At 38.5% G+C, this 72,089-nt stretch overlaps 4 protein-coding genes across 5 annotated transcripts in view; 1 reads left to right on the top strand and 3 right to left on the bottom strand.

Annotated features, from left to right (window-relative positions):
• The window catches only part of kif7 (kinesin family member 7), an 8,983-nt gene extending 5,260 nt beyond the window's left edge, over window positions 1-3,723 (top strand). The window contains exons 12-20 of the mRNA XM_055231958.1: window positions 63-268; window positions 376-573; window positions 655-780; window positions 862-1,038; window positions 1,986-2,201; window positions 2,288-2,494; window positions 2,569-2,767; window positions 2,908-3,060; window positions 3,125-3,723. Coding sequence (XP_055087933.1) covers window positions 63-268; window positions 376-573; window positions 655-780; window positions 862-1,038; window positions 1,986-2,201; window positions 2,288-2,494; window positions 2,569-2,767; window positions 2,908-3,060; window positions 3,125-3,513 — 1,871 coding nt within the window. The 3' untranslated portion in view covers window positions 3,514-3,723. The remainder of the gene's footprint in view (window positions 1-62; window positions 269-375; window positions 574-654; window positions 781-861; window positions 1,039-1,985; window positions 2,202-2,287; window positions 2,495-2,568; window positions 2,768-2,907; window positions 3,061-3,124) is intronic.
• Window positions 3,724-18,193: 14,470 nt separating this feature from the next.
• On the bottom strand, window positions 18,194-22,321 carry rhcga (Rh family, C glycoprotein a). The gene is made up of 11 exons (XM_033989634.2): window positions 22,044-22,321; window positions 21,408-21,600; window positions 20,988-21,138; window positions 20,751-20,898; window positions 20,176-20,342; window positions 19,924-20,061; window positions 19,517-19,653; window positions 19,194-19,318; window positions 18,968-19,041; window positions 18,823-18,896; window positions 18,194-18,744 (listed from the first exon to the last, which is right to left on the bottom strand). Exons 1-11 carry the CDS (start codon window positions 22,255-22,257, stop codon window positions 18,711-18,713), a joined length of 1,455 nt encoding a protein of 484 aa, XP_033845525.1. The 5' UTR covers window positions 22,258-22,321; the 3' UTR covers window positions 18,194-18,710.
• Window positions 22,322-31,821: 9,500 nt separating this feature from the next.
• fes (FES proto-oncogene, tyrosine kinase) lies at window positions 31,822-45,994 on the bottom strand. The gene is made up of 18 exons (XM_055232582.1): window positions 45,682-45,994; window positions 44,779-44,952; window positions 42,985-43,081; window positions 42,419-42,602; window positions 39,255-39,392; window positions 38,653-38,772; window positions 38,441-38,563; window positions 37,536-37,725; window positions 37,332-37,409; window positions 36,435-36,632; window positions 35,793-35,915; window positions 35,652-35,705; window positions 35,091-35,209; window positions 34,575-34,669; window positions 34,341-34,464; window positions 32,658-32,815; window positions 32,413-32,535; window positions 31,822-32,131 (listed from the first exon to the last, which is right to left on the bottom strand). Exons 1-18 carry the CDS (start codon window positions 45,904-45,906, stop codon window positions 31,989-31,991), a joined length of 2,466 nt encoding a protein of 821 aa, XP_055088557.1. The 5' UTR covers window positions 45,907-45,994; the 3' UTR covers window positions 31,822-31,988.
• A 2,211-nt stretch (window positions 45,995-48,205) lies between these two features.
• Window positions 48,206-72,089, bottom strand: part of furina (furin (paired basic amino acid cleaving enzyme) a) — a 49,865-nt gene continuing 25,981 nt past the window's right edge. For both annotated transcript variants that reach the window (XM_033986989.2, XM_033986997.2), the window contains exons 4-16: window positions 68,638-68,733; window positions 67,119-67,247; window positions 66,909-66,985; window positions 63,245-63,333; window positions 61,047-61,219; window positions 59,266-59,478; window positions 58,048-58,148; window positions 57,150-57,253; window positions 56,747-56,864; window positions 54,131-54,310; window positions 53,921-54,045; window positions 52,770-52,892; window positions 48,206-52,035 (exon numbers count right to left, since the gene is read on the bottom strand). In XM_033986989.2, the coding sequence (XP_033842880.1) occupies window positions 51,425-52,035; window positions 52,770-52,892; window positions 53,921-54,045; window positions 54,131-54,310; window positions 56,747-56,864; window positions 57,150-57,253; window positions 58,048-58,148; window positions 59,266-59,478; window positions 61,047-61,219; window positions 63,245-63,333; window positions 66,909-66,985; window positions 67,119-67,247; window positions 68,638-68,733 (2,139 nt within the window). In that variant the 3' untranslated portion in view covers window positions 48,206-51,424. The remainder of the gene's footprint in view (window positions 52,036-52,769; window positions 52,893-53,920; window positions 54,046-54,130; window positions 54,311-56,746; window positions 56,865-57,149; window positions 57,254-58,047; window positions 58,149-59,265; window positions 59,479-61,046; window positions 61,220-63,244; window positions 63,334-66,908; window positions 66,986-67,118; window positions 67,248-68,637; window positions 68,734-72,089) is intronic.

The following is a 72,089-nucleotide window of genomic DNA, read 5'->3' as shown; positions in this document are numbered from 1 at the left end:
TACGTTTATTATAACATAATTGCATGCATGATATTAAAATAAATGTAACTGAATTTGTTTAGGCAAGGATGCACAAGCATTAAATCGACAATATTGCCACAAGATTACATCTCTGGAGAACGAGGCCATCCAAGCCCGTCACGAGCTACAGGAGGCCCAGAGGCAGCTGCAGGATTTGGAGAGACAAGAGCGTGAGATCAGCACCACAGACAGAAACAGAGCCCAGGAGTGCCGCAGGAAGATTGCTGCTGCTCAAAGCAAAGTCCAGGTGGGCTATCCTACTTAACTTGGGCGTATGAACAAATGTTGTAACACAGCCAGTACTTTTGTATGGTGTTTATCAATAAAAAAATATTAATTTGGTTTTGTAAACAGGTCCTTAGTCAGCGTCAGCGAGACACTGTTCGTCTGGCAAACTTGTCAGCTCAGAGTGAACGGCGGGTTTTAGAGCTGGAACGAAGCGTGCAGAATATGAGACAGCAGCAGGAGCAGCTGCAAAAGCGCCTGCGCCATGAAAGTCAACAGAAACGACGTCTAGAGACAGAGATGAAGCGTAGAACGCACAGAGTCAAGGTGTGGAGAATTACACTGTAACCATGAATTTCATGTTATGAAAATGTAAAATATATTTCTATTTGAATAATTTTTTTTAAGGAATTGGAAATAAAAAATGAGCAACAACAAAAGATTTTGAGGATTAAAACTGAAGAAATAGCTGCTTTTCAACGACAGAGACGCAGCGGCAGTAATGGCTCTGTGGTGTCTTTGGAGGAGCAGCAGGTAGGACTCTGTAGTTAATGTTTTGACAAGACTACTATGCAAATCTGTTATTTTGCATGTATATTATTTCACTCTGAGCAGAAGATTGAGGAGCAGAAACGCTGGCTAGATGAAGAAATGGAGCGGATTCTTGAACAAAGGAGAGGCTTGGAAGGCCTGGAGGGAGAGCTCACAAAAAGGGAAGACATCCTCGCCAAAAAGGAAGCTCTGCTGCAGGAGCGCAGTGGCCTGGAGACCAAGAGACTTCGCTCCAGTCAGGTTTGATGGAAATTTAAGTATATTCATGTTGTGAAGAGAATTTTCTTCTCATATGTCTCAGTCTCTCAGTCTGTCAGACCCAGAGCAGACATTAACGTGTAGAACAGACATTAACGTGTAGAACGGACATTAACGTGTAGAACAGACATTAACGTGTAGAACAGACATTAACGTGTAGAACAGACATTAACGTGTAGGCAGGTAGAACAACATAGAGTTTTCTGTTGTTCTAAGTGTAAAAGTTCATTATCTCATGAGTGTGAAATAAAAGTATGTAGCTTTGTCATTCTGGTATCTCAGGGCTCAGATACTCGAGGAGACTTGGGACTGAGGGGGAGAGAGGCTGCTAGTCTGCGGCCAGGGCAGGTCTGGGCCCTGTTCTGTTCATATCTGCTGTAACAAAGAATAAACCTTTTTTGTATTTCATAACTCACTGGGCTTTGCAAATGAATTACTTTTCATCTAGAATTATTATAGTATTATTATAGTATTTTTCCATAACATAAGTATAAATGTAACCTTGCAATGGATTTTTGCGATATTTGTGAGTTCAGAAACTCACGAGATTCCAACTTGAGAGACTCCCGCTGTAAAGTTAATCAGGCAGGCAGACCAATCAGAGCAGGAATGAGGCTCCGGAAGCCAATATCAAAGCACCAAAACAAACATGGTGACGCCAACAGACATACTCCAGCCTATATTAGCATCAGTACTATTTTGTTTGTGAAAAACATGCAGAACGTAAGCGCTTTGTGCATTTATTGACGGGGAAGATGTCTGCTTTTCTGTCAAAAAATTCTAATAATTGGCGTTTTTAACAGTGAACCATCTCAGATTGATGTGTAGATCTCAATTCATATCAGTCTGGCATGAGCCAGGGTAATATAAATGTGTAAAGGCTGTGGACTTATGTCACTCAAAGTTTGTTTCTAATTGTGTCTCTTTAGGCCCTGAGCAAGGATCTTGTGACCCTCACAGGAAGAATTGAAACACTTGAAAGAGAGTTAAGTGAGAGGAATGGCCTTCTACGGAGCAGCAGTGCACAGGACTCACAACAGATTCGCCAAGAGATCTCTAACCTGCGAGGTGAAAAAGACTCACTACTGAAGCAGAGAGTCGAACTGGATGACAAGTTAAGGCAGGGTAACCTGCTTTCTCCTGAGGTCAGTATCTTACTGTGTAATTAATTTCTGGTTTATTCACATTATTATTATTTGGCAAAAGATGATTTTAGTGTTTGTGTTTTTAGGAGGAGAGAACTCTTTTCCAGTTGGATGAGGCAATTGAGGCATTAGATGCAGCCATTGAGTACAAGAATGAAGCCATTACTCAAAGACAGAGGCAGCTGAGGGCCTCAGCGAGCATGCTCTCACAGTGGGAGATGAACCTCATGGCCAAGCTCAGCTACCTGTCTGCGTCTGAGACGAGAGCTCTGCTGTGCAAGTACTTTGACAAGGTCTGTTTGTCATTCAGTGAAGCTCATGCACCTCCAGTAAGTGACGGAGTCTGACTGATTGCATTGCCTTGTAGGTGGTGTCACTACGTGAAGAGGAGCGGAGGCTACAACTTTCCTTTGCTGAGCTTGAAATGCAGCTGGACGAGCAGCAGCGGCTCGTGCAGTGGTTGGAGAATGCACTTGATCGAACTCAGCTGGACACAGATCGCCGCCTCACACAGCAACAAAAAGAGCATGAACGCAGCGTACAGCTCCTCCTGCAGCAGTGCAGAGGTAGAGCAGTTTCCTTTTATATAGTTTGATAAAGTTAGCATTATTGCAGTAATTATGCTTAAATATAGCAAAGGACTTTTAAAGATTTCAAGCTCTAAATGTGTATGGCATAATTTTTACTATGGCATTATTTTGTTAAGAACAAATGGATGAAGGTCTGGCTGGTCGTCAGCGGCACTACGAGGGCTGGATCCACAACCTCAACAAGGAATTGAACCACTACAAAGCAGCAAATCTGGAATTAAACAACAAATTAAGGGAATTCTGTTCAACTAGCCAGACTAGTACCAAAGGTAAATTGGTCTTAGATATTTTGTCAAAATATTGTCTCTTTTTATAATTATATTTGTCTTGTAGAGTTTGGATTGGAGTGCAATCCACCAGGTACAGGAAGCATGGACAGAGTGGCGGGATGTGCGGATGATAGTTCAATAGGAAGAAGTTCAAGACAGTCGGAAAAAACGCCTAAATCACGAGATGAAAAGCGAGAGTTGGTAAATACGCCCCTGCCATCCACATGGAGGCGCTCATCACTCCCTACAGAGGAACCAGCAGCACTGGAGGAGCTGTGGCTCAGTGCAGCAGGTGATGCTCCTGTGAACCGTGTGGTCCAGACGGGGCCATGGGGAGGGTCGACATCTTTACCTGTGGTTAAGTCCCGTCGAGAGTCAAGACGCTCCAGTCTCAATGTTGGACCAGTTACATCAAACAACTGTCTCATTGATGTTCGGAGAAACCCCCTCTAAACTTTTCCCCTAACTATGTATTATTATGTTTTTGTTTTTTATGTTTTTCATCTATTTTTTCACTGTACAAAATGCGTTTGAAATTTGTCTTATGTAAATATCTGTTTTGCAAAAATGCATGTTTTAAAACTAAGCACTTTTTTATTATCATTTTAATATGAATATGTTTTTGTATCCGCTTTGAACATACAGTGTAAATAAAAGATACTCAAAGATATTGTTTTGGTTGGTTTTGTGCTGATTAGCTGTCCACTAGAGAGCAGTAGGCTGTTGCTTGAGTTTAATCATCTTCATGACCTTGAACTATGACACGGGTCGACATATTTTACACGTAGGCCATACAGGTGTAAATTGTTTTTACATCCTTTTGCACTAGATCTACTATTGGCTTATATTTTCGATTCTGAAACTATTGCACAAATGCCAATAGCGTAGTAAGCAAGTATTTATGATTTTTGGCCTTTTAAATTAAACCTAAACTAAGTAAATGCGTGTAAACTGAGGGATGACTCTATATAACCTGATGCATTCACGCCACAGAACAGCACATGAGTGGAGTCAGATTGTTCTTTCAGTCTGTGGTGAATGAAGGTGATTTCAGGGCGAGTTTTGACAGTCCTGCCAAACCCGCGTGCTCTCTCCTGATTGGCTGTTTGGCCCTGGCCGTGTGTGTGACGTCAGAGGCAACCGGGAGGAGAAGGCTTTTAGAAAAAAGACGAAGGAGAAGAGCGGACAGAGCGGGATGGCCCATGGGACGCATCAGTGTCTGCGGACAGGCACGCAGCCCTACCGCAGACGGGTAAAAAAAAAGCTCCGTGATGCCAGACCACCCCCTCTGCTCTGCTCCAGGACCCCAGCACGCGCTACATTTACGGATACAAATACACAGAAGGACCAGGGTCTGTGCGCCACGGCCCGGGCAGCGTGGAGAGATAATGTGCTCCTCTCACCTGGTAAAAACATCCGATGGACACGTGCTTCACCTGGACCGAGCTTCTCACCTCCTTCTCTCCTCATTTGCACCTCCTTTTCACCTCCTTTTCCTGGAGAGGCTCCGTCTGAAGCCTCACACCTGCAGAGCTCCAGTCTGGACACAAAACATTCGTAAGTTTCTGCAGATTTTTCATGAATAAGTTGCGCCTAATATGTTCCAGAAACAAAGAGCATATTTTGTCCAGCGTGTTGTTTGGGAGAATAACAGCAGAATAATGTGACAGGCCTGCAAAGAAACCACTGAAACCACATTTGTCTTTGTGTAAATGAGCTCAAGCTGCTTATTGTCAATAATATGAGGCATTTACAAACATCTAATTATGATGAAAATATCTTAAACTGTCCAAAACGTCTGACATCATTCATAAAATAGTTGTATAATGTTGCAATAATTCTGTAATGTAGTTTACTGAAAATTACACGCAGTTATGTGCATGAATGGCACGAATTAGGCTCATAAATTGTTGAAAAAGACAATGGGGCTTCAGGTCATATTTTGTTAATCTTAATAACATAAACAAATGATCTGGGCCTTGTCAAAAAATGTGCATGTTTTGTGTTTATATCTCCAAAAACTGCTCTATAATGGCAAACATGTGGTCTTGTTTTCAGTTTGTTTAATGGATAATTATCTGCATCATTATATTATATTTATTCATTATTGTTTGTGTTTCCAGGAGTAATGTCTCTGCTGTGCTGTGTTTGATTCAGTGATGGAGTTTGGTCCTGTCTTTGGTTATCTAGCTGTATGAGTGTTATGACCATCATAAAGCTAGATAACCGAAAGTAGGAATGACCTCCAAGTACCTCGCTGCTGCTCTGAAATGACAACTGTTTCAGAAAAAGAGGACGCGGGAGAGGTACGTTAAAGTCGTTTAGTGGCACAGAAGTGAAGTTATGTTTGGGGATTGGGCCTACTTGTGTGATGCCAAAGTAAAAATGGCTAAACATCCTCATTTTGTATTTGGATTGATTTGGGTTAGTATTTTAAAACATTATCAGATCATTTTAGGTGTTTTGAAGTTAAAGAAACAGTTGATTTGTTCTCACACGACATGCTGCTAGGGTGATAAAGTCAAAAAATAGTTTTCTTTATTTTAAAATTTAGTCACAATTTTTTTGTCTTATTTAAAACAAATAACGGTGGATTTTAGTAATTTTCTAAACCTGCACAACAAGACTTTTAATCATTACCATTTACCCCCAGAAACCATCACATTTCTACTGCCCAAAGTCTGAATTTGCTCAAAGCTCTTGCCTTAACTGACTGAGGATTAGTTTGATTAAACCCAAGCGTATCATTGACGATTAGAAATGAATCTAAATAAAAATTCACTTAATTGCCATGTTGCTATTAGACATAATGAAGTTTAGTCTCAACTGTTATATTCACTTAAATGATATATTTATTTATACAGTTTATGTGTTACATTTTAGACAAACTGTCATGTCGTGTTAGAGCATTTCTTACAGTTTACAGTAACTTTAACCTGGAGACAAAAATGTAAGTACAATTTTGTGAGTTAGGCCTCATCTAAACATGTCTATAAAATGTTCTATATTAATAAATATAATAGGCCATAACAAAATGACAATTATTTTGAACAAAGAAACATTATTTTTATTGGAAAAAACACTTCTTCTTGCTGGTCTAGTAATTTTACTGATTTGTTAGTACCTGTGTATTTACATTAAAAAGAATAACACTTAAAGAGACAAGAACAAATAAGTGACTAATTTAAGGGGAAATGCTGCTCTTGGCATATCAACGTTACTGACAAAAACTTAAAATAAGCTCTATAAACTTGTCTTAAGACATAATACAACCAAAAACAAAGTGAAGGCTAAAGACTAAAACATTGTGGAGTCCAACAGTTCAACAAAATAATGAGAAGCACTTTGTATTTTATGACCAGTTTTTCTGGGTTTGTTGGATGATGTTGAATTTTTCAAGTACATTAACCCACTTTGCCTCCTCTAGTCACAACATAGCAAGACTGAAGAAATAACCAAACCAAACATTAAAAATAAATACCATTCTGCAGTCATATTCTTTATGGTGAGTCTATTCACCCCCAAAAGCCAATTTAAATCAACCCATGACATAATAAGCAGTGGGACTCCATGCGACTGTAGGTTTATGTATTTCAGTGGGGCCCATATCTAAAACACCAGTCTCCATAATTCCTGCCTAGTTTTTTTTCCCACACTTATTATCTGAACAGTGCACTTATCTGTGGTGAACCTGTGCTGCAGGAGCCTCTGTGTGCCCTTCGAGGCAGTATTGTCCCCCATCTCCCCCTTAAGGACAACACAGCTGCAATCCCATCTTAATCTGGGGATAAACGCGATTATTCTGCTACGGCTTGTTCTTGGCTTTGTAATAGCGACAGGGGACCTTTCACAGCCCCTGTTTTCCCATGGTCGAGTGGGTCGGACCAGCAGACCTCTGGAGTGGAGCTGTCCCATGCATTTAGGCTGCGGTGTAAAATACACATCACACTGCCTCTGAATATTGATATTGTCAGTTGCTATAGCAGGTTTCAAGCTAAATATATCTTTCGAGTGGGGAAAAAGCCGTCAAAATGTTGCATATAACACGTTTTGCACCTACTGTAGATAATAATTGCCATATGATTTAAGTGGGATTTGCAGTAACGGCAAAGTATTTATCTACAACTGCCGTAAAAGTGATAGAAAAAGTTATGTCAGAGCACGTCATCTGCTTTTAAGGTCTCATTCACATGTCAGAGTCTTGTAATTAGCTTTGTAAGGATGTCTTTTTCAATTTGCAGGGCTCCAATAACTACAAAGAAATGTTTAGGTTTTATTTTAGATTTAAATTGCAATTATTATGTCTTACTTTCCATATCCAAGAATTTTAGGTCCTATATCCTCACCGCCCCCTGTCTGAAAGTGTCGGTCAAGTTCAAGTTCACACACCACCCTAGTCTAGTGTCTAGTCTGCCCTGTCCCTCCTGCGTCTGCTCCCCTCCTCTTGTCCCCTGCCCCGCACTCGGAGGTGGGCGCATGGCGTTACTATGACAGAGGGGCTGGGGCGTTGTTATGGCAGCGGTCGGGACGCCTCAACTATGCGCTGGTGAAAAGAACAGCCTGTCAGAGAAGCACACACAGAGGCAGACAAACAGAGAGGAGTTTGGGTTTTCTAACAGCTGTGCTCAGACACCCCTGACGTCCCGCTCCCCTTTAGACCCCACCCGGACCCTGGGAACTGCAACATAACACATTCATCATCCTATCACACATGCCCTCAAGCCCCGCCCTGTCTAACTTTTTTACTCCCAACACTGAAAGCTGTAAGGTGCGTAATTTACATAGCGTTTGGTTTTGATTTGGAGTAATAACTTGAAGGAAGAAGACGCACAACCAAAATAAAACCACTGCACCGATTATCACCGGACATCAAAAGTCCAAAGTGCCTGTTGGACATTCTTACAAACTAAAGATAAAAAGTTTGCGTTGCTGTATTTACTTTCACTTTTGCTTCTAAATTGTGATGGAAAGGATACTCGTAAATACTTTAATGTGCAACAGGGAACTTTTGTATGATCATTATGCATAATTAGCGAATACAAGCTGCAGGATAGACAGCAAGAGAGGGAGATTTTGTCAAGGTCTCATTCAAGTTTGAGCATGAAAGCCCGTCATTAGCATAAACTGCATGCCGTCTGGGGGGGGGGGGGGGGGGGGGGGGGGGGGGGGGGCTTTCGAGGAGGGAGCTACACTCAGAAGATATAAGAGAACATTAATGAAAGAAAGCACAGTCCAGTATTGTAGATATGCTGCAAGAAAGCGGAGGTTTGAAAAGGAGAGAGGGTGAAAATTGCAGAAGAAAAGGCCTAACCATGTTTCACAGGGGATTAAATTGTTCTTGGCCCTTTATATATGCACTTTGTTGTATCTGGTAAAGCCATGGTTTACTCTGCAACCATGAACTTTAGGAGCATAGAACGGTTATAGACGTGTCATGATGTATTAACCACAGTTTGTTTGTTGTTCATGTTTTGTAAATCTTTGACAGTAACCTTCTATTTTCTGTTTTCTTCTGTTTTAGGACCATGTTTTCTTTGGACTTGTCTTCTCCCCTCACTGTGAAGCTTTGGACTTGAAAAACTGAGCTCCTGACGAGCATGAATCTTTTCACTTCTTGTGGTGTTTATTATTAGGACCATTTACTCCTGAATTTGTAATAATGTAATTTTGTGTGTTCAATGTTTAATAAAAAAAGACAAACCCTATTTTCCTGTTTGTTGATATATGGATGGCGTCAAAATTTCATGATAAAAAATAAGCCCTGCCTTATCTTAAAGTGCTATATTGTAACATGTATTAGGCCTACAGCTATCTCCGTTTACTTTAGGAACATTTCTGGATAATTTAGCTGATATTAGTTAAAATCCAGGTTTATAGGCCCATTGTGGATTTTATTATTGACCTGAAATAACAGCCCTATTTCAGTTACATAAGTTAGACTGTACAATTTGCACGATTTTAAAATATGTGATGTTCGTTTTATTGCAGGAGATAGATTTGAGACCCATCACTGTTTCTTTATGAAAAAGTGTGGGTTTTTTGTGGCCCTCACTGTCTGTTGTAAGAGAACAGCACTGTGTGACATGTATCTATAAGGGACGACTTCAAAACCTGCCAGAATCCCTCACCTGTTTGTTAATCATTGATACCAAAACATTTAATACCAGATCACATGACTGCGTAAGTCTAAGGACCAGCTGCACCAGAACTGAGACTGGAAAGAGGCTTTTAGCTGTTTTACTTCACAAAAATGGAACATTCCAATGAAAATCTAAACTGGATACTTTGGTGACACAGTTGCAATTTAATAATCTGATAACACACTTTTATACACTTGCACCTGTTTTTAGTGTTTGTTTTAATGTGGATGTGTATGGACTTGTTTGTTTTTCTGTTTGTATTGTATTTTAAACAAGGCGCCCGTGAAAAAACAGAGCCTAAGTGCTTTCATTGAGTTCCCCTGTATAAATAAAGATAAATAAAGATAAATGTTGTCTGTCAGCACCTTGGACAGAGGCAGCGCAAGAAGCGTGACAGTCCTGCTCCTGAAACACTGAAACAGCCTCACACTGAAACAGGAGCCTGTGATATTAAATGAATCAAAAACATCTGTAAAACTTAATTGAATCAGGTTCCTCTTTATGGTTGGCATAGAATATTTGAAAAACGTCCAAAATGCAGGTTGTATATTTATATTTCAGCGCCAAAGGCTTTAACCTTCGTGCACATTGTCCTGGCACGCGCGCGTCCAGACCGTGGCCAAACGCGCGTCTGGGTCAGCGGGAGGTAAAACTCTTAATAAAGTTGTAAATGTCCGACGACCTCTGGTCTTTGGAGAGTGGAGTCGCGACCTTTCCTCTCCTGGGACAGACACGAGCTGACCCCACACCAGCCACGGGCACGCGCGGCTTTCCTCTGCAGCTCAGAGCACGTGCGCTGTGGTGATCTGTCTCTGCTGGATCAGTGTGGGACAGACCAGATCTGGCAAATATATATAAATATAAAGAATTTGGTTTTGATTAAACTGTTTTATTCAAACCTTTGACCTGCACTGAAGCGCTTACTTTTGATGATATTCTAACACTATTATTAGCCTATAACATGATAGGCATAGATGTGTCTTACACTGTGGGTGTGTACTGATGTATCAGGTCTATCCTTTTTATATTTGTTTCGTTTTTTGTTTTTTGTTGTTGTTTTTTCTTTTTGTTCCTTTTCATTAAAGTGATTAAAGTAATTACAGTCCAGACTATAGATTTGGGAAGTGCCTGCAGTCAGCAGCACCTGTTGTTCCTCTGCTTAATTCACTGAGAAGTGACTGAGATGTATGTTCTTGTGTGTTAATGTGGATGATTAATGGCATATTTCAGTGGCTCTAGTGGATGTATGAGCACGTGGTCAAACTGTTGCTGCAGGTGCTCTGCCTCTCACGCTTTTTCATCATTTGCTCCAGTTCAGAACATTTAGGCCTAGATCACACTGTCCTTTACATTCATTAGAACAATCTTTTGAGAACGTGATTGTTCTTACTGATGCTGTTACTTTAAATAGAGCCTATTTCTTTATGTTGCATTGGTTAAACCGGAAAACCTCTGCTGTTCGTGCAGAGAAGTGCTTCTCTGTGTGAGCCCAGCTGTGCACATTTTCTGGTATCGCAGGAAGCGACAGCACAAGCTCGTGAATACTGAGCAGTGCGCGCAGACAGGCCGAGTGTCTGAGCTGCACACGATTCTTCCGTCATTTATATCTTCCAACTGAGTTACCTACTCCGCCTTTGCATAACAATAGCATCAGGTCCTGTGAACTTCCACAACCTATTGACCCAACTCAGACATGAATAGTGATGCCCGGAGACTCCAGCCGCTCCAACAGCTTTACCCGGACCTTAAGCCCCAATCATGGGCATTTAATGTGTCTGAAGGCCCTGCAGCTCTGCCACAGCCCCTCTCTGCTTTGATATGTTATTTATTTTGTTCATTCAGTAATACACTGTCTAACTAATATAAAAAGGACCTGTTTTAAAATGTTAAGAATAAAGTAAGTAGTAGTAGTAAGTGAAAAGTAAATACATTTGAAAACATTTCAATGTGTGATTTTAAATATTTTTTGTTATTATGTATTACCCAGAAAATCTGGGTAATATATAATAATAATGTGGAAATTACAGTAATTATGTGAAACATTGCAGAGTATAATTGGCCTCTTAAGGTCCTGAAGTCTGTCCTACGTTTTTGAAGTGGTTCAGGATGTTCCAGTTTCTCTGTGGCGCCATCTGCTGGAAACATCTAGTGCATCTGTTCAAGGCCTGTGAAATTTGTAAAACATGTGTAAAATGTGTAAAACATCTTTACAGAAAAGGGATAAAAAATAAAAGATGGAACATAAAAACTGTAAAATTATTTAACTATTCCAATTAATTGAAATTAATTTCATTTCATTCCCACAGATATGAAATTATAGTTTGCTCCACTGATTAATGAATAGACGTTTCAGTTTGGAGGGGAAGGGACCTCGGACATGGACATTTGACGGACAGAGAGTTCTCAGAGCCTGAAACAAGGGCCTCATCAAACGCTGGGAACTGTTTGGTCTCTGTTCAGAAACACAAAGCACATTTTGTTTGGCATTCCCAACTCCATCAAGGCCTCCAATTAACACAACCTCTTTTCAAATGTAGTGATTAAACTGTAGCAATTATCCACACAGACTGATGAAGAGGATACGGCTGCGTTCTTGCACATTCAGCAGTAATCTCTGTTTTGCTTCAGTGCACATGAGGCCTGCTGTAAGGCCTGCTGCAACACTAACAGCCCTGTTTGATCTAGGACAAAAGCCACTGAAGCCCACAGGTGAGTGAAACAGTTTCACAATTTACATTATTAATATTTGAGGCCAACACAGACTATACTGAATGCATATTCTTAATCATATTCATATTCATATCAATGCATATTATAACCATTCCTGAGCTGCATTTTTTCACATTGCTCTTGATCTGTGGGCCTGTGTGTGTGTGTGTGCGTGTTTGTCTCTGTGTTTGTGTGTGTGTGTTTGTCTCTGTGTTTGTCTCTGTGTTTGTGTGTGCGTGTGTGTGCGTGTGTGTGTGTGTGTGTAGAAGTGTGAGGATCAGGTTTTGTGGGGCTCTGATGAGAGGTGACAGGCTGGCTACCACTCAAACATCTCTGAATCTGGTGCATTTTTCTGCCTTTTCCTTTTACAATGCTTCAGTGGAGATTTCTTTATTTCACAATGGACAATGGTCTCTTTCTCCCTCCCTCTCTCTCTCCGTGTCTCTCTCTGTCTCTTTCTCTCTCTGTACACACACACACACACGCGCACTTGCTCGCTGTCATGCTCATTTTGATGGTAATTAATGACATCACCGCTGCATGCTGCTTGGTAATGTGCCGGTGAGGGGGGGGGTGCGTTTGTTTGTTGAACGGACCGTGGGAACCAGGAGCTCTCCAGGGTGGCGAGTCAGGACCCAACAATACATATGCTGTTGCATTTTCCCCAAACAGCCCCTTCCCCAGAGAATCCCAGGAGATTCACTGCCTCTGTCCCCGTCCCAAAGTGTTCCCTCCGATTCAGGATTCAGAGATGCTCTCATATAAATTAGTTACAGTCTGGAGAGAGAGATGACTCTATGTCACTGCAAATACAAAACACAAAATTACATTATAATTAATTAGTACATTGGACACGTTGATAAATATTTAGGCGTTAGTTAAAGGTACACATCACCTTCTTGTCTTATGGAGGCATTAAACGTATCCGTCTTGCATCCATCCCACTAGAGGTGTTTTATGGCCAGATTAGAAAACACAAAACGTAGGGGAAAAAACACTTTATAGGATAATTTCTCTGCAGATCTGGCCAGGTTGTGCCACGCATTTGTCTCTTAAATGGATAAACATAATGCCATACTGTATTGTGGAACATTTCAAAGTGTAGCTGACACTATTAGCCCATATTTTGTTAAGTACTATTCTCTGTTCATATTTCAGTTGTGCAAGTACATGTATAAATTATGCTTTTGCTGGTTTACGCTGTGTCAGAAGGGGAAACTGTTTTGGCATGCACAACTTGAAAAAGAAAATAACCTCAAGTTGAATTGTTAGACTTGCTGTTGTTCTTATGAGATGGATGTAAAGGCTGAATATCTGAATATCTTTTCAATTAGTCCAGGCGTAGCAGCTAATTGGATAGACTTTGTGTTTGGATACTCTCCTTTCAAGAGATGCTATAAAGAATGTACCCTGTGCTATGAATATTTGCCGCTCCGAGAGGTCTTACCCTTTGACCCCTACAAATAAACGCTTGTCAGATGAACCCAACCCACTGATTGGCCTTTACTGAAGCATGTTGTTTGTGGTTTAGACTGGTTAACACACAGCATGGGGCTCTTATAAGAAGGCGTGCCAAAATCATTATATTGTGAACTGTGATAATAAATTTGACTGTATCCAATAGTGATATTTGATGCTGTTTCTGTGTATTGCTAAGCATTTTTTGGCACATTTCACAAAACATTTCAAAAAGTTGAGGCATATTCACTGCTTTGATTATTATGCATTTTATAAATAATCTATTCTCAAACCTGGATGACTGAGGGATTTCACAGATATGTTCATGTAGTCGTTTAACAAAGAAATCCTGCTGTAAACATATATTTTTTCCCCTTTTAAAACAGTGACGTATTGTAGAATATCATGTGTAATATGTTGATTCTTGTATTTATCACCATATTTTTTAATGGTAATTTTATGCTGATTATTTGTGATTATTTATGTTTTGATTTGTGTGATTTTAATGTCTTTCTTATTCTGTAAAGCATCTTACCTTGTGTACGAATTGTGCTATACAAATAAACTTACCTTGCCTTGCCTATTGTGATATTATTGTAATGTAAACTGTGTATCATGTATCAGGAAAAACGTAGTACAGTTGTATTCTTTATGCACTTTCAATTTATTTAGAAGATCTGTAGTAAAATGTGCAAATTCTGATATATATATATTTAAAGGATACTGATAGCATATCTGTAATTAAGTAGTGTGTGAATGTTTGTGAAGAGCACACTAGTTTGTACTCATACTTAAATATAATAGATAAACATTGATGCTTTTCCTCTTAATGTTGAAATTACACTATTTAATAATGCATTTGTTAAAAGTGTAAACAAAGTGTACATAGAACTAATGCACTTGACGTTGGTGCATTTTAAGTTTAAGTTGTTGTCAGATATTTGTAACACACTACGTTAAAATACGTTAAAAGCTCATTGTTTCAAGTAGCACTTTTACATAAACTCTACTATGATATACTCGGGTTAAACACACTCTGAACTGGTACACGTGTATTACCATTACAATTTCATTACTTTCAAATAAACCAAACTTAGTTTCCTTTGATTAAATGGACTCACTGCTGAACTGTAAGTGTACGATAGAGATATTTTTTTACACTGCACATGATTAGAGAGGAAACATGTTATTAAAAAATGCTGCGTTAGATAAAATGCACTTACAGTTAGTACTCTCATTGTGAATTTTAGCTGTTCATTTATAGCACACTCAACATTCATATATTGCAAGTACATAGTTCATAAATGCATTTTTAGATGAACTATTGTGGTGTTTTGCATCCTCTGCTTAGTCTCAGCAAGGACACCTCCAGTTTGTGGTTGACATGTCTCTGTGGTTACTCTGGTGTCATCCAACTATTTGTCCTTCTTTAACATTATCACTTTCCTCGGTCAGTTCGTCTCACGGATGCGGTCTGCTATGCACTGCTCATTTTATCTCGGGCGGCTTGTCACCGGGTCCCAGACTGATGGTAAATAAAGTTGTTCTGCCTCAGACATTCAGAGTCTCCTGCCTCTCTTTACTTTGCTCTAGGACTCGTTAGGACAATTGCTTCCTCTAACATTAACCATACTAACTGTCACAGAATCAATTAAACTCTCAAAATATACCTTTGTGCCACAGATTTTTAAGATGCTAAGTGTAAATATAACACCAGTTTGTTGTTCAAAAGCACGACTATACTTACTTATACTTACTCTTACATATATACTGCTATACTTCCAAATCAATTGGACTAAAGTTTGTTTTTGTTTTTGCTGAATGTACCTGAAGGTGGTGCTCTCATACTGTAAGTTTTTGTTATTGCTTTATAGTGCACTACTCATGGATATAATGCAAACATGTGATTCAGAAATGGAAAAACTGCAGGAACTTCACTAGTTGCAGGTACACGGCCTGTTGTCTTATTGATCCAGTGACATGCAGTTGAGTAATTTTATCGTGAGCTTTATAAGAATGGTGTATTGCTGGTGTTTGTTCATTTGAGACAACAAGAGTGTGAGTCACCCACACCTTTCAGTGAGTGGTTTCTAAACCAACACACAGCCTCATATGTAAAACACTTGACTCTAGACTATGGCATTGTACACCTTTTAAGCCTAGACACATTTTGGCAAATTCTGTGTTAAACATTATCCTTAAACCCAAAGATTCTTAATATATTTTGGTAGGGAGCCATAATGGACAGCAATAAACTTAGAGTAGTGCTGAAGTACTCTTTATAGTGTACTATAGTAGCACACTGATGCAAAGCATGCTATTTTCATATGAAATTAATACAGTGTGCGTGTAATTGGTGTGTTTTTAACACATTTAAACTGCATTTAGTTGTAGTAACTTGTGACAGCATTTGAAGTAAATTTTAAACACCACTGTAGTGTTTCATTAAATATATTTGAAATGCAAATAACGAGTGACAATACTGTATTGCAGAGATGAAATTATCACCAAGAAATACATACAAGAAAACGACTTTAGTACACTTTTGGTAAATGTACTGATTTCACTTCAAAAAAGTACAGGTGTGGTTTAAATGCACTTAAATGTGCTCAGAGTACATTGTACATTTGTGTCTTTTCAGCATCATTGTTTGTAATGGTAAACCTACTTCAGTACAGATGGAATATGCTAAGACTACTTTGTAACGATACATGAAAAAAACATTAACTTTATGGTGGACCAAAATGACACAGTCATGTGTGCTTTAGTGTTTCAAGTGCAGCTAAAGATATATCGCTGAAATGACACACTAATGTACACTTGCACTAAGCAAGCTGGTTTGACTTCAAATCAGTAAAATACTTTTAAGGTACTTGAAAGTGCTCTATGTGATGGCATTTGAAGTACAATAAATGTTGAACATATTTGTAGTGTTTTATAAAACATTTTAATACTATTAAAGTGTGCCTAGACAAAGATACTTGAAATCATCAAGAAATACACTTTAGTGCTACTTTATGGGGACCAAAATAGCACAGTTATATGTGCTTATTTGATTTAGTATACTTTAGTATACTTTTCTTTTACTTTGTTTAGGTTAGGGATGTTAGGGACCTTATGATTCCCAACCCTGCTTATAACATAGCATGTGATTATGAGAGAAAGTGTTGTCTTTGTTCATATCTTTTGCTTTTGAAGGCTGGAAGCTTCCTGTTCCTAAAAAGAATGAACAACTTTCTCACTGGAAGTAGAAGATTCCTTTAAAAAACATGATGAGGTTTATTTAGCAAAGAAGAGCTCTTCATCAGCCCCTTATTGACTCCTTATTGTCACTTCAAATAGACAGTGAGAAAATGTGTAGTGTGTAGTGTGTATGTATAGGTCCAGATGGTGTGTGCAGATCCACAAAGGTGATATAATTGCCGGGGCAGAGTGGGACAAGGATCGAGCCTTTGGAGTTCCTGGGTCTCCTCCTTTTTCCCATTGCACCTTTTCTCTCTCACTCTATACGCACTGATTATGCCCCCCTTTCTCTTTGTCCCATTATACCGCTCCAACAACAGGCCAATTTGTCTGTTCAGCTTGGCCCCCGCCTCCCCTCCTGCTGCGTTATTTAGCCCCTAGGAGTCTTCTCAGTGGCAGGTACTGATTAGAAGAACTTCGTGGCTGTCCGGATCACTCCTCCTCCTCACCGCAGTAGCAGCCTTTAATCTGATTACAGGCTTTCCTCTGCTATTCACTGGAGGCCGCTCCTTGGAGGACAATAGCGGACCAAGTAGCTTCACAAACACTGGTACAGGGTCATCCGATTCACAGAGGGAGATTCACAGAGGGAGATTCACAGAGGGAGATTCACAGAGGGAGATTCACAGAGGGAGATTCATAGTTCTCCCAGGCCCAGGATGAGTGCTGGAGCTGTCAGTCACTGAGCAAAGACATCTCTCTCTTTCTCTCAGTAAATGTATGGGTCTTGTGAATGGGTTTCGTCTGAATCAAAAGAAAAATCAATATATAAGCAAACCAAATCATAAATCATAAAAAAAGTAATTTATAATGCATTGCTATTGCTTAACGCTACTATGGAATAAAGAGTATCTTGACAAACTTACATTAGAAGCAAGGAAGCACATTATCCTATTTACTCTGAGCTGCATATGCTGCTTCTTACTCATATCTGTAAAATGATTAGCCTAAGTAGAGTCAGTATGAATGTCTCACCACATAATCAGAGGATAAACAAGAAGAGTCACATAAATCATTTAACTCATCCATCCAGACCATTCACATTCTTACTTAATAGAGCTTTTGGCCCTGGTTAACCTGGCCAACACAAAGCAGATGTCCACCAGTGTATTCAGAGTTCATTAAAGCCGCCGCCACTGGTCAGATGACGACCCTAGAGACTGGCCTGTCCACACCTCATCAGCATCACAATGAAGACGCAGCACCCTCGGGCGATTTGAGAGCCCCGAGTGACCTGACATGTCCCAGCACCTACTTGACCAGTTAATACCCACTCAAAAAGAACATGATTTTACAAGAGGCTGTAAGTGAAAAAGTCACCGCAATTGGTAAATATCCAACACTGAAACATGCTTTGCACTTATTAAACAAATAGGCCCATTGATACTTTGTAAAACTACCTTTTGTTGGAGATATATATTATAAACATTTTTGCTCCCTTGTGTTAGACGTAAGTATTAATATAAAATACTGTATTTTATCAAAAGGACATTGTTTAAATGCACAAGATTAATATGCATTTCTTTTAGGCCTAGCTGAAAGAATAGTTTAAACCAAAGATAAAACACAAGCTGAGGGAATTTAAAATATACAGTCATTTTTATTCAACACAATTTCAAAACAAATTTCACATTAAAATACGTTAATCAAATGATATTTTCCACATAAAACTCTGAGTGAAGTGTTAACTTTCAACCACACAAAACGCCTGGTTTGTAAACTGTGTCATAGTTATTCAACTTCAACCTTTCAAAAAAAAGGGCACATTCATATGTACAAATAAAATACATATAATTTTACATTAAAATAATGTAGTCACATTTGGCAGTAAAAGGACATTGTAATACTTAAATACACAACCTTTATAGCTAGCACATGTCTGTGACCCTGGTGTATAAGAGCAATACACTGGAATAAGCATAAGGACATTTTCCACTGTCCTAAATACAATTAGTCATAAACATAGTGCTTTTTGTATATTACACCTTATTGAGCTCAAATAACATTAATAAGCATCTTAATGTTTTCATTCACAGATTGTCAAAGTGGCTCATTCTTTAAACCACAGCTATATTAAAAGTACATCAGTTATGTATTTGATTAACTTTGTTCCACTGAGAAGTTGGACTCGGCTCTGTTGGACAAAAGTAGAAAAACATTATATTTATTTTTAGAATAAGTTAACAATTAAAAATGTGTTTTATTATCTTACATGTCTTGGTGCTTGTGGATCATGTGGTTGTTGTACTCCAACACTGGAGGAATTGACTCTTCATCTTCAGGAACCTAAATAGACAGTACATGAGACACTTTTGTCTGAGCAAGTGCGCCATCTAGTGACCAAAATAGAGGCTTACCTCCCAGTAGACTTCATCATCATAACAGTTGTCATCAGCGGGATCTCCCCAAATTGGAAACTTCAGGATAAAACCTTAAGGACCATAAACACACATGATAAATGACTCAGTTTTGTTTTAATATTGAAGACATTATAATAACAAAAACAATTATTTCCCTCTCTTAGAACCTACACCCATATTTCCTCATGTCTTTATAAACAATTCAAATGCTGTCTAAACATACCGACGATGGCTCCTCCGACCAGCCCAAAGGCGATGGCGACACATGTGCCTGCCGCCTGGAATCCACCCTGTGTTCCAACTCCTCGATTTGCAAATTTGCCCTCAAAGTCAAAAGTATTGATCAACCTGGAAGAAATTTACATTTTAAACAAAATGTAAAACACACACACACACAAAAAAAAACACTTTTTTGAAACATTGATTGTAAAGATGTGGGTTCAAGGCAGGTTAGCTTTAGCTTACGTATATAATTACATACATGTGACAGTGACATTTGATGAGGGGAGTGGTGGAGTGGTGGATTGTTGTGATTCTAGTTCTTACCCTTCTTTTCCATAGACACTTTCACTCGCAGCAGCAGCTACAATGGCCCCTACGAACCCACCGAGCATTCCTGGCATTGCATGCAAGTTATGCACTCCACAAGTGTCCTGGAGCTTAAGATACTTCTCCAAGAAAGGCTGAAAAAACAAACAATATAAATACTTAGTATCCGTTTCACTCTTAGACCTTATCTTACACAGCAAGACAAATTCTTGCAATATTTGTGGGTTCATAAACTCAGTTTTATTTCAACTCAAAATTAATGAATGACACAGAACTTTCTTTTGTTTATATATCAATGAGTAATTGTGACTCAGTTGTTGATAGCAGCCATTTAATTGCTACCTTGGATTAGAGACATTTTCCCTGGGGGAAAAAATTTCATCTAAATGTTGAGTTTGTCTTACTGTGATAAACAGGTAGCCAAACGTCGATATGATGCCACAGCAAAAGCCCACGATCAGAGCGCCATAAGGAGTAATCATAAACTCAGCAGCTGTTCCCATAGCCACACCACCAGCCAGCGTGGCATTCTGGATATGCACCTGTCAAAATAAAAAATATGACAGTCTAAAAATGTTGTAAAGTTGAGCATGCAACACAACAGGTTTTGTAGTACAAAGAGTTCTGTACAGTCAGCGATGGTACATAAATCTCACCATGTCCAGCTTGCCTTTCTTTTGAGACATACTGGAGAGGGCCACAGTGGTGAGCACACACGAGGCTAGAGCGAGGTACGTGTTTATGGCTGTTCTGTGCTGTCCGTCACCGTGGTCTGTGATGGCAGAGTTGAAACTGGGCCAGAACATCCACAAGAACAGGGTCCCTGAGGACATAAGGTTAAAACATTTATGACATGTTCCAAGTAACAAAAACAATAAGACACTCACATTTCTTTTTTTTTACCATTTTAGTTTGTTATTGCCAATAGACTCAATTGCAGCAGAAAATCTACATCTGAAATCTACATTATAATGTCCTAAAGTTGTTTGACTATTTTAATCACACATTTATGCAGCCCTGTATTTGGAGAGACTTGTTTTAAAAGTGATCAAATATCAAAAAGCTGCTGGGATCTGGTATCCAATGATGACAGCAATGGTGATTTAAGTGATATGTATCAATAAGATCAGTTGTTAGTCTCGGGGCTTTTAAAACTGAACATTTGTTATGTTTTGGCCATATCATCTAGTATGCATATAAGCATTTATTGATGAAGCTGTATTTTACTCACCAATCATAGCAAACACATCAGAGTGGTAGACAGAACCAATGAGTTGCTTGCTTTGGTGTAAGTTTGGTCGATAAAGGATCCAGGAGATGCCCAGACCATAGTAACCGCCAAAAGCATGAATGACCATTGAGCCACCAGAATCACGGCACTACAAAAAACATTCATAAAACATGGTCAAAGAAGGAAATGTGGTATAGAAAAATAAATGAATTAAAGTTAAAATTAATGTCTGCTTACATGAAGCAGATCAAGGATGATGTATTCTTCCACAGCAAATAGCGTAACACCAAACAAAGTCACCACCAGCAACTGCACAGGGCTAACTTTACCCAGGAGCGCACCGTAGGCGATCAGAGAGCCAGCGCAGCAGAAGTCAGCATTGATCAAACTGAAAAAAAAAGTAGTGAAAGTAGTGAGAAAATATGTAATTTTCAAATTGCATAATGGATATGATTGGATTGGCGAGACATTATGTACTGTTATAACTGACATGGACAAACAGGACTGACAGGTTTTTTTAAGGTTGGACAACTGAAACACGGGATTAGATAATTCACTGATTCATTCTGATATTAATACATCAATCATTTCCACATAACAGGACGTACTTGAAATGGATACTTGTTTAAGTTTGTTCATCATGTTTAATTATCTTACCTCTCAATACCAATGGAGATTTTCCCAGTGGTGTGATCGAGGGAATGGAACCAGCCCTGCATGAGGAGCGCCCACTGGAGACCAAAGGCTGCGATCAGGAAGTTGAAACCCACACCTCCAAAACTGTAGCGTTTCAGGAAAGTCATTAGGAAACCAAATCCAACGAAGATCATGACATGGACATCTTGGAAACCTGAAAATCAAAACAAACAAACATGGTCAAGAATGTGGTTTGTTTTGGAAATACAATTCAGATCTTGTGCCAAAAAATGTGCACTCGTGGAAAATGAGTTCAGATTTTTATGCATTTATATTTGGCTCAAACAAAAAAGGGGGACACTTTAAAATTACCACTTGATGTGCACCAATTGATGCACACAAACACTATTTTTACAGCAAAGACTGAGAGAAAATCTGAATATGATTTAAATAAATAAATAAATAAATAAATAAATAAATAAATAAATAATTTGGTCTTTTAATGTAGAGTTGCCAGGTCAAGAAAACGGAGGAGAAACGGATAAAGCATGAAACAGTTTGTCTAAATAAATATTAAAGTTGGTCTGTGGAACATTAGAACATGAACAATGCATTGCATTAATGCAGTTTAATGGCCAGTGGTACTCGTGCACTTACTTGGGTATCTGTAGTAGAAGTCATTTTCAATGTCGCTCGAGATGTTTTCATGTCTTCTGGTTTCCACCCAGTGCGCGTCTGACTCCTCATCATAGCGGATGAAAACACCAAACAGGATGATCATTGCGATCTGCCACACGAAGCACACGGCGGGGAGGCTCACCCGGACATTGGTGTTCTTTTGTGGACCCAGATACGCGCAACAGTTGCCCATTATGAAGTGTATGATCTGCTGCTGTCTCTGTTTGGATGTGTCCTGCACACAGCTGCGCACTCCTGGGTCTAACCGGCAACATCTGAGCTAAACTTTTATGGTCTTCACGGGGGGTGTGTCCTGGGGGCTGGGCACTGCTCACCTGTGTCATCTAATCATGCAATGGCATGTTGGGCAAGACCAGTGAGTTGATTTTCTCCACTCCTGTCTGCCTCTGAACTCTGCATCCACCTGCTGCACGTACAGGGTCATAAAACTTACAAGTGTCTCACAATGATGCTTTCTAGCATTTGTATCAAACCAGGTGTAACATGTGCAGGCACAGGCGCAGGTTAGCGCCTTTTTTGCCCCTTCAAGTAAAAAATACAATTCAGAATAACATATTCTACGTATTGCTACATTTTAAATAAGTAGTAATAAGAAGTAAATTATTATAACTGAATACAATATAATAGTATAAAAATAAAAATAATATATCTTATAATAAATTTGGTTTATCGATGCCTTCATGTGCTTCCTGCGCAAAACTAATCTAACTCGTTCCTTAAAAAAAAAAGAAAAAGAAAAAAAAAGGAGAAAGTGATAATCTGTGGATTATGTGAGGAAGGCCTCAGCTCTTGATCGCAACAACGGAAAAAACTCTGTGTTCTTGTCTCCAGCCTCTTTACAAAGGCCTGTTCACGTGCCTATTGTGTAATTAGTGAACTCAGAGAGGAATTTATCGAGTATATTTTATTACTCTGGTCGTTGCTCGCTGTCATCAGGTTGAGAAACTCCAGACGGTGAGGTGCAGCTTTATGTTGCCTTATTTTAAAAGTTTTGTTTATTACTGAGTGTGCAAACGCTGCGCCTGCTGTGTGTTTTGCATGTGTTTTTGATCAAGATACCACCAGGACAAATACCAAAAGAGGATTTGTCATTTACTGCTGAGCTTCAGTGACACAAGGAACATTCCAGATAGTATCTGTTTTTTTCTTCCTAAACTTTCTTTTAGTCATTATGCAATGAACTTTTTTATCACACTTTAACATGACATTTTAAAAATACATTAACTGCCACATTTTGTTTACTTTTGTATTTTATTCAGATAAATTGTGTATTTATTTATCTGTATATTTGCGCTTGCTGTGTGTAGGCCTACGTAACACTTCAAATGTGAATTTAACTTTATGTTTTTAATCATTGAGTCTACAGACATTTCTGGACATAGTAAAAACATGTGGTTTGGATCAGAGTTGAAACTTTGGAGAATTTTTTCTGCTGTTTCAAAAATCATCTTGTCCATGTTAATGTCCACTATGAATTTTTTTCTGGTTGCATAATGTCTTTAACAGGATCAAGTATAATAAATTAGTTATGTAAGAATCATTCAAGTCATTAATCAATTAATTTCAGAATGAGTAGATCTACAAATGTCAAGGATAATTGCACTTCAATGCTGAACACTAATCAACAGAGAATTACCTTAAAATATTTTTTACCAGAACATGTGACAAGAGGAGTATTATGACGGTTTGAGATTGTTATCGTTTTGTGGTATTTGAGCAATGTCCCCAGTCACATGGTGTCGCACACTCCTGCCCTGTGGACATCCATTGTTTGCGTTGATGTTTCTGTAGATTCAATCAGTTATTGTCAGTCTTGATGGAAACAGGCAGGGTGTTTAGCTTTTCAACGACAATGACAGATTTTAGTTTGTCTAGATAGAAAACGCTAAACCAACACTCACTTCCAAACCGAGCTTTTGCCCCTTAACCATAAGTTACAAATTTTAGAACATAATGAAATAATGTAAGGCCTAAAAGAAAAAACAAATTCCCGTGCTGTTGTCTTTGAAGTCATTATTTACTTATCCTTCATCACTTTAATACAGTAACCATTATGTTATTTTTGGCATGAGACTGGAGAACAGGATTAAGTGGTAACTGATCTTACACAGTTTATAATCCTGCCAATACCGTCCTATCATTTGAATCTGTCTGTTTGATCAGTCAAATACTCAGTCATTTTTGGGTTTTAACGTGGAAACTTTTTCTCTGTATTAGTGGGAAACTTTTTCTTATTGTTGTGTACGATAAGATTTGAGCTGTATGGGCTGAATAAATTACTTCTATGACTCATTATAAATACAAACTAAATATTGGAGTGTTTGTTTTTTTTATTTTGTACATTTGAATTTGTTTTTTTTGGGATTATCCTGCTTTAGGGTTATTGCATCAGTAGCATAAATGACTTTATTTATTGTCTATTGTCTATTTCTTCAGCAGTATATCATATCTCAAATTTTGTTATCGTGACACGCGCGCTTCTTTTTTCTTGATCACTGGATGACTAAACAAGGAAGAATTTGCTCAGGTCGATGTAAGATCAGCCCGAGCGTAACCTTGATGCCACAGAGATACTGAGACAGTCAGGTGTCGCCTGTGGTTCTGTTCAGATGTCACTGTCAGATAGGACAACAGTTTGATATTCTGCACATGGCCGAGCACGCCTTTCAAGTTTCAATATGCAAAGTGAGACAGAAATCGGTTATCAGAAACAGCTTTTTACAAAAAATAACATAAAACAATTGGTGGGACCTTGTCTAGGTGTGGTCGATAGTAGAGATGGTGTTAAAGGTAGAGATGGTGTTAAACATAGAGATGGTGTTAAAGGTAGAGATGGTGTTAAACATAGAGATGGTGTTAAAGGTAGAGATGGTGTTAAACATAGAGATGGTGTTAAAGTTAGAGATGGTGTTAAACATAGAGATGGTGTTAAAGGTAGAGATGGTGTTAAACATAGAGATGGTGTTAAACATAGAGATGGTGTTAAAGTGAGAGATGGTGTTAAAGTTAGAGATGGTGTTAAACATAGAGATGGTGTTAAACATAGAGATGGTGTTAAAGTTAGAGATGGTGTTAAACATAGAGATGGTGTTAAAGGTAGAGATGGTGTTAAACATAGAGATGGTGTTAAAGTTAGAGATGGTGTTAAACATAGAGATGGTGTTAAACATAGAGATGGTGTTAAAGTTAGAGATGGTGTTAAAGTTAGAGATGGTGTTAAACATAGAGATGGTGTTAAACATAGAGATGGTGTTAAAGTTAGAGATGGTGTTAAAGTTAGAGATGGTGTTAAACATAGAGATGGTGTTAAACATAGAGATGGTGTTAAAGTTAGAGATGGTGTTAAAGTTAGAGATGGTGTTAAACATAGAGATGGTGTTAAACATAGAGATGGTGTTAAACATAGAGATGGTGTTAAAGTTAGAGATGGTGTTAAAGTTAGAGATGGTGTTAAACATAGAGATGGTGTTAAAGGTAGAGATGGTGTTAAACATAGAGATGGTGTTAAAGTTAGAGATGGTGTTAAACATAGAGATGGTGTTAAAGGTAGAGATGGTGTTAAACATAGAGATGGTGTTAAAGGTAGAGATGGTGTTAAAGTTAGAGATGGTGTTAAAGTTAGAGATGGTGTTAAACATAGAGATGGTGTTAAACATAGAGATGGTGTTAAACATAGAGATGGTGTTAAAGTTAGAGATGGTGTTAAAGTTAGAGATGGTGTTAAACATAGAGATGGTGTTAAACATAGAGATGGTGTTAAAGTTAGAGATGGTGTTAAAGTTAGAGATGGTGTTAAAGTTAGAGATGGTGTTAAACGTAGAGATGGTGTTAAAGGTAGAGATGGTGTTAAACATAGAGATGGTGTTAAAGGTAGAGATGGTGTTAAACATAGAGATGGTGTTAAAGTTAGAGATGGTGTTAAACATAGAGATGGTGTTAAAGGTAGAGATGGTGTTAAAGTTAGAGATGGTGTTAAACATAGAGATGGTGTTAAACATAGAGATGGTGTTAAAGTTAGAGATGGTGTTAAAGTTAGAGATGGTGTTAAACATAGAGATGGTGTTAAACATAGAGATGGTGTTAAAGTTAGAGATGGTGTTAAAGTTAGAGATGGTGTTAAACATAGAGATGGTGTTAAACATAGAGATGGTGTTAAACATAGAGATGGTGTTAAAGTTAGAGATGGTGTTAAAGTTAGAGATGATGTTAAACATAGAGATGGTGTTAAACATAGAGATGGTGTTAAAGTTAGAGATGGTGTTAAAGTTAGAGATGATGTTAAACATAGAGATGGTGTTAAACATAGAGATGGTGTTAAACATAGAGATGGTGTTAAAGTTAGAGATGATGTTAAACATAGAGATGGTGTTAAACATAGAGATGGTGTTAAAGTTAGAGATGGTGTTAAAGTTAGAGATGGTGTTAAACGTAGAGATGGTGTTAAAGGTAGAGATGGTGTTAAAGTTAGAGATGGTGTTAAAGTTAGAGATGGTGTTAAACATAGAGATGGTGTTAAAGGTAGAGATGGTGTTTAAGTTAGAGATGGTGTTAAAGTTAGAGATGGTGTTAAACATAGAGATGGTGTTAAACATAGAGATGGTGTTAAAGTTAGAGATGGTGTTAAACATAGAGATGGTGTTAAAGTTAGAGATGATGTTAAAGTTAGAGATGGTGTTAAAGTTAGAGATGATGTTAAAGTTAGAGATGGTGTTAAACATAGAGATGGTGTTAAACATAGAGATGGTGTTAAAGTTAGAGATGGTGTTAAACATAGAGATGGTGTTAAAGTTAGAGATGGTGTTAAACATAGAGATGGTGTTAAAGTTAGAGATGATGTTAAAGTTAGAGATGGTGTTAAACATAGAGATGGTGTTAAAGTTAGAGATGGTGTTAAAGTTAGAGATGATGTTAAACATAGAGATGGTGTTAAACATAGAGATGGTGTTAAACATAGAGATGGTGTTAAAGTTAGAGATGGTGTTAAAGTTAGAGATGGTGTTAAAGTTAGAGATGATGTTAAACATAGAGATGGTGTTAAACATAGAGATGGTGTTAAAGTTAGAGATGGTGTTAAAGTTAGAGATGGTGTTAAACGTAGAGATGGTGTTAAAGGTAGAGATGGTGTTAAAGTTAGAGATGGTGTTAAAGTTAGAGATGGTGTTAAAGTTAGAGATGGTGTTAAACATAGAGATGGTGTTAAAGTTAGAGATGATGTTAAAGTTAGAGATGGTGTTAAACATAGAGATGGTGTTAAAGTTAGAGATGGTGTTAAAGTTAGAGATGGTGTTAAAGTTAGAGATGGTGTTAAAGGTAAGTCATCTGGACTCTGTCTTTTAAAGCCTTTTCTTTCTACATAATACAACATAAAAGGTAAAATACGGGGAAAAGGCTCTGTTCTGGCTCAATAAACACATTTGAGGTGTGACTAAAATAACATAATTATTGCTCAATAGAAAACACTAAGTACTAATAGTTGTGCGCAGTAATAATTAGATGTGGTTTGCATAAAACACGCATTTAATTGTAATGTTGACGCTTCCTTTTAAACACATGATTTGATAATGAGCGATTGATCATAATTACTGTAAGTTTAAGTAATTTATTTTTGGTTACATCTTTGACATTTTGTTCATGTAAACATGACTTAGGTCCATTCTTTTACAAAGCTTAGAACAAATGCCTGTGAATGGAAAAAAACAACAACGGTTCTGTAAGTCTGGGGTCTGGTTTGACCAGTCAAAAACTCCCACAGCGAACTAATATTTTAGATATTAGTTATTAGTTACATTTGTAATTTATGCACATGTTTGGATGTCAGGCTTAGTAAGTGTAGTTTATTGGATTTATGGCAATCATAATCTCATCTGAATAATCAATATTTAAGAGATTACTGCACCTCGTATAAACAGCATTAGCAACGCATGGAAAAACATTATCCTCTTTTGAACGCATCTTAAGCCATTTGTTTTGTTACCATGGAGTCACATAAAACAAACAGCAGCATACTTATACGTATACTTATACTTATACTTAGAAGATGCTAAGGATAACTGGAAGTCACTGAACATGTCCTACAGGTTGTCTGGGCCAGTCAGCTGGGCTTAGATATTACTCATAGAGTCAGGTGAGTAGAGCACGCCCCTGACTGCAGCCACTGTACGTGCAGTAAAACAGAGGAAGCATCGTGCTATATAATTGAGGTATCATGTCTTGATATATTTTTGCAACCAGGCTAAAGAATCGATGATTTTATTTTGTCTTGTAATTGACAGTTGGACATAACATTATGACAGTTTTATGGCTGGAGGTCCATGAAAATGCAAAGGTTCTCCATACATCCAAAATTATGCAACTGTGATGTCTAATCCTACAGTTGAAATTGGTAAACAGACAATATAATGGGTTCAATGGTTATTGAAAGATATTGAGGGGACATAATGTGCTGTAATACTGTCAAGGAAAAAATCTATATAATCTATATAGTTGGCATGGTCACTTATTTACATTTATGTTATTTATATTTATACTTTCAAATGGGGCGCTTTTTGAAGGGAAATGTATGGTTGTCTGATGGAAGAAATCTGGTGGAGGCAATTCTGTTATTACCCCCATTACTTTGCAAAGCTTTGCAATGGTACAGTATGTGCCATGGGTCAAAAACATCAGTAAAAGTCTGTAAACTATTTGGGATCACAGCTGTACATTTAAAGTGTAATTGTTTAAATTGGTTCTTCTGGTTTTGTTTATTGGGGAAAAATTGATGAAAAAAATATATATACGCACAAGCTGCAACTCAAATGCTACGGCAGGAGAGCCAGGACGCCAGGACAGAGGGGAGGGAGTATGAAGCTATCATGCTGAACAAGGCAGCAACTGATCTGAAAGACAAGATCATGGCCCGAATTAGCACAAAGCAACCCTGACACCAGTTACAGAGGGTAAGTGAAGTACCATCTGAAAATCTCTTGGAAGATGTGAATGCAGTATTGACAGAGAGTGGAGCACAGAGGAAGAGGTGCTGGAGATACCATCATGGGAGGACAAGCTCCTACATGGGACGTACCACTGGAACATAACTGAAGTGGCTGATATCAAGAAATCCTGCCAATGGCTTGAGAGAGCTGGTCTGAAGGACAGCACAGAGGCACTCGTCCTGGCTGCACAGGAGCAGGCTTTGAGCACTAGAGTGATAGAGGCCCAGATCTACAACACCAGAGAGGGCCCAAGGTATAGGCTGTGCAAAGAGGCCCCTGAGACAATCCAGCACATAACTGCAGGGTGTAACATGTTGCAGGGAAAGCAAACATGGAGCAGCATAACCAAGGGCATAATGTACAGAAACATCTGTGCAGAGAGAGGGAAACACCTCTAAAAGTAGTGGAGAATGATCGAGCCAAGATCCTGTGGGACTTCAGATACAGACTGACAGAATGGTGATGAACCAACTGGACATTGTAGTGACAAGAGCAAACAGAGCAAAGCCGTTGTGGGGGACATCGCAGGACCAAGTGATGGGAACATCAGGAAAAAGGACCATGAGAAACTAGAAAAATGCCAGGTTCTCAAAGAAGAGCTGGAGAAGGCCTGGAAGGTGAAGGGATCAGTGGTGCCTGAGGTCATTGGAGCACTTGGGGCAGTGACCCCCAAACTGGAGGAGTGGCTACAGCAGATCCCAGGAAAAAAATTTGCCATTTCACTCTAGAAAAGTGCAGAACTAGCAACTGATATATATATATGTGTGTGTATTTCTCTAGAATTGCCACAGTTATCCAAGTAACGTGAGAGCGATCAAAGGAACCATAACTGACTTAATGAGCCATTCGCAGTTTCACTGTACCGGCCGCGTGTTCTTAGACTTGCATGGCTTAATCTTTGAGACAAGTGTATGTGATATGTGTGTGTGTGTGTGTGTATATATATATATATGTATCTTTATTTATTTATTTATTTATTTTTGCAATGAAATGTCTGTATTGCTATAACATAGAGAAAAGTGGCTGACCCTCCACTACAAAAATGACATGCCTGTTCTCTAATAATGCGGGATAATGAAGCATCATTGTTATATCACGCTCCTGCTTTTTGACAGATACTGATTGATTGTTCACAGAAAACCTTTATTAAAAATGTGCTTGTGGGCGGAATCACATGACTACAAAACTCAGTGTGTCTAATTGACGCAAGGGAAGGTTGTTTGTAAAACAATTTGTTCCTCTGTGGTTAAACAGTACAAATTAACCTGTTTTAATTCTTGGAAGGATTAATGCCAGATTATATGACAATATAATAGAGATGATTGTTTTGTCTAATCTGAGCTAAAATTGAAGAATATAGATGTTTCTTCTGTGCAGAGACTTCTGGTGGTGTCCTGCTCAAAGGTTTTGGAGGGTGGCTGGGAGTTTAACCTGGCTGTGACACCACACGCCCATCATCAGGAGGCATGCTTCTGTCGTTCAGCAATGTCCCCGGCCACGCCCAGAAAAAGGTACAACCACTGCGTGTGTAATCACATCTCATCTGAGATTAGCCTTGAATTTACTGCAATAACAAAAGATGAGATTACACCCTTCAAGTTTCAGATTTCAACTTGAACTAAATGTAGCAACCTTCTTCCAGAGGTTATTCACCTTTTCAACCTTGAGGCCCAAGTAACATGTACAAAGTAACCTGTGGCCAATTCACTTGCTAAATACATTGAATATAAAATATATTTCCTTCTGGTTCATACATTTAGGAACAGTGTCATTTCAGATAGATACAAGTGTCTAAATTGGGTTATATCCTGGGCAATGGAGTGGTCACAAAAACAATTAAACTTATCTATATCCTTCTGGGACAATGAAGTTGAGTCTGAACCTAAAGAGTAAACAGAAGACGCTACCAGGTCAAGTTACAGGCCAGATCTACCAAGAGGCAAGCCAGCATACAGCAAGAAGGAGAAGGCATGTTTTGTTGTTTGTTTACCATATATATATAAAAATATTTGATAAGTTGTATAGATAAGTTTAATGGTCCTGTACCAGATTTCTTTCACAAGTATCTGATCACAATCTGTTGCTTTAGGTACAGACATATTGTTAGCAGATCTTGAGGTTTGAGTAGTTGTTGTTAGCTGTACCGTGACTACAAACTCTGCTCATCTCTATGAAAGTTGTAAAAGCACTCAATGCCGTGAATAATTGGGATGCTTTGAATGCATAAGTGAGGAATAACCACTGCAAACAGTTTAAAATGAACTGTTCTGTTTTTCATGTTTTCAAAAACGTAAAAATCAGGTACTGCACCTTCAGTGCCATTCAGTTTATAATTCCAAGCAAAGCAATAACCTCTACATAGAGACAAGCAGAAACGTTACACCTTAATGTTCAAAACACAGTTATAGAGGCAGAGAAAACTCTTGGACTACATAAATCTTAGTTTTGAATGAAAATGCTACATTTCCCAAACAGTTTCTGAAATTGCTGTGGGCATCACAGAGCAGACACAAGCTGCCCACATCAGTCTACATGTCCCTCTTGGTTTCATTGTTCAAACACAGTCAGATGAATCGTTTAAAACATATCAGTGTGTCTGGGTAGAAGATGCCTTGCAGTCTTAGCTTACAGTGGTTATGTAACTGTCACTTTACATTGACATGAATGGATCAGTGTGGCTTGAACAGCAGGCTTAAAGCTGGTTTTAAAACAAGCTTCCCACACTGGGGAGGCGCAGTGAATAAACACATGAGACAAGAGTAAAGGAGGGAAGACTGCCACCAAATGGTTTACTATGTGTTGCAAAAACATATTGTCACACAACAATGAGTTTGAGACAGCACAAAAGGCATATTCAATTAATACAAGCTATATCACTGTACATTTGAAATACTGCATTGTTACATATGTGTAGTAAAGATTTGTTGATTTAAATTACTGTATTGTAAACGGATGCCAGTTCAGCTCGAAGTTTCTTAAAAGAAGGCCTCTTTTGTGGTTCATATTCCCAGCAGGTATTCATAATTTTTGTGATTTCAACAGGACACCCACATGGAGGAAGCATGCGGTAACCTAAAAAAATATATAAATCGTTTTTAATGTGTTGTAATGCACTCAGTCAAGCAAAACTATATGACCAACTATAAATCAATTATGATCATCATAATAGCATTGTCAGTTGAATTGAAAGACATAAATTTTACATGGAAACATTTGTGATTTTTTTATTTATTTTTTTAATTTCCATTTTAAACATAGAGTTATAAACTCCTTCCTCTTGAATGTTCCAGTCCAAGTCCAATTATAAAATATTGTGTGAACCATAGTGCTGTGTAAAGTGCTTTTGCTTTTACCTTTCTCCACCTGGTCTCTTGTCTGCTGGTTGGTAAAACATGAATAGGGAGTCTTTCCCAATGAGAACACTTCCCATAATAAGATCCCAAAACTCCACACATCACTCTCTGTCGTATAACGACCTGCATCAACCAGCAGAGGGCAGCCAAACCAAAGGACAGAGCTGTTAGTTCATTGTAGAGGAGATAATGAGGTACACTGTAGTTAGTGAGTTTGACAGGAGCCTACAGCTGATCTGACTGACCAAAGTTAAGGGCTTCAGGAGCGGTCCATTTGACTGGTATCTGCCGGAGTCCCCCCTCTGCAGAGTAAACCCCATCATCATTCTGCCGGGACATCCCAAAGTCACTGATCTTTACCACATTCTTCTCTGCAACCAAGCAGTTCCGAGCTGCCAGATCCCTTTGAAAATGTGAGACAGTGTGAAAAGTCACACAAAGCTGGATAAAAAGAATATCAAATTGAGCGTGGCAAAAGGGCCTGTGGTTGCAATGTTGTGTGTGAGGAAGTTTGACATGCAGTGTTGGAGCCTGGAGCCAGGGGGCATCTCTGATCTGTTCCCACTGGGCAGAGTGAAGCATGTTCCTGTAATGAGCCCATGTCACAGGCCCATGTCTCTTTCACTTACAGACAAGCTTCACTGACGCTTCATGAAAGTAGCTGTTGCCCGAGACTCACTACATACCCGCTGGGCCTACTGTGGGGTGTCTCTTAAATCTTCTTTGCACTGTAGTTGGAGTGGAGACATGAACAACTGCTACACATTTTGGCCTATCTATTCTCAGTAATGCATTTGTTAAACTTAAACACTTTGACTTTTTCTGTTTAGGCGTAAAGGGTGGATGGCTCTGATAATATTCATCCATAGGGGCAATTTAGGGTTTACATTTTCTCTGTTTAGAAAGTAGACAAAAATATCATATAGGTTGTTCAGTAATACCACAAGTATCCAACGTCTTGTCCACCACATTGTCGCCATGGAAATGTTATTACTTTGCCTAGAATACTGCACAGTATGACATTATGCGTATATAACTAGCATTATTTATAGGTGTTTTTCCACAGATCTACCGTAATTGCCTGACCAGACTTTTCCTTCTACATTCTGTTTGATTTCAAAAGGGTCTGAAATTGAACCATTAGAGCATGAAAAACCTTCGTCGTAACTTAGGACGGTCCAACCACAGCCGCTAATTTATATCACGTGTCTCTGAAAAACGGGCGACTCTCGAAAACTTTCATAACATTCAGAACAAAATATATAACTTCTTTTACCAGAAATAAATAACAGCATCAATAAAAATCCAACAAAAACAGACAGCAAAACATAATTTGCTGATCCCAATCAATGTAAAATTGCCAAATTAAATGTGAAAGTTACTTCACACTAAGATTTGCTGTGGTGTCCTGGGGTTGTCTTAGTGCAGATATTGATTTTTAAGAAACACTGTGTTCAATTTGAAGAACTAGAGCTATTTATCGAAATCTATGTAGTTATTCAGACATTTTTAGCAATGCAGCTCCAGCGGTTGCTCAGAGTGCTGGAAAAGTAAATGTTGGCATTGGCGATGCTGCTGCAGACTACAGTGTTCTCAGTATTTGTGTGGTAGCCCTCTCCTCCTTTAAAACGACTTGTTAGCCCGCTCATGTTCACTGTGTGATCAAAGATTAAGGTAGAACTGCACCTGACGACCTAACGATTCTTTTAGTAGTCAAGTAGTCACTGATTTTCAATGCATTTTTAATCGGAAAAACCTAAACTGACTGAAGACTTCTAGATGGAGAATTGAAAGTGTTATCTATGAAAGTGCTTGATGAAATGATTCTTTTATGACATTTTGATTAATAATACCTCTCTTTGTTATAAAGCATCTTTGCCATGTGTTTAGTCACAGTTGTTGGTTGTAGTCCTAATTAGTAATCCAACCTGTGAATGCAGTTCTTGCTCTCCAGGTACTCCATCCCAGATGCTACGTTTTCCGTCATTTTAACCAGCATTTTGGGCTTGAGGTTCAGACCCTCATTGCGCAAGAAGGAGAGGAAATCCCCCCCTTGAGAAGAGACACATGCACAACATTGGGGGATAAATATGACTTGCGCTGGGACACTCTGGTTCAGATTTAAGACATAATGATTATCTGTGGGATTAAGACTGACTCACCTGGAACCAGCTCCATGATGATGTAAATGGGCTGCCTCTGAGTGCACACTCCGATCAGCTTCACAATATTTGGATGGTTGTACTGCTTTAAGATCCTGTAGAGCGCTAACAATTATTCATTTTTATATGTGAACATTGTGTGGAAAAAATAATATATTATTCAATAGAAAGGGAATAGCTGGCTCAGATCTAGTGCATATACAGAAAAAAATCAAAATTATGTAATACAACAAATGATTCCAAATGTGGTATAGCATAAAATCAGTAGAGACCTTACAAAGATCCTCTTAAAATCTAAATGTATTGCTTTGGATCATCTTAAAACTTAATGGAAAATGCTGTTTTAATATATTTTATAGGGTCAACTTTTCATTTTCTCAGTGTATGTAAGATGTGTGTAAGATGTTCACAGTCAAATCAAACATTGCATAAACATTTCATATATTTTTGCTCATCTATTTGTGATAAATTATAGTGTAAGGCATAGTATTATTATATAGATTATTATTTACTGACCTGGCCTCCATCAGAAACTTGTTCTTTTGCTCAGGAGCCAGACTCTCTTTACAAGATTTCACTGCGACGGGGGTGTTGTTGGCACGCAAATGTCCTCTGTACACCTCCCCAAAGTTACCCTGTTTACAAATGAGAAACTTTATAGCAACATCGTGTCACTGTATTTGACCTTGTGTGAAAATGGGATTGCGCAACTGATGCAACTGTGAGTAAGCATTGCTTTTTCTGAGTCACTCCTAATACTTAAAGACTAAATATGAACTCCCTGAAGAAACAGTACAATGTGTCTTTTTCTAGTCAAAGACAAACGCTGCTCTGTTCTGTTTGCATAAACGGTAATTTCATCGTTTAACTGTGAACTTTCTTCTAGTGATGAAAATAAACATGACATATTTCCTTTTACTGCAATAGGTTGGGTTCATGTTGAATAATTTCATGTTGTCATAATTATCCTCCAGCTCAGTTTTAAATAGCTTTGTAAAATGTCATGAGAACGCAACCTGCTGAGTACATGTTTGTCATTATACACTACATCAAACCTTTCACCGATGACGAACTCACCCGCCCAAGAAGTGGCCCCAGAATCAAGTCATCGTGATCTAAAACCCATTTGCCCTGATAGAAAAGACACAAGCACCACAACCTTAATATTAACAACATAGTATCAGTGCATTGTGTATTTGAGAGATAGTGATGCTGCACCTTCTTGACAGGTTTATTGAGCACGATTTCACATTTCTTGGTGATGTGTTCGCGAGTGGAGAAAAGATGATGGATCAGTTTGGGAATGCTCGGGAAACTTTCACCATCCAGACGGTACACATTCTGAAACACAGTGAAGTAGTTACACCACAACGCAATTATCAACATCGGGACAGAAATATTTATGAGGTGTGACCTGTGCAGATTTATACTGACAAAAATAACATTTCAATATTTTTTCTCCTTTTTAAAAACTCGGCACAGCCTCATTTCACATTCATGAGTGCTGTTTTGAATTTCAGTCATAGCTGCTGGCATTTTTTCACAAATTAGTAATTTTTAGCATTTTTCAGCAAGATAAAAGACTATTCAAAACACTTCTCTTCTCAAAGGGTTTTTACCATGACCTGTTGACCTGTCTGAATGCAACTATACACAGAGGAGTTTCATTGGTAACGTTTGTTTTCCTTTTTTAATTTCCTAGCATTATATGGGGAGCATGGGAGCGCCATGATTTTAAAATGAAGAATCTTTAGCTTTTAAAACACTGCTGGGAGTGCTGCATGGGTTTGCAAACAGATGATGCAAACAACTGTGCAACTTCTTCAAAATAATTTTCTTTCATGTCTCTTCTTAACTTACATTTGCATCCTGAATGAGGAAATGCTTGCAGGATTGGTCCCACTGCACCGACAGCACGTAACCAGGCTTGTCTTGACTTTTCCGCACCAGAAAATCCCCATCATTTTGCAGCAGCTCCTGGACCTCGACTCTTGGGACGGCTCCGTGATACCAGTCCTGCTCCTCCAAAGGACGGTCTGCATCTATAGCTGAAGGCGACTGGAACATAGAAAAACATTTAAACCAAAGAGATAACATGTTATGATAAAATAATCCAACTGAGATGAACAGTGGGTAGGATCACTAAAAATACTGCTAATTTTTAGTATATAGTCAGTAGTCTTAACGTAGTGGTGACAAACATGAGACACAAATTTTGGCCTGGAGATAAAATACTTTTCTTTTTGTCTAGCCTTAGGTTGTATCATATGAAGCAGGACGAGGCAGGTGGACATAATGTTACATCTTGTGTCCTCCAGTCTATTGCACATTGTTAATGAACCCAGACCTACAGGGTTATGTGTCTCCCTCTGCTGGTTGTGGTGATAAATGATTAGCAGTGCGATGTTGAGGTCAGATGAATACAAAACCAGCCCCCCTCACACTGATGACCTAATGGGGTTTGTGACGCACATACACGAGCAAAGGCAGCCTCAGAGACAGAGGGAATGAGACATGCAGAGAATAGGCTCAAAATTAACACCTGAAAACAGATTTATGCATCAGTTAAACCCAGGAGGTGGAACAGTGAAGCAGTGTGTGTCTGTGAAACCATAAAACTGCTCGGCGTGGGAAAAGTGGTGTCAAATATAGATCTGGTGTACAACTTAAATCAGTGTAAATTACAACGCACTACAAGAGAGAGATAGAAAAAAGTGTTCTGATATTTCAATATTAAAGTGCAAAGTGCGGACATACCCCAGTTTTAGTTTTAAACAGGCCACTTAAGTTGCTTATGAGTCCATCTCTTCCTTTGTATGAACCTTGATTCCTGTCCTGCAACAATTTGTCAATGAATAATACTGTTCCATTATAAAATGACCATGTGTTATTTCAATATGAGACTTGAAATCCACTCCACATTTCACATTAACAGATTTGAACTGTGAGTATTAGACGAACTTTGCTTGTGTTTGAGGAGCTGGACACCATGTGGAACTCCAGAGCAGTAGGAGGGTCCTGTGAGCCCAGCTGGTCCAGTTTCTCTTTGAGCAGCAGCCTCTGAACCTGCAGTTTGGCCCGCACTCCCTGAGACAAAAACACCTGCTGCTGGCTTTCCTCCAGGGCATGGCTTTTACTGAACTGGTAAACCCTGTGCAGACAGAGGGGCACTGAGCTTCACTATATTACCCTTAAACAAAAGATTACGACAGTGTGAATGTTCGTTGACATTCTACGTACTTCCCTTGCACATCACCGCAGTTTCTGCTTTATTGCATAAGTCACTGTATATTTGATAACAACATTCAGAATATGACTCTATAACAAAATCAATAAATAAGATTCTTGAACTATTTGAAGGATTAATGTGGATTTGTCAGAATACTGTGATAGTCCTTTTTGTACGCTTTAGCCATAGAACAGATGCAGTAATCCAAGTCTCTAGAGTAACAAAATCATTTTCATTAAATAATCTAGCCCTGGTCAAAAGCAGAACATAACCTTTGTTTTATTGCACCACATTAGCTTTGCGTATAGTTAAGAACTTGTCTATGAATCATCTGTTCCCACTTGCCCTTTGGGACATTGGAAACTACTTTGTCAAGAGTTAAACCTCTGGCTCCTTCAAATGACCTGACCATTGCCCAAGAGTAATAATGAGCAACCTCCATAACTGACAAATCACTCAAATTTATAACCCAAGGCTGCGCCCGGAATTATAATAGTATTAGCAATTTAACATGGTTGTTTCACTCCAGTTTCATTCACAGTTGATGCATAACATTACGCCCACCATCGCTAGTCAGTGTTTTGTACTATCTGTCCTTTGCCGTCATAATGCATCATTGCAGCCTCTGGTTGCTGACCTTTGACCTTTCTTGACCCCTTCTCTCTCAATGCGTAACTCCTGCTCGAGCTGCTCCACTGTTGCCTGTTTGGGGCCTAGAGTGCGAGCAAGGTCCATCAATTCCTCCTCCACGGCTGTTAGCCTGAAAGCAGCAGAGATCTGAGCACTGATCGATAAACTGCAAACAAGAAAAGGATTTGGAAAAAGAACAATATTTTTGAACTGCCTGACTTGTGTTGGATGGTCTCAAGTGTAAGGTCATTCAGCTCTATCTCAGCTGAGTTAAGTTGTTCATTTTCTTCTAAGATGCTGTAATCAAAGTCGGCACTGGCTGGGTCTTCCCCCACAGACCTGCCCAAAAGCAAAGACAGTAAATGATGTTAATAAGAGAACACTGTTAGAGCGAGGAGAAGAGGAGGTTGTGCTCTACCTTAATTTAATCTTTTATTAATCAAACAATAAGAGGTAATAACATAAAATAAGAAAACATAACAGAACCTTTATTTGTCCCACAATGGGGAAATTCCGGTGTTGCAAAGGAAAATAATATATATGCATTCAAAAATACTATTAAAATGCTTAAATCTAACTATTTCACTAGACGTAACTATTTAGAGTGTAATAGAGTTGGAATAATAAGGTACAATACTGTGCAAGTCTAAACTTGAAAAGCAACTTGACTGTATTTATGCAGAGTATAACATATGAACAGCAGGTCAAGTGACGTCAGTGTATTGAACCGTTGGTGATTCATGCTGTATCACCGCATATTGTCCTATATAGATGAAACATTAAATTACTGAATGAATTTTTCAAATCTATCTGTGCCGTACCTGTTTTGTTGAATGAAGCTTTCGTACTCGCTGTGAGGGTCGATGGCTGTTAGGGCAGAACACATCTCTTCATGGATACGCACCACTTCATGATGCAGTAGAGTGGAGATGTCAAAGTACTCCTGTAAGATCTCCTTTCTGGATCAGAGGCCAAGGATAACACACAAATTAAACAAAATGACAAGGACTGAACCCAAGGGCAAACACAAATCATCAAACAGCCCTTTAGTTTCTCACTTTTATGAATGTTGAGGACATTTGAACAATAGGAATCATCAATATATGCTGTCAGTGGTGATTTGAAAATACATCATTAAAGGTGCACTATGTAACTTTTCTGATGGAAGGTCTGCTACCTACTTGTTTCCATTAAATTCAACTACCTTGCATTTATTACAGCTCAAAATTTTGGGCCGCCTCTCCACAGATGTGACTTGTAACTTGGCCTGGTGGCATCAGAGAAGTTATGTGCAATATTATGGAACATTCCAGGCAAAGCAATAACATCTGAAGTATATAATATAAAAAAATAAAATAAAATAAAATAAAATAAAAAATATAAGTACAAATCTTTATACACTAAATGGTATTTTTTTTGGCTTGAGTAAACATATCTAAAATGATATATTTTTTTTTACAGAAACAAATCTTATATACAATTAAATTACAGAAAATAAATTGTTCAAACACACCTTTCTTTCTGTTCTAGGTTATAGTGGTATGATATAAATGCAGACTTCAGCTTCTACTTTGAAACCTTTAGATACAGTTTCATTCAGCCCTTTGTTTCAGGTGAGATACTCCATGGAAAAGTAGGTTGACCAACACTATCTGTTAGAAGAGAACAATTCTGTATGAAATGTATTGTTACGGCCCTGGGCCTGAAGTTCTTTTTGTTGTTTGTATTTGTGCGTTATGTTTTGTCTGTGTGTCAACGAGTCTGTCCAGTTTCCCCACAATCATGGCTGTTGGAGCCTTTGGCGGTGATTGGAGGAGTGTTTTTCACCCTGGCCAATCCTGGGGCCCACCTTCAGCCGCCTCCCACCAATTTAAGAAGATTCGGACACACGGGGCTGCTGGCCTATGCGAGGACAGTATGTCATTCCGTGTGTCTCGTCTCGTGACTCTGTTTATTCGTCAAGATTTTGTTTTGTTTCTGTAAAAAATTGTGTTTTAGTTAACTTCACCTTTGTTTTTGTTTAAACCCCTGCAAGGCATTTGTTTCACTATTTTTAGTCTCCTTTTGTTTAGTGTATCCTTATCCTCCTATTAACATCCCTATTCATTAAACAGCTGCTGGTTGTTTATTTGTTACTTCCCCACATGAGCTGGGTTTTAACGGTATTTATAAGGAACTACTTAATGGACTACCTGAATATCTCACTTGCTTGTTAATCATATGATTGATATGATATGATATGATATGGGAACATTTACTATTTTATTTATTTATTTGATTGGGACAATGCATGTTTATGAAATGATTCAACATGAATGTAAACACACTGGATTATGGCCAAAGGCTAATTTCCATCCATTGTTCCAAGAATACAAGATCACATGACTGTATAAGACGAAGGACTGGCCGTGCCAGAACTGAGTTGGTAAAAAAGGCTTTTAGCCGTTTTGCTTCACAAAAATGGAATATATTTCAAGCACAAGCAAAATTGGATACTTTGGTGCCAGAAATGCAGTTTAATAATCTGGTAACAAACATTTATACACACCTACGTGTGTGAGTGTTTGTGGTAGTTTGGAGGGGCTGATGGTGTAGAGTGACAGCCTCACGTCCATCAGTCAGTCACAGGGCAGCTGTGGCTATAAAAGTATCTTACCACTTACCACCAAGTGTGGTGTAAATAAATAATGACTACAGCGTAATGCTCTGAGAGGTTTCAACAAACCTGTCAAACCTAAAACCCATTACAAGTGTAAGACATTATTATTATATTATATATTATTATATATAGGGTTAGTTCATATTATTATTATTATTATTATTATTATTATTATTATTATTATTATTATTAATATTAATATTAATATTAATATTAATATTAATATTAATAATAATAATAATAATAATAAAAAAAATAATAATAATAATAATAATAATAATAATAATAATAATAATAATAATAATAATAATAATAATAATAATAATAATAATATGAACTAACCCTATATTTGAACAGTGGCATAGTGGATTAAGCATTTTCCAATGTCTGAAACTCACCAAAACAGTTGTTTTGTTCTGAGTTAAGCAGTTCACTCGACTGACTCAGTGACAGAAGGTGACTGTTTTGACACCTGTTAAATCACTGTGCAACTGGCATGCAATCCCAAACAAAAAAGAAAACATCAAATATAATTCAACCACCTCCAAAACAGATGGGGCAGTCATGGTTAGAGCGGGGATAGAAAAACCCATATTGTCGTTAGTGGCGCTACATTCTGGCCCACTGCCACATTTATATCATTAAATGGTTAATGAGCCAAAGGTGTCCGCATTTACTTCAAACAGCTTTTCAAGCATAAATTCACCGGTATACTACACTGGCTATGGGATCTCACTGAACAGAATAAAACAAGGACAGAGGTAAGGGGAAGAATAATGCAAAGTTATGCAACATTAATGATGGAACTAAATGCTATTTGTAAACAGGGTAACACTTCCAGCGACTGATATTCAGGACAAATAAACTAAACTCCTAATTTGAGCCTATAGTTTAAAGGTGCACTTTACTTTTATGTGTCTGCCACCTCCATATGTCCCTGGAGATTGTTCCATAGTTTTGAATTACTCGCTATTTATCCATGGAGACAAGCAGGTGACATCTTTAGGCTATGTTACTGATCAGATCTCTGGAGAAGCGACCCTGCTCATAGTAAAAATGCATGTTTTTCCAAGATAATTTTGACTAATAAAAATCTGTAATTAAATATATGAACAAACATTTCAGAAAAAGCAATCCATGTATTTCAAAATTATGAAAAAGTAGAATAGTTGCCAGAGTGATTAACAATTTAGAACAAAATATTAGATCTTTTTAACGGGGAAAAATGTTGCACATAACAGGAACTTGAAACCCATGAAAATCAAGCATGTAGCAGACACCTCAAGTCACACAATGCACTGTTAAAATGTTTTTGTTGTGTCTTACAGGATGAGCACCATTTCTTGCTGCAGCATCTGGAGCGCGCGGAGGAGAGCCGGCTGAATGTGGCTGTAGTGCTGCTGATGGTAAACCTGTGCAGCCTGGACCGACAGCACGTACTCGTTGTGGAGGTCATAAAGTTTGACTGACGCCTTCACGTACCGCTCTCTGGCCTTTTCCTGCTCTCGCTCTGGACACACGTAATTGGACACATAGTTGGGTTTTTGGGGACATTACATTGACGTACATTTATTTCCTGGAGACTGCCGAGCCTTATCCTAGTTTAATCGATGGTGTCGTTACAATCTGTAAATGGGTTTTTGCTTATATTAACCTAAAAAAGCTAAAACTATCAAATCCTACAAATTCTTGGCAAAAGTATTCAGAAGGTAATTGGGAGCAAGAATATATAAATAACTTAATTTGGACAAAAATGTCACATAGAACCTTATTTGACCTTTGAATCTGTTGATGTAATAATTAAAGATTTAAGTAATGGGGACCTAATTTTTGTCCCCATAAAGAGGCAGATTTGGATGATGTGACGGTGTGTACCAGTTTCAGTCCCTCACCTTTGTTGGCTTCCTGATATTTTCTTTTGGCCTGAGCTGTCTCCTTGATGGCCTGTCTGTAGTTGTTCTTCAGCCTCTCCAGCTCTGTTTGAGTCACCTGAAACACACGATCCTCCAAAGATTACCACTTTAAATCAGAAACATTATGCAATAACTCTCCAAAACAACACTATTTGGAACTTTACCCGAACTCCACATCCTGCAAGATTTCAACCAAAAATGTACTGTGGATGTTTTTATTCCACAAAAATGTGCATATATAGAGTTATGCAGACCTGACTCTTAACATTGCCTGTAGGATGGCAGGCTGCTGTTTCTCTACATGGAGATGTTATTACTTTGCCTGAAATGTTCCACAGAATGGCATTAAATGTAACTATCTCCAAAAGTTCTGTTAACTTTCTGTTTCCATGGAGTCTGATCCTGGATATCTGCTTTAATTAACCAAACCTAATTAACCATAATCCTAACTATCAATGGGTATCAGAGTGATAAAGACTGGACGGTTACCATAGCAACTGGGTATTTAATACAAAATATGATATCTTTTAAATGATGAAAAGTCCTCAAAACATCATAAGGAAGCTAAAACCCATCAATAATGCTTCGATTAAGAAAACATTTTTGTTTGGTCTTTGAAACTTTGAAGTGCAAGCCATATTTGATGTAGTTATATTTAAAAGTGTTTGCTCTGTCACCAAGGCATTCTCACTGTGGTTTGAGTGGACATGATGCAGGAAGTGGATGTTAACTTTCAGACAGGCTTAAAAGTGAGATGTCAAATAATAAGCCTAATTCTTTTGTAAATATACAGTCTGTTTTTCTTTGGTTCAACAAAAAAATAACTGGGTAAAATTTTTTCACCAGTCTATTGTTCAGTCATCACAGTAAAGTAAGATTTATTCCACAAAACAAACGATGCACCACATGCTCCAGTATGGGTCTTTGAAAATGAACCCATCATTAGGGCGAGGTAATTGAGTCATAAAAACAGTATGAGGCAAATACTCGCTGCAGAATTTGTGCAGAATAGTCTGTCCCATTCCTGTGATCAGCACCTGTCATACAGCACCAATCAACTGCTCTTTCATCATGTTTATAGAGAAAGTTTGCAAAAGAGGAAGTGGAAGATAAAACAGGTACCAGTCCTTTTTTCTTCAGTATCTGTTTCTTTTTGTGCCTGAAAGTTTAGCCAACAAAAACATGTTGATAATGTGAGATCTTCTCTAATTCAATAATTTAATATTAGTACCAACGAGGTGCAAATTAGACATTTTTTAAACTGTGTGGAAGGTCTGACAAGGTGTGAACAATTGTGTTAACTCTATTTATAAATACAGAAAAGCATAATAATTCAATTGGTTTTGCAGTTTTTGAGAATTTGTGCTCACTTGAATGCTATTATTTTATTAAATCCTGTCTAGAATTTTAAAGTACAGCTTAATGTATTAATAGATTATCCATTATGGTACACCATAAATGGATAGATAGTAGTGCACTAAGGAAAGTTATACGTTTCCACACATACGACCGTGTATAAAATATTGCAATATCTTATGCAACTGTAGATTAATAGGAAGTGATGTCGTGTAGCAACCCCTTATTCAATGAAAATAGACTCGCTGCTCATGCTTTGGTAACAAAAAAAGGGAAAGGCCAATAAGGAAGACAATATTTTGATATATTTACACAAATACAGTGCATATAGTGTTTATTTTAAGAGCGTACAGATGGAAAAATGTATTATGTTAGGTTGCCATAGTTGTAAATAAATGTAATATTCCCTGTGGTTACCTTGGTGAGCTCGAGTCTCAGGGTGCTCCACTGCTCGGCGTAGTTTTTGCGGAGCTGTTGTTTGTCCCGTATGAGCAGGGTCAGTTTACTGATGGGACCATCCTGGAGATCCTCGGAGCGCTTCTTCATCAACTGACTGAGGCTCTCCGTCTGAGCAACCAGCAACTCCCAAGACTACACAAATACAATACACAACATACAATAGTGCCGGGTCTCTTCCGCACAAAGATGGAAAAAAGAATTGATGAGCTTTGATTAATCATCAAAAATATATTGGGTTTCTTTGAAGTGAGCACAGAGCATCAAAACATATTAACAATTCAAATTACATTTCAAAACACCAACCATGTTTTGAAGATGTATTATTTAAAACTGCTTTATTTTTTAGTCTCTGGATCTGAAATGTCAAGAATGCTTTGCTAATGAGTTGTTGGTTTATGAAGGTTGTAAATCTTAGTTATTTATGAGTGGGTTTATCATGGTCAGAGAGTCACTTCAACATTCAGCCCACATCATGTTGTCGATACAGGCGTTGTCTAGACAAAATCAGTAAACTTCAGATAAAGCTGAAATCACACTTCCCATCCTCGTCTGCCACTGGGTCATCACTGTTCTCTCACTGTACTATACTTTTTCTTTTGGCAGATGAAGAAATACCCCTCGATGGTTACTGTTTTGAAGATAATCTAGTACATTTTGAGCAGCCGGACTCCTCACTATTTCAACCAGTTGCAAATATATTCAAATCTTTTCACTTAATCACTTGTTTTCTCTTCTATAAAAATGACTTTGGTGAGAGGATGTGTTGCTCACCTGTCAGTTTTAATGTTTTGGTCACGTGATTTATCATTATTTCATCTATAGTGCACATACAAACTCCCTATACTAACATGTGTTTCTGACCTTATTTAGTTGGCTGATGTGTTCCACCCCGGGTCCAGATTGGGGTCTATCCAGTCGCTCTACCAGCACAGCCATGTGGTGGAGCTGGGCAGAGAAGTCCCGCTCACTCTTAGCTCTTTGCCCCATCCACTTCTTCATGACCTCCATCAGGCGCAGCTCCGAGTCCAGCAGACGCAGTAAAGCCGTGTGAGCCTGTGGACATCGCAGGTCCTCCCCAAAACCCATCCTTAAGCACTCTGCACTCAGTTAAAGGCTTAAAAAAAAACTAAGATACCTTACTAAAACAAACTGGTCTAAAGAGTGTCAGGGTGAGATCTGATGAGCAGAGTTTTATACTGATATTGTCTCACTTCCTTTTGAAGAGTGGTCATAGGCTACTTCCTTGTGTGTGTCACTGTGTTTTTTTTCTTCTTGCCCATAAAGACAACACTTCCTTTTTATTTTAATTACAACCCACTGAACAGATTCTACTTTAGCTATTTATGAACTTTTATGAGGAAATTGTATATGTATTCCAATTTATTTTTACTTAATGTGGTGCAATGCCATTTTCTTATTTGTATAGTTTATCTTGACTAAAACTAGAAGTGTTTTATTGATTAGTGATGACAAAAACTCACATCTCCTCACAGCACTGACACATTCAAATGTCTCACTTTTTGTTGATGCCACTTCCTTTGCTACAAACTGTGAACCACTATACTATTCAAACGAGATGCTAGCAGTCCTTTGTGTGCTGTGGTTTCTATATATTTATGTTATTTATTTTGCATTGCGTACAAAGTTTTTTTTTATCAGAGTGTAGAAAATGTGTTTACCAAAGACAAGTTACAAATGGAAACACAGCTTGAACCAATTCTCACTTCATTAGTTGTGTTCACAAGTGTGGAGTTGATGTTTGGTGGAAACTTTCAGCTGAATGACATTAGTTATACACCATCAAACTGCAGTCATTAGACATTTTAAACACTCAGAATAGCCGAGACCAACAAGATATTTCTGTCTATGACCAAAACAGACACCAACAGCTAATAACTGTCTGTTGTGAAGAGCTACAGGTGAAACCAGAAGTTTACTTACACTACAGAGAGAGAGACATAGGCTTTTCTCTGACTAACTCTAGCTTCTCTAACCACTACACTTTTTCTGTTTTAGGTCAATTAGGATTACAAAAAATATTTATATTTGCTAAATGCCAGAATAATCAGAGAAGGATTTTTAAGACAAATTGTCATTACTTTCTTCAAAGTCAGAGGTTTGCATACCGTAAAATTACTATGACTTTAAACAATTTGGGGAAAACCCAGATGATGACATGACTGAAAGGCCACTCTGCGAAGAAGCCCTTACTCCAAAAGAAACATAAAAAAGCCAGATTACAGTTTGCAAATGCACATGAGGACAAAGACATGTTGGAGACATGTCCTGTGGTCCAAGAAAACTGAAATGTAACTGTTTGGCCATAATGAGCATTGTTACGTTTGGAGGAAAAAGGGGGAAGCCTACAAGCCTGAGAACACCATCCCAAGTGTGAAATAAGGGGTGGCAACAACACATCACAAAATATATGTGGAAATACTGAAGCAACATCTCAAGACATCAAAAAGGAAGTTAAAGCCCAAATGGACAATGACCTGAAGCATACTGTCAAACTGGTTTCAAAGTGGCTTAAGGATAACAAAGCCCTGATCTCAATCCTATTGAAAATGTATGGGCACATCTGAAAAGACATGTACGAGCAAGGCGGCCTACAAACTTGGCTCAGTTACACCAGTTCTGTCAGGAGGAAAAGGCCAAAATCCTTGCCAACATTTGTCCAAAACATTTATCCAAAACATTTGACCCAAGTCATTCAGTTTAAAGGCAATGGTAACAAATATTAATCAGGTTCTTGAGGAAAGTAATGAAACATTGTATAAAAAATCCTTCTTTCATTATTCTGGCATTTAACAAATAGAAATAATTTTGGTAAAGTTTAGTCTGATTTCTGACTGTGAGTGAAAAAAAGCGTGTGGGTCTTTTTAATAAAGCATATGCAAACTACTTTCAGCTTTATATACATTTGAATTTTATTTTGATATTCAAACTAACCAAGCTGGGTGATGGTACACAAAATAACCTGACTATATTTCAAAGTCGAGTCACCTACTCAGGCGTATGTGGTTTGCCAACACAGTGGTTTCTAAAGTGTGGCCAAAAGGCATGAACTTGACATTTGTACATTATATTTCAGTGAAATTAGGTTGTATCACATTGTAAAGTATTCAAACAAACAATATTAAACCTAATTCAACACATTTGTCTGATTGAAATTAATATCCATTTACTTTAGCCATGGGGGTCCCCAGTCGTGTGGTAATTTTGGTCTGTTTACTGTTCACAGAAATGATTTTGGAGTTTTCATTTTCCCCAAATATTTCACAAAGGTGATGAAATATTGAAACAGAAAAATTTACTTCTATATTACATTGTTCCTAATCTAATTTTGACACACAAGTTACTTTGTTTTTAATGAGAAACACACTGAAATTTGCATAGATCTTTATTTTAGTAGAATCTATAATTGACATCAATTAAATAAAAGAGGAAAACAAGAGAAAAAACCTTTAAATTACAAGAAAATTACACTGCACCATTCATATAGTACAAAAATAGGCCTTATTTTAGAGTTTTGTCTCACTTAAGATAGTCATTGTCATGTACATTAATAGGTCACACATCTGTAAGGTACTGTGTGCAGCCGTAGGCCAGCAGGAGAACCAATGAGTCGTCCAGGGCTGCACTCGAGACGACCTGCCCCAAAGTGTTTTATATTCAAAATGTGCACCCATGGGTGCAGTGATCAGATTCAGCCCTTTAGTTGATGTAAATGACATACATTCATGCCCCGCTCCACAAATGCTCAAGGGGGTGTCTCTGCAGATCTCCATCAAGGCAGGAATGACAGGGACAAAATCAAAGTGATACAATCAGCAAAAGAAGCTCAAAGTGTCTCAAAACTACACAGCAATAATGTGATTGTCTTTGGTTAGGCCAAAGATATTGCTCCTGTTCAGTCACTACATCCTAAGGCAGCATCCTTCACATGAAAGAGCAATGCTTTCAGCAGGAATGGATTGTACAGGTGTGTCTAACTTACACATCAAAATACTTTCTAGCAGTTATTTAACTATTTTAGTGTTTTGTTCTTTTTTTAGTCAAGGGCTTCACCAATATTGCCTCCTTATGGGACAAGCTGAAAGCACTAAACACTTTATATTAACGTTATTGCAACATCAAATTACAGAAAATTTAAATAATTGTATGAACTTGCTATGAGGAATTACTCTTGAAAGAACAGCCAGTGTTTTTCATTTGTTCTTTCTGGAAGAGATACTTGTTGACATTTCAAAGGAAGATTCCAACTGCAGACAAAACTCTGAATCGTCGAGTCCAGAGTAACTGTAAAAAGCTGATCAAAGTCCAACATTATAGGTGGTAAAAAGTAAACTTGAAAGGATACAAAGTTATTTATGGAAGCAATTTGAGGCTGCATTGGCCAACTTATCTGTTGTTTACTCTGCAAGCTGGATACGATTCTGCGGGTATTACATTTTTAAATTAGCACCACTTTTAACCAGAGCTAATCACTGCCTAAAAAGCAGCAGCACTAATGTCTTACTACACACAGCCCCAGGACATCACTAAACAGGTTCTTTCTAAAAAGCTGTTTTTGAATGGTGCTTTTGCAACTTGGGGGAAAAAAAAAAGAAAAAAGGTAAGCCACACATGCTACACCTGCACAGGTCATCAGAGATTAATTACGTTTCCTGGCTAGAAGCAGTGTTAAAAATTATCTGGTTTCTGTTAGGAAAAGGAATTTGAAAGACGCTTTACTTATTATCTTGCAATGTTTTTTACTAGATAACCTGTGAACGCACTTTGTAATTTAAATCACATCCGTCTCTGCATATTAAGAAAATCATGAGCACTAAACGCTTCCCACCACAAGACTGCGCCCGTCATCATCCAAACTAAAAACTACAAAGTAATGGGTTTGATTGTCTGAGAAAATTAAGAACAAGATTGATTATGCTGCTTGCATGATGCGAGGACAAACAAAAGGTGACATGTAATGTTTGCTGCCCAAAGCCAAGACAATTGTATAACTCCAAATTAAAACCCCTAGTGCAGGGGTTCTTATACTTTTTGACCCCAACTTTCTGTATAAACGGTCCATTCTCATATTATGTGCATTATATATTTCTGACTGCGTTCTGATGGTGCTTGCAGCCCTACTTTGGGCCCTGGCTCTGTGGTTAAGAATCAATGCCCTAGAGGTCACAACAGCAGAATACAGGATACTAGTTTGTGTACGTGACCATGCAACCTATTGTATATTTGATTTGTGTAAAATATGGCCCTAATCTCTTTTTAAAAACTGCATATTAAACTTTGCTGAATAATTACATGAGAGGTAGATAAAAGGATGAGCAGCTGCTTTTTAGTAAGCACATCATCACCATGACAACCTCTCTCAGAAAGCTACACCATTCCGGTAGTGAAAATGAAAAAAACATAAAAGGCGAGAAATCAGACCTTTCTGAAAGGCTATACTGGATGAAATCGTGTGATGCATATTTTAGATCAAAACTACACAAAAAGAAAAATGTGTTAAAAAGTAAAATTTCCAAAAGGTATGATCTATTTGAATAAATAGTCATAGCAGCAGCATTGTGAGCATAATTAATTGGCATGTGAAGAGGATCTGAAATTTAAATTGAAGACGTGAGGTGTCAAAATGCTGATGAGGTGGTGCTTGGGTGAACCAATTTTTAAATAATAAATATTTGAATATGAGGTGGGGATATGACAGGAGGAAAGCACAGAGAAGCAGAAGCTTGAGTCAGTTCTTAATACAGGAACACCGACAAATGCAACATTTGTCGATTGAATCTCATGTTGGAAGGACTCTGAATCCCTAATGGTTTGGGACGCAATGATGGTGTGACTCAGTTTGTTCTGCTAGAGCCGAGATGGGTATTTCATGTTTGTACAATAGAAGAGCTAAATCCACCCCCAATACACCTTGAATAATATGGATTAAAAAGTAACCAGGTTTTTTTCTGTGCACAAAAGCAATTAACATCTGAGAATGAGAACAGAGGACAGAAAGCTCTCAGACAGACTGTCTTGTTGCTTTATGATTACAATCCATTACGTTTGCCAATATGTGTGTCATACTTCTCAAGCACTTACAATGACTATAGAATTCACTCAAGAGAAATTCTGCTCTCAAAACAGAGAGCAGAGTTCTGCTAAACAGCATCTGAGATTTTATCAAACATTATGTGAAACTGAGGTGACCTACCAGATGTGAAAATACTGTTTTACGCTAGAGTTGCACACTCATTTTGACACATTTACAGCAATCTCGTCTGGCTACTGCACTGAGACTGGGAGCAGCAAACAATCATCATTTGTTTGAAGTAACAAAGGAGGGTGAAGCTGGACAGACAGACTGTTAGTAATCAAGGGCCAGAGGAGAGAGCCCCTTTAATAGAAAGTCGCCCGAGTGTGGAGAGACTGAACGGCCACATCCACCGCTCAGAGACAGAGGAAACAAGTGGGCTCGTGAAGTCTGCCGAGACAGAAGACCGGAGGAGGAGGGATAAAAATCAAACAGAGACAGCTGTGAGGAGACTGCATCAAAGCCTAAACTTATCTGACACATGGGGCCCAGGGTTTAAAAGCATGAGGGAATTTAAAGGGCACTTTGTGTTTTGATAAAGGCAGTCCTCTCATTTTGGACGTCAAACTCTTCATTGTCTGAGTCTGTATTTACCCCGTCATCTCCCCACACAGTTGGGATGCCCCTATATGAGACCACTCTGTTACCCCCCAGGCTGAAGTTTGCCCCAAGTCGAGAGCCGGCCTCCAAGGAAGGCAGTTTGAGGAGAGCGCCAGAGCGGATTTGCAACAGCAGAAAGACCCCAGCGAAAGTGGCAATAATGGCCACGCAGCTGAGCACCGCAATGGTGATGGGCAGACGAGAGCCCATCTCCATCTCCAGGTGGCGCTCCCCCTGGCCATCCACCATGAAGCTTCCAGGGGTCTCTCTCAGGATCTGGTTGAGGTGCAGGCAGGTGCCTGGGTTGTTCTCTAGATAACTGTGTGGTGGACAGGACGTGCATGCGTCTGGGCTGAGGCTGCTGCAGGTGACGCACGGCTGAGGACAGGGCAGACAGGCCTGCACCGATGCAGGCTCCACAAAGTTTCCCACTGTGTAGTTTAGAGGCTGGGAGCCCACGGCGTGGCCTGCAGGACACCTTTTCACACAGCTCTGCTTATGGAGGTAGTAGCCTGCATTGCACTCTGTAACACACAAAGCCCAGAGTTTAAGCTGGAAGCACAACTTACCCACTGGACATCTTTCAGAAAAAAATAGATTCAAGGTCAGACAAATATGCCCAAGAACTTCTGTATGAACCCATTTGCTTTTAAATGCGTCACTTTAAACCAATGAAGTACCAGGAAATTAATTAATTAATTAATCAATCATTAGCATTAATCAGGATCTATACATTTTTCTGCGTTACTCAAACTATTTGGATAATGCAAATTAAAATATCTTATAGAGAGTATAAATAATGAAACAGAAATTATTACGAAGTTGATGATTAAAACCAACTGAAATCCCACAAATATGAATGCAGAGACATTTCCAGTTGATTAAAAAGCATAAAACCTGATCACGAGTGGATCTGTTTAAAAGGCAAATACAAGAGGCAGCCTGTAGGGGTCAGACTTCCTCTGTAACAGTGAAAAGTAGACAGTCCTAAATACCTTCAGACTTTACCTTCAATTGAATTATTTAGAAACCAATATAAATCTGACAAACACAGAAGTGTATTCAGAACTGAATGTGAGTGATGTCATAAATGTTTTAAAAATAAAATAAACCAGAGCATGTCGCTCAAGAAGGCAGAGGGCAAACTGCAGCAGAGGATCCTCTCACCTGACAGAATGACTCAGTGCTGATTATGCCCCTCGCTGCGGCTGAGGCAGTAACTTTACTAATTTTAGCGGCTGCAGGAGATGGCTCTTACCGATGCAGATCTGCCTCAGGTCCAATGTCTTACAGCTGCCACTTCCAGGCTGAGGCTTCTCCGTAGTGGTATCGGAGGGTGAGCCAGTGCCATACAGCACCAAGATGAACTGTGTCAGGGTACCTGAATAAAACGGGCACAATTTTAATATTGAGTTTTACAAAGGGAGTCTAAAGGCACAGAGCAATGCCTTTAGACATGTTGGAGTGTTTCTTAAGATTAACAGAAAAAGTGCACAGGTCCTAAGTCACTCAAAATTTTAACTGTTTTCTGCACAAATGAGGAACTAGTCAAATGTTAATTTCCTGTTTTTCAGAGAGTAAACATTTTTAAATGCGTTTTTGTGCTACTCTATACTCTCACATGGTAACAGGTGACTGTTACCTGATATGCTGTCTGAGGTTCATCCTATTCTTTTCTGTCCTGAAGAACATGATCCTATTGTTTAATAATGAAATGGAAGAGGATGGAATTTTGATTTTTGTCATAAATATGTACTATCGCCAAATGTATGTGTCAAAATGTTTGTTTATTTGATCAGGTTAATTACTAAACAAGGGGCATGTATGTAACCACATCAGATTGTGTATCGGTGTTTATATTCATCTGTTGTCCAGCACTCACTCACAAACACAGAGCACATTGACTCTAGTGGCCAAGCAGGTGAAGTGCCTCCACCATAGGCACAAGTTTGCACAGTGATGTTCATAATTTACATGGTTTCAAAAGTTGTTAATTCAAATGCAGGTGTATGCTTCCAGCTGAGTTTTCATTAGATTTGACTTAATAATGGTGCTGTGGTGTAACACTTTGAGAAAATTACATTGCAAATAACTTTTTATGGCTCAAATTCAAGATTTAGTGTTAATTCTAAACGGGATACTTACAAGTTAAGAACTAGATTTTCCTGGTATGACAAGATCAATAAACATACATATAATCTCAATAACAATAGAAGGCTACATCTTTCTTTTGCCTTTTTAGTTTTAGACCCATGCCATATTAACAGGCCATCTGTGTGCTCAAGTTCAGTAATTTAGCTAATCATTTGTCATAGGTGCCCATCATGAAGCAACATTACATTTAATAAAACAGATATAAATGTATCTTCTTGCAGGTATCAGTTATGTACAAGTTAATTTATGCTTTACCGTAATCACTCGCCCCTGCAACATTTTCTATTTCGAGAGTCCACACGCCCGTGGGGTCTTCATCCCAGGAGTGCGTGGTCATGAAAGCCCAGTCGTTGAAGCCCTCTGAAGAGTAGTCATGAGGTCTGCAACACCAAACATCATCAATCTCAATTATTTCGCATTGTTGTTCTTTAGTTGATTGGTTAGTGTAACAGCAGACAGTTATACCTTGGATGGAGGAGGGTGGAGCGGGTACCAGCGGGACTGATGAGGTGAATAGCAAGGTTTCCCCTTCTGTTGTAGGACAAAGTGAGCCGAGCCTGAACATGCTCGAGGGACTTTACATGAGCGTCTGAACCGAAGCATGCATCCACACTCTTGTTTATCGATAAATGACCTCCAATGTTCCTGTCAAGCAAACAGAATAAAGTAGTGTATGATGATGAGAGAGCAGATTATTGATGTCTGTGTTGGGGAATGAGCCATGCCTGAAATGTCTGTGTAATCCCTCAGTCATCCAGGTCTGATCCATAGTAAAAGCCAAAGTTAAATCTGTCAACTGGACAAATCGTTGTAGGAGTGAAGACGTTTCACTGCTCAGCCGTTTTTTCAGTTCAAAAACGTTGAAAAGCAAAATGTCTTCACTCCTACAACATTTTGTCCAGTTGACAGATTTGACTTTGCCTTTTACCATGCCTGAAATCATTAGTGAATTCATAAGCACAGAATAAAACAACACAGGTTTCAGACAACTGTGGAGTGACATTTTGCCATTCTCCTGTATCCAAAAAGGTAAAGGGACTAGAGTCTGCAGCCCTGAAGGATTAGTGCCAAACCTGGAGCACACTTGTCCTCCACAAACAAAAAGCGCCCATCTATTTTCTACACCCCATTTCAAATAGGCTTAGGAGATTACATACAACCACAACAATTCAGAGTTGGAGGAAAGCGAGGGGTTTAGCGACAGTGAGGCGCCCAAATTATAGACAAGACTTAATATCATCGTTGTGCCGTCTCTCCGGGTAGAAATAAATATTTCATGATCCATTTAAAAAGTAAATTATCTAGTTGTCCTTCTCTGTAAACAAAAGCCCAATTTAGACTGAGCATGTTAGTACAAACACACATTATGATGAAAATGAGTGGAAATGCTTCTCCATTTGCATGTTTAGATTTATAATAGGAGCCCATATTCATGTGTTTCAGCTTCTTGTAGTAGGGAACATTTTGGGGACTTTTCACCATTAAAAATATAGTAAAATGTTAATTGCTATGGCAAGGGTCCTAATACATCCCCATTCTGAAACCCATGGATAGAAGGTGAAAATGGAATTGGGCACACGATGCCTCAAAGAATGATTTATCAATGCCAATGAATCACCAAAGCACTGAGAAAGACAAAACTGTAGGAGTGATTTAGAAAGACTAAAATTAGCATAGTAGCTAAGGTGTGTCTATTATTTGCTTGTGTTTCACTTTATAATTGTCAACTTTTTTAAAACAATGAAGACAAAAGTGTTAAAAGAGATGGACAATGTGGGGAATAACAGGAAAGGGAGGAGGGCATTCAACAAAGAAAGCAGTAGTTCATTCTGTGTGTCCTTGTACAATAGCAGCCCATTCTGTGTATCCATTATGCAACAATGGATTGTAGACAAATATAAACATATAATTGTCTATGAATAAGACAGAAAACCCTCAATGCCATATAGGAAATGAAGTTCAATATGTAACAAAATAATAGTACTGTAGTAAGGAAGTAAAAGGCATGAATAAAAACTGAATAAAAAAATCTGGTTTTACTTTTAGTTTCTTGATCATATTCTTAACTGTGACTTCATAATAATCAATTCCTTGTTTTAGTACCACACGATTTTAGTGGAATTATTATTTTGTAAATGCTTTCTAAAATGTCCAAGTGAAAACAAAATGTAAACCTTTGACAGTCAGACATTTGTTAAGTGAATATGCCAACTGTGATTTGCAGTTGAAAGAAGAGCTGCTTATTTATTTCTCGTCACACTGGATAAGTGAGTTGGCTAAAGACCTAAAATGTAAATTGAATAACCTGCCTGACTGCTACTCCCAGAGGTCTGAACCATCTGCTCTGAGCATCTCTGCGCTGGGCTGAAAGAGACACGGGCTCCAAGAGGGAAGTGACAGACTGCATAATGAAGAGGAGATGTCAAACTCCTTTCAGCTCAAAACTCAAAAATAAAAGTGACAGGGGGAAATATAGAGCCTTGAATTGACAAACTGTTATTTCTCTGTTTATAACAATCATTCTTCCTAAATTGAAAATGCTATGCACATGTACAATATCTACTGCCAAAGAAAGATGGGGACCATACATCACTGCAGTGGAGCATGACAAGTCGCGCACAAGAATCAGACTGCAGCTGTACAAGACAATCAGAGGGAAAGAGATGGAACTTCTCTTTGAGATGTTGATTTATTCAAAAAAGAGACCAAATGTTTTTTGGCAGAATAGCACAAATGATAGTGGGTAAAAAAAAAATCAAAAAAGAAAACTGATTTTACTTAAATTAAAGTCGGGAGGAAGTTGAGATGTACCAAATGATTTTGTGAGAGCGGAGTTGAATTTCCTAATATTCTCATTCAGGGTGGACCACCAATTCACAGCCAATCACGTCTCATCATGAAGCATCATAGCAAAGTGATGCGGAGTGTACATACTGGACTGATTTTGTCACAATATTACTTTCACAATATGCTTTTCAAAGATTTTATCTTCATGGGTGATTAACAGATGCATTGGTTCAGAATAAGAAGCATTAATTTTACAATGGACTTTTCCTTCTTTAATTCATTCTGCACACTAACCTGGGTTCTGCAAGGACGGTGAACACACATTTCCTCTGAGGCCCCACATTAGTCCATGTCTTTGCCATCGCTACGATGGCCCCGGCATTCAACAGACCATATCCATACGAATGACTGACTGCAGGAAACAGGGAAAGAGCCACAGTGAAATTCAAATATTCCTTTCAACAGAACCAGAAAGGGCTACAACTCATCTGCTACCAACAAAAATTCACTAGTGCAATGAAAAAGTATCCATATTTACTCATTTCAGTTAATTTCAACCATGATTATTTGAAACGTAAGGCATATTATATTACATCTTTATCATCAAAACCTTTTCTAATAACAATCTGTATGACAGGTGCATGACACATACAGATTTCCCTTTGATATAAACAACTCCTACAGAGATGACTTGTACCTTTACGACCGACTCCATTGCTTCTCCAGTCGCTGGCGAGCAGGTGCGCCGGCTGAGAAGTTTGCACGACCAGATGTTGCATGTCCCTCCAGGTCAGGTTTTTACTAGAGCAGAGCAAACAAGTCAAAAACCTTGACGCACTTTCTGAAGTGGCGTCAACACAAGTTTTATCGTTCACAAGATCAAATGCAAACCTCACAATAACTGTGTGCGCACTACAACTGCTCAAATAGAGAATACAGTCACATACTACAGTCAGTCAGTGTTTGAAGTAAGGTCAAGTGATTATCCAGTCCGCTCTAATGCACATAACTGGGATGAAAGTTACAGTAGGTCAGCGGAAGTTTTTATTTCAAAAGGACATCTGTTTAATCTCTTATCTAATCTAAGCCCATCATTCATCAGATAGATTTTGGATAAAAAAATATATCAACACCAAATCTGTTAATTGCGATGCCTCTACAGCAGCTCGCTGTGTTTGACTAATTACTTGGTCCCAAACAGTTGGGATGTCCCTACATTAGTGCTGCATGGCTGGATAAGAGTGATTAGAGCCCACATCAAATTGAGTTGTTTATAAATGAATAGCAGAAAAGTGCCGGTGGGGTTAAGAAGTTATTTGTAAAACTGAATTAATCAATGGGTAAATAAATTAGCACTAACAGTTATAAAAGGAAACAAGGATTAAAAAAATCAGACTTCAAAAAGATTTGTTGATAAAAGGCAGATTACACACGATGAAATGGTCTGTGTTTGTGGACGTTTAAGCTTTTGTCTCCCTTTGAAATGGCTATTCATTCGTAGTGTATTGGGAATAACAGGTAACAAAGAACAATACTAACAACATTAATATATTTGAAACTGAGTCCTGACAGAAAGAGCAGTGATAAGGACCTACTTAGCCTCTAGTGCTAGAGCGATGATCCCAGCAGCAAGTGGGGCAGAGGCGGAGGTCCCTGTGTGGGTGTCTGTGCACTTGGATTTGAGGTCTGTAGTTACCTAAAAAAGATTTTTAGATGAAATGTCTCCTCGTCATTAAAACTAGAAATGCACATGATGATTTTTAGGTGTCACTGACTTAACTACAAATGTGAAAAAATAAAAGGAACAACAGTCAGACCAACAAACCTTCTCTCTTAACACCAAACATAAGCACTTGGCATTGTAAACGCTTCAGAACAGGCACATTAACGTCCTAGAGTATGCATATTGACTTCTCTTACGGCGCTGGCTTTAATACTTAAGTTGGCTCAAATATACATTAAGGGCTGCTAATATCTCACTCTCTAAATTATACGAGGAAGGTAATAAAATCCTTCGCAGACATTAATATACGTTCCGGTACATAACCCCCGGGGTCCCACCCACACTCCACCATTCAATCTCCTCATTCAGTGGCCCATGAGTGACAGTACAATTAAATGAGTACAGCACTAGAGCATTATGGGAGTGCCTACATGTCAGGGAGATGTCATAAGCTGTCTGTCCACTCAGTCGACTGCTGGCCGAAATGGTGCAGATTGGAAAAGTGTGAGTATTGCTCTAATATGACTTATTGTATCTGTGACAGGAATGCTAAGTAGCAACAGATGAGGTTTGAGCATTCACTGTAATTTTCAATGACCCACGGCTGACAAATGGAGAAAAGGAAGAGTAAAGAATAATAATAAGAATGCTGGTGAGTAAGTGCAGCAAATATATTTTTATATTGTCAACCCAATTTACGGCATAAAACATTAGTAATTGCAATGTCATGATAAGATAAACACATAATGAAGTAAAATACAATAGTAAACTAATCGCACCAAACATAAATGAGTTTACTTAGGTAATTTTACATAAGCATTACTGTGTGTATACATTATTAGATAGTAATTCATTTGAGCTGTTCGTAGAAAAAAGTAAAACAATTCTATACAAAATTGAAAATACCATACAATGCTCAGAAGTAAAAGTAGCTATGAGAGTTTACCCCCTTGCCCCCCCTACAAAGATAATATATTTTACTGTAGAAAGTATTTGTGGGTTTACAGACAGAATATAAGTAGTGTACATTGGAAGCCAACTGTTTCTCTTGTTTTGTGCGGTATTGAAATGGTAGGAAACGTGCACTCACTATTTGTTTCTCGTTGAGGTTTCCCGAACTGTAGGTGGTAGCAAGTGTGGAGGAGCAGGCCTCGCTGTACCAGGGCACATTGCCGTTTTGAGTGGAGCTACTGATGGACAGGGTGTAGATGCTGTTCGTGTAGCCATCACAGTTACAGCTGTCCTTCTCCCGGCCACCATTTCCAGAGGCCCACACAAATATAGAGCCCAATCCTCCGCGGCCCTGGGGAACAGCCAGTACATTTAGACAAGCTCAAATAGTGGCAGAACTGTTTTAATACAAGCCCAGATTTGAAGCAGTGAAATAATAGTTTGGTTTCTCACTGAGGCTCATTATAAAAAAAAAAAATGTTATTGATGTAGTTTAGCTTCCTGTTTTGAGGACTCTTGACCATACAAAATATGTATATAATATTTTGAATTGTTTATTTTAAGAATAAGACTTTATGAGACAAGATCTCAAAAGTAAAAATTGCCACAAGATTGTGCACATATGGCAAAAATTATCAAGTGAGATTTCTTTCCAGTTTTACATTTGTAAAAAGGTAAAAGCGCTGATCGTTCCAGAAGCAGTGCTACAATAACAACAATTACATAAAAAAGCATAATAAAAAATGAGAGGCCAAAATTATCAATAGGATGGCACATTTTGTCATGTGTCTTGTTCTCAGACACAAGATTGTGTCTTATATTGTGGGTATTGTGTCTTGTCCCATACCTAGTTAATTTCTAAGGCAATGGACGGTGCCAACTTTTTGTCATTCTGAAACCCATGGATAGGAGAGCACATTTAATTCAGTTCTCGCCCATATATCGCGGAGAACAGGGTGGTCGCTGTGAATTAGAAAGAACTAAATAGTGGGTGACAGCAATGACAACAGCTCATTGTAATAAATCAGCCAACCTTTCAGACTTTGAAGTACAATCATTTTCAACTACGAGCTGCTTTATATTGTATTGAGCCTCTCTGTATTGATCAAATCCGGCTATGCACCACCCACACCACCATCTGACACCGTTGTCACTGTGGCAATTATCTTCCAAGTCAGTCTGGGAGCTTCCAATCAACTTTATGGCACATGCCTTGAATGCGGTTACTCTGTAACAGGGTCTATGTTAGTCCTTTTGCCAGGCCTGTGAACAAGATGCCTATTAATCAGCCAACTACCCGACACAATCCCAATGAGCAGAATACATTATGGTAAGTGCAGCTGTCAAGAGCAAAAGTTACTGACTAACGGCATGGCTTTATTGGTAAATATTCATGTTGTTAGAAGAGCTCGTTCAATAAACATTTATTCATTTTTTCAGTAACAGTACTTAATGGGCTATCAAAATTGCTCTTCACTAAAGATTCACTTAATATGCTATTCACTAAAAGGCCTTTAATAATAATAACATTACTTTCTGTGGTGAAATAAATGTATCAACTTCAGTGATGGACCAAGGACAAAACAAACAGACAGAAGCACTTTGTTTAGTAAAGATGCAGTGCCCAGGTTGACTGACTACACCTTTCCACAAGTTCATAGAATGTGTTAAAAATGTGAACTTTTAACAGAATTCTTAATCATATCTAAATGTATAGAAAACACGCTATTTCTATGCTAGCTTTAAGTTATTATTTTTAGCTGAGATGGTAGGAAGTTGTGCTTATTCTCCACTAAATTCACAATTGCCTTTGTACCAGCTAGCCCATGTCCCCTCATGCTTGACTAGTCTAATAGCAAAGCTAACCACTGGATGAGCCACATAAAACGCAGGGGATGATTGTATTTTGCGCACACGTACCTCTTTAACTCCATGCAGGAAAGCTTCTTTGGCCATTTTGGCAGGACCATCCACGGTTTTGCCATCATCCTCTGGACCCCAGCTGGCACTGTAGATGTCAATGTGCTGTGGGTTTAGGCTGAGAGACTGGGCTTCAACCATGTCGGTCACCTCCCCGTCCAACATGCGCACACCTGGTACCCGTTAGAAAAAGAACATTAGTAGGGGATGTGGCACCACTGAAATTGAATAACTTTATACGCTGAGGAGCAAAAAAACATGAAACCACAAGTAGTTGAGGTGTAACATAATCACCACCTGGTATATTGTACATAATAAAAGAAGCATCCTTTTATTTCACCTGCAAAAGCTTTGGAACAACCCTTGGCCCTGGCCTAATTTGACTTTGGGGACAAAATGTTCACTTGCTTCCTAAAATATCCCACTAATTAACATATCAAGGACAAAGATATTCTGTGCACTCTGCATCACCTATCAATAGAGTTTAAATCCCAACTGGTGTATATACATTTTAGCAGAAGAATAAATTGCATATATGTCAGAAAAAGGCAGAACAATACTGAACATGTTTACAGTGCACGACATGTTGGTTTAGAACAGTTTTGAAGCATACAGATTACTTGACACTAATCTGTCTCAGCATCGCATCTTCAAGTGTGGAACAAAATATTCTCTTTGATGCAATGCCTCTTGCTGTATTCTGGTGAAGTAAGCAAGCATCAGAGCTTTGAAGTTAACGTCAACACGCCACCGTGCAGCTAATGTTGCCATGGTTGCATGCACTTCTACCGGAAAGTCATGAGATTTTGAGAGCGTCTACCATTTATCTGAGGTGTCTGGCAGCAGGGTGCATCTATGATAAAAAACAAAATAAACAATGGTGGTGGTGTGGAAAACAAAATGCAGCTCAGTGGAAGAACTATTGTAGTGGTTGTTGGTTCAATCCCTCCTCTGACCCGGTAATACAGTTCAACTTTGTCTCCAGTGCATGAGGTGCTTGTACTGTGTGTTAGTGAGCAGAACAAATCAATAGAAAAAGGATCTAGGATGCAATCCAGAGAGTAAACACACATGTCTCATATATACTTCTTTAACAGGCTCTTATCTGACCAAATACTGTAACACTGACAAAAGGCAGCAGAGTGATTACTCTGATAAAACACTGCCATTTTAAGCTTTACATGTGATTCAAACTAACAGCTGCACCACTTTTGTTACCACCTATTGTACCACAGTAGTTTAAAGAACACAAAAGACCATTCATACACTGACCTACTGTAGTATAAATAAAAGGGGAAAACACTGGGGGCTAAAAATGCTGCAGAAGCCTAAGACCACCATAGCATCAATATGAGCCCTGATCATGGAGTCAGCAAAACACATAACCAGCATTGCCACCAGAAGCACAGCTTTATGTACATCATTGTTTTTTACTTGTTCATGCGTGAACAAATGATTAATAACTATAAACTACAGTAACGTTTGCTTTATAACACAACTAAAGAATGAAAAATAATAGGGCAAGCAAGAGGAGGGGGCACTACAAAGACTACTTTTGCTTCAGAGGCAAAGACAGCCCAACAGGGCACAAACCCCATTTGGAACCACATTAATATTTCACAACATTTTGCTTCTGTCACTTGTGCTACATCTGTTCATAAATCAGCACAGTCCTCTTTATGAACTAGCTTTGTTGTGTTTGCATTTTATGACAAACAACATTATAGTCGACTAAATTTTTTATTGGATTGTTGTAATCTTTATTTCATAAGGGTGACATGGTTAATTGAATAAAGATCTTTTTGGCACTCAAAGTAAAAACACTGGTGGTGAGTGACACATTGCATAATGATATCAAAAGGATTTCATACATAGAAAAACTGCTTATGGGACACATAAGGACAACAGGGAGGTGTGGATACTTAACTTTGCATTTCTTACATAGAAATATGTATAATATTGTACATAGGTTTATCACATATTAGCATAAAAAAGTTGTAATTTATTTTGGTTCTACTGAAAAAAAAACATTGTTTTTTACATCACTCTCAGCCATGCGGGAAAAGTGCAGCTCCCACAAAAGGTCTGAAAACAACTCCAGCTTTGAGGTACAATGCAGTTTTGTATCAGCAGTCAAAACCACAGATCTGATTAACACACAGTGCAATCATTATTTTATATCCCTTATTTAAACATACCTCCAATCTTTGCATTGTAAGCCACACCAACTCCACAGATCTCGTTGTTGGCCACTGCTGCCACTTCACCTGCACAGCGCGTTCCATGTCTGCAGAGAAAGGGAAAATTAAGCTGGAGAAATAACTCAGTTTGAAAGATCAACATGATATTGATACAGCATTTTTACACTCTGCCCTCCCTGACCATGTCCTTGTATAGAGATGTGTATGACCATAATAAAATGGAGCTAGTGTGTTCTTGGGGTCAGTCTGCTGAAGGAGGCAAAACAAACTCGGCCGGACAGCTTCTTGGCTTTGATTCTGTTAAACAAATCTCAAGTCCCATTTGTCCAAAGAAAACAGCAAGTCAATGAGAGAAGACCACAGTATATCAACCCATGACCTGGTAAAATAAGTAACTCTAAAGCACCTTAACAAAGTCAAGAAAAGGGAAAAGATGCACACTACCACAGGGGAGTGAAATGGCTTTGTTTTCTGTTTTTTTTTTTCACAAAGGCTCTTTGATTAACTCCACCCTGGAAGTAAGATGTAGCTCTAGGCGCACCAAGCTGGAAATCATGAGGCAGGTTGATCATCGCATTCAAGTCAGGTGCATTGCTGTGGTCTGCCGGATGGATACCATTCAATGCACGACACAATCCCCTCTGGACCACAGCCTTTCCTACACAGAAATGCTAGATGTAACAGTCTGCATGGACAGTCTATTGGAAACATTTACAATAGCTTCCAGTAAGGAATTTTGGACAAGAAACCAAAATAAATAAATACCAGTAAAATACAATATTTATGCACATTGTTAAATCCATATTTATAACAATCAATCCTCTAGCTCATACATCAGAATTAGTTTTATTCTCATTAAATGTTTTATAACTCTACTTAAAGTTATAGCCATGGGAAAGTCAATACTGTCCTATCATTAAAGCATGGCTTTTGTGTATTCATATTGTTAAATGAGAGGATATCAGATGATCCCACACCAGTCATCTGGAGGATTTTCCACAGTGTTTTATCTCTACATTCCTTTAAGTGTTGGCTTCAGCCTAATGTCCCAAGTTTCCATGTTTTTGATTCAGGAGGCGATAAGGGTTCAGGTGTCTGAGATGGGATGCAGGGCGTGCACAGACAAACGCCTCAACAGCTCACCGCATCCATTTTCAAATCTCTACTTGACACATTCATTACAGTCACTAACATGGCAGACTGACTGAGGAATACAAATGTTGTGGCAGAGCTGAAAAATGCACTTATACACTGCACATAATCTGGTATTTGGTAGTGACACTTGTGAGTGATAAAAACATTCTCAGCTTTCATCCAGTGTTCAAAACACTAGTAAGACTGACTCATGAATTAAGATGTTGACCTAAATACTGACAGTCACTGGTTACTGCCTTATTCTTTTATTACTCATCAGCATTTTACATAAACGGATCAAAAATAACTAGTGGCCTAAAGGAGCCCCATTGGTCCAATAATAAGAAAAACATTTAAAGGATTTAAAAAATGACTTCTGGCCTGAATTTTTATTTTTATACTCACACATATGACCAGTCTATAGGCATCACATGCTCGTGTTCTGGCCTTAAGGCAAAGGGTCACAAGTTAAAACCAAAAGGCTACAAACAGTAAGGCGATTATTACCACGTGAACTTTTGCAGTGAAATAAATCAGTGATTGTTCAGAGAGCTGTTCACACAGAGTACTGTTCAATCAGTTGTTAACAAGTCACCCACAGAATAATGATTACAGCTGTAACATCTGCCTGAAACAAAGGCAGCTTCCTTCAGACAGAGGCGTAACATGGAGGCCTTGTTATAGCTCATTTTATGTTAAACAGATGCCTGCAATAAACAGATGATTTGTATGCAAATGCAATGGATTTGTCACAGGTTGTGACAGAGTCACTCCTTTATGTCTTTCCCAATTATCAGAAGTGTTTTCATGAGCATATTCATGCATAGGCATGGACACTTAAATATGATAAATGCTTCATCAGTCAAAACAAAACTAAAGGAAAGCAGACAGTAACTTATCACAGGTGTCATCCAAGATAGTAATATTACACAAACTGACAGATGGAGAGACTTCTGCGCCAATCATATACAGCGCTGGCACTCGGCACAAGTCCCAGTCATCATTTTTGTTAGAAATACCATACACAAAACATACACTAAATAACTCTGGGATCTTAGAGCACATAATGGAAATAACAAACGTTATGTGAAATAAAGAATAAATGGAGTATATTTTAGTTCAAACTGCTGCCAGGGAGAGCCCCACAGCGTTCTGGAGGCGCTGAGTCTAACTCCAGTTAAAGCAGCGAAGGCTGACTGCAGCGCTAAGGCCAGAAGCATGTTCAGTATTCATACCCACAGCTGGCAGAGCCATTATCACTGTGCTAAATCTAAACTGCCTCCTACTGGAAACTTTCAAAAGATATGCCATTGTCATCCACAGAGATTCAGGGAGCATCTGTAGACAGAGCAAAGATGGGAAAGTATTTAATTTCTCAACAGTTGTGTTTATCGAGTCCAATTCAGCACTGGATATGATGGCTATGTGAAAATAGGTTTAAATGCTTTCATACCAATTTCTTGGCATCCTCAAGTAGCAATGAATTGAGAAAGAAGAAGACAAAAAAAACTGATGCAAGGTCATATTTCGCAATGAAGTACGGGATGTGTAAATCCATAGCGTATTGAGAGGGCTACTGTTGCATTCAAGCATTTGGCAATGACATCCAGAAAGGTGTGGTGCCAGGGGTTGCCAGGCAATGCCATGTTGTATTTGGAAATGGTTCTTGTTGGATGTCTGTAGATCACATCTTACACAAACATGAAGGTGAATGAACACATTGCTACAGAGCCATCCTCGCTGCTGCTCGTTCCAGAGAAAAGAAAGACATCTTTATGGAGGGAACAGACTTTGGCTTTAAGGAGGGAACAGACACTCCAGTCTTGAGCCGATTCATGGCCGCCTACAGGTTGTTTACTCATGCATCTGTCCAGCCCACTGTAGCACGGGACACACACTCGTACTTTCCTCCACCACAGAGAGCTGGGAGGTGGAGATAAGAGCTGAGGTGAGCAAGGCCACTGAAAATGTACCACCAAAATCCTGCAGCTATTATTACCCAGTGTCTTCGCTGGGCATGGGGCCACCATGAAAAGACTTAGGAGTTTAAACATGCACAAATGGAGAATGTGAATTAAATTGAACACGGTAAATTACATACTTTCATAAAATACCCAGGTATCAGTATAAAATATTTAAAAAACTATGATTTTCTGTTGTATTTTTGCCCATAGGCTTAACTGGACAGTAAAGAGCAAAAATGGAGATGAAGATTAATTAGTTTCTGCACAGGACAAAACATATATGGATTACAACAAAAACATAACGAAGTAATATATATATTAAAGACTGGGAAGTTATGTAGAAAACCTTTGAAATAACACTATTAATCATGAGTGTGTGTCTCCAGAAACACTGGTATTTTAATGAGCAAGTAGAGCTCCTTTGTGATATGCCCCCACAGTTGGCAAACACAAACATATGTAGGTTGTCTCACATCAGTAAGACAATAAAATGTGGAGCTGTAAAAAAAAAAAAAAAAAAAAAAAAAAAAAAAAAGAGACATTAGATTCGAACATTATTTTACCTGTTGTCGTTGAGCTGCGTGTAACGAGGTTGTGGGTCTGGATCAGCATCATTCACATCATAACTGGCATCTGGATCCTGAAAAAACATTTTAAAACAAAACTAACATACCACATTATAAAACATGGACCTATAAATAATCAGCACCATAGGTACAAATTATGAACAATGAGAAGTCTTGTCAGCATAACAAAAACATAATTACACTTACATAGTTCTGCATTAAGTCAGGGTGGTTCTTCTCTATACCGTCATCCAGGATAGACACAACCACTCCTCGACCAGTGTAGCCCTGCTGCCACGCTCCTGTGGCATTCAGGTCACGACGGTTGCTATTGTGCTGCAAAGGGATGCAGATTGCACATAACTTAACGAACATGATTATAATTATGACTCTTGAGTTATGAACACGTCCTGTTATCTTTCGACAAAGTCTTAAGTCTGAGAGTCTCTACAGTAATTAGTTTGTGCTCTTCAAAGGAAATAAAGCAAGGAATCAAAAAAATCATTGTCCATTTGAACATACTAAAATGTCTCAAAAATGCGCTGAAAGGTATTTATCAGTGTATTAAAATCTTCATGTCAACACCAGATGTGGGCTATAAGCATGTGTCCATCACAAACACCCACCCCACCCTGCGGTCAGTCAGGTTCACTCTTAATGAGACACAGATACATTATAACGATGAGAAAACCTTCATTGGTGCAACTTTTCTATTAAAAAAATTCATGTTACAGAGGATAGTCAAAATTCTTGTGATTCAGCCACTAACGGAAAACAGATGTTATTATTAAACTTTAATTAACATTTATAAGGTCAGTTGAGTTAAAAATTAAAAAAATCTTTGATCTTGGAAACAGCCATACCCTTTGCGTAAAATACAGATACTGCAATTTTCAGTGATCATATATTATGCCTTTTTGAAATACCACGGCATTTCATAATGATAATATGTAAAGGGAATGTATTCTTTTGGGGTGTTGGTCAGTACAAAGAAAACACTGATTAGAGATAAGTTGCATTTATGGTAACAGAACAGTTTACCCTTTCTCCCCGTTAAGTGGATATTATTTATTATAAAAGGATGTGAGCTTAAAAAGTCTATTTGACATAAAGGAGGTTTAGGTTGAACCATATCTCTGAAGTCTTCTCATTACATTGGCATGCACTGTGTCTGCTTTTATCTATGGGCTTTTGATGCCACTAACGACTCTGAGCCACCAGGGGAAAGGAAGCTGCCATTCTGAACAGCCAGTGATGCAAGTCTGTTTTGCATCAGCGTGATCTCCTCCCGCCTCAAGCACCCTCTCGGTAATTGAAGGAAGCGAGTGGAGAAACTGGAACAATCTCAGGGGTTGTTACTGCTACTCTTAACAGGCCGTGTGTATCAGTGGATTTCCTTTAAGTCAAACGTGGTATCAATCATCTGAAAACGAGAGCACTTCAAGCACTCCTCCTAAACTTTCACAGTTTGTTACTGTGCCACTACCTAGCAAGTAAAGTTTTCACTCATGAATTGCCTGTGTTTTGACTTGAAAGACTGTTCATCAATCTCTTTATTGTTGTATCAATGCACTTTTCAGGAATTGTGTTAACAGTATAAGCAAGTACAGGTTAACACACAAAGCCTTCCTTGAGTTCAGATCTCCTCAGGCTCAAAGGACATTTACAAGACTGTACTGAATTATTCTGATTTCTGTTCACAGCCCTGGACAGGGTCATGACTTACCAAATACCACTGGTCAACAAACTTTGGGTCCGTAGGGTCTGTGTAGAGGTCTCTTTTTCTCCTGCGTTTGACTACTTGTTGCTCTGCCCAAGACACCTGCAAAAAGATCAAACAAATAGATTAGGGTTGTTGAGATGACAAATTACATATCTCAAAATGATAGAAATATGTCACAAAACACTATTGCCATTAGGGATGGGACAAGATCTCGCAAGATAAAACTGGCACTTTTGTCCATGTGTTTATATTTGGATTGGACAAAAAGAGGTTAAATGCTGGTTAGTTACACCTCTTGACAAGCTGTAGTTTCAAAAAGCAATGTTACGTCAGAAGTGGTTAGAGCAGTGGTCCCTCATCCCAAAGGTCCAAGGATTGATTCCGGCTTGGACCAAGTTCTATCCAAAGACTTGCATCTTTACTGAGGCATTTAAATATTTAAACCTTTATGACATTTTGCATATTATTCCACTCCTGTTCTTGTCTGGGATCCAAAATACACACTTCTACAATGCTTTATGAAGATGTGAGCCTGATCACCGGGGAATCTCTCCGTTTTCAAATGAGTGACTTTCCCAAATCAGGGGCACGCAATGTCTGCCATATTGGGAAAAAATGAAAGGAAAAAAATATCACGGGGGGCTAAAAAAACACTGCAGATTTCTGCAGAATCAGTGAGCAAAGAAAAATGAAAAATTGGATCGGACTGCAAGATCACGTTTGACCAGCGGAACAGAGGGCATGGGGGCGCTTTTCTGGTTCTTGATGAGCAGAAATCTGTGGCCATTGTCATAATAGTGAAACTTACAAGAGATAACCATGAGCTGGCTATTGAGGTCAGCATGTTAAATGAATTAAAAGAGATCCAGTGTCTCAGTGGGACCATAGTGGCCCAGGTGAGATTAGAGGCGCAGTGGGGCCTCTCACTAATGAGAGCACAAGATGAATAACAGAGCAGCTTGAGACCAATTAAATTTCTGCATTAGACTATAATGGGACGCACTAGAATCTATTATGCCTGCACCTGTATGATGTAACGTGTACATAAAAGTGAAACAACGCAAGATTCAAGTCTGAGGAGTCTTCTCTACTGAAGAGTGAGGATGAATGCAGGGAATATAAAGGTGGAAAAATAAGCCTGTCTCTCTGCAGTCTTCACAGCTCCGTCTTGCTATAGCACAAAAAACGCCAGGGTGGATGAGAAAGGAAAAATATGTCAGAAAAGAGAAGACAGAAAACTGCCTACTGCAAGGACAGGGCGCCTGATGTGAAGGACAAGCCAAACGCAGTGCACCTTTTCTCTCGTGGATCACAAGGGACACTCAACAAAAAGGAAAGTGTGAGGTTGGATTAGTTAGTAGCTACAGAAATCCAATAAGCCCCAACTGTTACAATGCATTTGGCTTGTCTTTTCACTGACACAATTTGTTATGGGTACAACTGATGGAATACGCTTGTCTTGTGCAGTTCGGATTAATTATTTTTTCCTGGCGGCATGAGACCGGGGTGACTAAACCACACATTGCCATAACATTTTGAAACCGTCAGTAATTGTAATCATCATTGTAATATTCTTATTAAATCGTGATTACTGCGGTCATGATAATCGTGACCCAGAATTTCAGTATCGCCATTCATCACTTGCCTATTCCAGGGTTAATCAAATTTGTCCTTTTCTAACAATCCAGTGCAAATTTTAGTTCGGCAAAGATTTTATTTTCTGCCGTACTACCTGGTGTGAAAAGTTTGAAAATCACTGATCAAAGTCAAACATATAATGCCAACATCCTTAATGGGAGACATAGGTCAGTGCTTGTGTTACATCTCTGGGAATTCACCCGGGCTAACTAGGTGACAGCTTTCGCACAATGAAAAATCTACACCTTAGGAGCGAAACCTCGAAGGCCGTGAGCACAGCGAGCAGATGTCAAACAGCTATCACCGCTAGCGACATGTGATGAATCGTCTCTGGTCTTCCGTTACTGTTGCCAAGACTGCACTGAACACATGGTCAGTCGTCAGCGATGCTCTGTAGTTTTGCGAGTGGAAAAGAATATGTTAGCTGTCTCTTCCTGCACTGAGATCATGGTTTAAATTAGGCAAAAATAAACACATTTCCATTCAGAGAAGCTCTAGTTTTGTTTTTGTTTTTTTTTAGAAATAAGCTGCCTTCTGGTGTCCAGTGTTATGCATATTAATTTAGTGTTTATTTTTAAGGCTGAATATTTAGAAAGATTTACAGTAAATTTCTTCTCTGGACTGGATACACAAGGTCATATAACCTTGAGACATAAATTAAACACACTTATATAATACAGCAATTATTCTTGTAATATTTAAAAACAGCAGTTGGTTAGTATTTGATGTTTTTGTAAGATCTCACAGCCCTACGCTGCTTTTGTCGATGGCCTATGAGTCTCTTCACACTCTGCCTCTCTGTGTCTTATCAGCTTAATAGAATATTCCATTTCTCGTTTAAGCCATTGTCAGCTAGGTTATGTTTTAATTATAAAGTTCAAAACACTTCAGCCCAAAATGAAATCACTTTAAATGGTAATGCACCAGCCAATCGTACATCAGCGAGAGTATAGATGATCAATAACTTCTTTTTATTAGTGGAGAGTTGTGAGCAGAGAGACACATAAAACCAGTCTCCCTTGACATTATTACCACATCTAATTAGTCAGAGGCAGAACTGGGGAATTGACAGGACAGTTGAGCAGGAGATGTAGTGTGCTCTTCTTTCAGTCAGACTTTGATATTTGCTTTCTGATTAAACAAAATGGCAGTATTGACTAAAAAGCTCTTCTATAGTCTGAGTGACAAGGACTTAGTTGTATGCAGGCCCAGGGTTGGACTTCATTATTTTGCCTCATGTGATTTGCAGACAGATAGAAACAAACCAGCCCATTTTCCGTGGCTGCCCCTGGGACTCACAATCTTCCATTTGCCAATCTCTTCTCTATTCATGTGAATCTTCCATTTATGAGTTAAATCTGTAACCATGAAGTAAGACCCAAGTGAAATGTAATTTTCTACGATAAAAGGGGACAATAGAAAAGTAGAAAAATATTATTTTTATGTTTTTAAGAATTCAAGTCATAGAAGTAATCCAGTTGAGATCCAGATCAGTATTTTGAAATTCCTGTCCGTTGGAGGATTGCAACCATTAGAATATGTCAAAAATAAATATTTTTTATATAAATATAAAAAATGTACCTGCTTCTTTGAAACATTTGTTTCAGTTAAGTTCTTGAACATGTGATTATTAATGCAAGCTTTTTTTCCACATCTATTTAGTCTTTGTGAGTACATCTTATATCACATAAGTTGTTCTTTTTACCATACCAAGCAAGACCACTCCTCTGAGTTTTTGTCATTCAGGGAAAAGACCTTAAACACCAATCCAGACATGACACCAATTATTCTGACTTCAGTTCTTCACGGGCTCCAAC

This window comes from Periophthalmus magnuspinnatus, chromosome 3 (assembly GCF_009829125.3).
Source record: "Periophthalmus magnuspinnatus isolate fPerMag1 chromosome 3, fPerMag1.2.pri, whole genome shotgun sequence".
Taxonomy (NCBI): Eukaryota; Metazoa; Chordata; class Actinopteri; order Gobiiformes; family Gobiidae; genus Periophthalmus; species Periophthalmus magnuspinnatus.
This window is presented reverse-complemented; position numbering and strand designations above follow the sequence as displayed.

What these genes read in the sequence shown, in the direction of transcription:
- fes (XM_055232582.1), bottom strand. Translation starts at nt 45,906, where the DNA reads ATGGGTTTTGGGGAGGACCTGCGATGTCCACAGGCTCACACGGCTTTA. An exon ending in TCAATAAACCTGTCAAGAAG is followed by an intron (nt 35,706 to 35,792) that starts GTGCAGCATCAC and finishes CTTTTCTATCAG; the next exon opens with GGCAAATGGGTTTTAGATCA. An exon ending in AAGAGACCAGGTGGAGAAAG is followed by an intron (nt 32,132 to 32,412) that starts GTAAAAGCAAAA and finishes ATATTTTTTTAG; the next exon opens with GTTACCGCATGCTTCCTCCA.
- rhcga (XM_033989634.2), bottom strand. Translation starts at nt 22,257, where the DNA reads ATGGGCAACTGTTGCGCGTATCTGGGTCCACAAAAGAACACCAATGTC. An exon ending in AGAAAGGCAAGCTGGACATG is followed by an intron (nt 20,062 to 20,175) that starts GTGAGATTTATG and finishes TTATTTTGACAG; the next exon opens with GTGCATATCCAGAATGCCAC. An exon ending in TTGGCTACCTGTTTATCACA is followed by an intron (nt 19,654 to 19,923) that starts GTAAGACAAACT and finishes TTGTTTTTTCAG; the next exon opens with CCTTTCTTGGAGAAGTATCT.